Here is a 69632-nt window from a genome sequence, read left to right as displayed (position 1 = left end):
ACTGTCCATTTCTATAAATATGTCCAAAACAAAACAATCAGTCATGTTTTAAAGATAGCGATTTATAGCTTAATTTGGCAGAATAGGGAAAAAGATTGGGGAAAAAAGGCGAAAGTACAGTCTGTCGGCATCTGTAAGGGTGATGCTAAGCTTAAGACTGACATCGCCTCAGACTAAAGTATCACTCGTCACACACGTGGCAATGTTACACGTGTACATTATATTCCTCACGTTGCTGTCTGGGGGCATGTTTCACAAACTCCGTGTCTGACAGACACAGACAAACATTACAAACTGAGAGGTGGACACAGGCAGAAAGAGAAAAAATTTCTGTAGCCACAAATGTCATGCTCGTAAATGTCTGATAGTCTGCTGGGTGGGATGTAGTGTCCTCCAATGAACTGTGACTGATCAACAGGCACATTTGGACTTTTGCACAACCGACTGTGTTCAAAAATGTAAAGCAAATATATCTGCAATGAGCAGAACGCCCCAAAAATGCAAAAATCGTATTTTAATGAAATGTTTCCTTTTTGTCAAAAGTTCTAACTTTATTGACTGCAAGAAAAAAGTAGTTTCTGATAACATTTGCACTGTCAGACAATAATTATAAACAGAACAGGCCCCGGGTTTCATTTTTAGTCACCTGGTGCCCGCTCTCCTTCTGTCTTTCTTTTTCCTTTTCCTCGCCAAAAACGTCACAAAACAAAATTGCGTCATACTTTAGTGACACAGCAACCCCCTCCTCCCCTCTAGAACTAAAGCTCGAGCTGAGCCAGCATCCCACACGTGACAGCCACATCCAGTCGACATGTCCTGCTAGCGGTTGTCAGCCATCTGGCCATCGACATGGGCCCAGGCTTTGCCTGCAGGAGCTAGTCACTGACACTGCCACATGTGATACCTGTGATACCTGTGATACCTGTGATCAGTTTGTACAGGTGGGTTTGGTCCTTCTCAAGTTCCATGACTTCCAGTTCTGGAAGAGGATCGCCGTCGGCAATGAAACGAAATCACTTCAGGAAGTGGCGATGATGCACATTTAGCCAAAAGGTTCTTTCCCCAGTGTGGGTCCTTTAGTTGGACCAATGAGTGTTTTGCAGAGCTGGTGGAATGGAAGCTCGTTCAAGTGTGACGAGTAAATGAACCACTGCCGAGGGAGACGAGTGTGAAGCTGTAACAGATGTATCACCTCACTGTGATGCCCAGTGTTCACAGCTGTGCTGTGGGCTTCAACTGCCATCATCTTGTCTGTAATTCCCCTTTCTTCAACTGCACTGTCAATGCTATCAGCAATAGCAAAGCTTGTGCCTCGTTCCAGTCTTAAATGACTCAGAGAGAAAGTTCCAGACATCACTACACCCTGGTCACGTCCTTGTAACTTCCTGCAGCGTTCCTCTGGTCCTCCTGAAGCTGTCATCGTGTCCACACAGAAAATGGAAAGACAACCTGGCGCTGGTTTGGTTAGTACCTCTTGCTCCCACACAAGATTTTATTCTCCTTCCTCAACCCATTCATTAAACACCGAGCAAAAGGCTGACTTTCCATGACCCGGCGTGTGAACACCTCCGACTGTAATCACGATGTCACAGATCAATAGGCATGGACGCGTGGATGCATGGATGCGTGGACAAATTATTTTACCTTGCAACAAAAATACAAGACAGGCAGCAGCTTGTTCAGTGCAGTTGTGGGCTTCACATGAGACCCGGGGCTCGCAGTCTGCATCGGAGGACAATACGAGTGGAAAGAAATATAGAGACACAAGGTAGTGAGAGAGTTCAGCCCCCTGTGTTCACAGTCTCACCTCGTGACTGGTGTGTAGATGTGCGTGTGTGTGTGGTGTATGTGTGTGTATCTCTGGTGTGTGTGTGGTGTGTGTGTGTGTCTGTAGTGCGTGTGTGTGTTCGTATGCCTGTGGCGTTAGCGAGGCGTAGCTTGGGATAATAAGGTGACGTCACTGTCGCCTACAAGACAGGGGGAGGGGGCGCTGAAGTGGATGGAGGGGAAATCACGTACACAGAGAAGAAAGAAAAATGTTGTTATTGATGAAGACGTGTATTGTTGCTGCTCAGAATTTTGAAATTTTCATCAGCTTTCGGATTCACCGATGTTTGCAAGCTGCTGCAGGACCTTTGACATTACCTTGACCCATCTGCAGGCTTTCCACGATTTTTTCTCTTTTTTTTTTTCTTTTTCTTTCTGTCTTACTCTATTTTTATCCTCCCCTCTCTTTGCTTGTGTAAATGAGAGAGAGAGAATGAGTGAGTGTGTGTTTTCACGCTCATGTGGTCGTTTGTGTGTTTGTATGTCGTGTATGTGTGTGTCTCAGTAGGTGACGAGAAAGTGCGAGAGAGAGAGAGAATTGTTTGAGAGAAATGCAGCATCTGTTACATTTTCATGCCCAGTTCATCCTGTTAACCTCTGCCGTACGATAAGGATGTTAGTTATTTGTTATTATATATCTTACAGACGTGTACTATCGAAAGTTAATTGTATTTTTATTTCCACGCTCCACTTTATGAAGATGTTAATGATGATGGCCGCTCTTGTTCACGTTCCCATGGAAATAGGTTGAGGCCCACTCAGTAAAAATTCGAGTTGTATAGATTGTGCATAAGCTCAGAGATGTCTCAAATAATTCCAGCTGCTGCTGTGATATTAATTTCTGTCAGATACAGCTGGCACAAAATATGTACACAATCTGACCAAAAATAGAGCTCACTATTCCGAACTGACAAGAAAGGAAAATAATTTCGATCTGTTAAAAAAAACGCTGGATATGTGTGTGTATATATATATAAATCGAAAAGAGAGAGTGCCCCTGTGTGGAAGAACTGCTACATATTTCAACAGATGAATATCAAGGCGAGTGAACTCCAATAATCTCATTTTTTGAAAAGTAGTCAAACATGAAACATCATCAAAACTGAACTAGTCCAGTATCACGAGCAAAACAACCCCAGATGGGGGTAAAAAAAAAGCTATAAACAATAATGTTAATCTTACAAATAATATCGTCCAAAAAAGCGAAATAGTGGGAGTAGTCTACTGTAGCCACAATTCGATCCTCACCAAAAGGTTTGCAACAAAATGTCAAAGAGAGACTGGCTCACCAGACTACTTACCTCCCCTGCTCCCAGTGTCCCCGATCAGACTGAAGCCCAAAAAGTTTCAATCGTATCTGTGAGAGGTGTATACCTTGCTTACCTGTCTGGTGCCAGGTGTCAGCAGCACCGCCCCACCCCCAACCATGGTGACCAAAAACCTCCCTGCACATGCGCATTACAACTCGGAGATGAAAATCAACCCATCTGATCCCCGGTCCTGCCTCCCAAGTTCAGCCAACTGTTCTTACAGGCCGCAGGTAAGTCGTACCTGTAGGCTGACAGCGGCGACCTCCACGTGTCTTATTGATTGTTTACCTGTCAAACATGGCAGATACACGTGACCTGACTTCCTCGTCCTTGGGGAGACCAGGTAACCCTAGCATTCGAACCTATGAGCTCAAACCACTTACTTATCTATATTGTTTGTTTATTTGTTATTGTAAAAGTTATTCTGATGCCAATGTCCGGCTGGGCACCACGATCAGACCTTCTACATCTCTAGGATGATCTCACTGTTACTGGTAGCTGCTGGTAAAGTTTGAACTAGAAGTCAGCAATTCAGCGACATACTTTGTGTTGTTGTTGTTGTTGTTGTTGTTGTTGTTGTTGTTGTTGTTGTTGTTGTTGTTGTTAAAGTGTATGTCCCAGAACTTTATGATATAGCGCTCAACACACAAAAGCAAGGTTTTATTGCTAACCTGTACTAACAGCAGCATCTTTCTTTGTCCATGGGGATGTTTCTTCGCGCCATCCTCCTGTCTGCATGCTCCATGTGGGTTCTGCCTGTCCTGGCTGGAAACTGATGAGACAGCATGACAGCTGGTTGTAGGACTCCTACAGTTCTAAAAGTTCAACGAATAAAAAGAGAATCCTATTGTAAATTGTGTTCTTGGCAGTGAATAATTCTCATCAAATATTACATAATCGTTGCCAGTTTCAGGATTAATATTTGTTCAGCTGTTACTCTCTCCCCCGCCCCTTTTGTCTGCCACCCCTATCCCTCAGTCCCTCCTGCCCGAGAAGTTTCGACAATGTTTCACAATATTGTTGTGTAGTATCAGTGGTTGATCATCTGCCAGCCTCTAGTATCAGCATCCAGTCATCTGTCACAGCTTACTGTTGCTTTCCTGTCGTGCTGACGTGTACAACAGCACAGAGCTCTTGTTTCACGACAGACTGATAATAAATCAACGAATTGTTCATTTTTCTGGGCCTTTCCCTCTTTCCTCCCTTCTTTCCTCGCCTCGTGCATCCTTCCTTGTACTCTTAAAGTTTTGTCATCCTGTTTGTCCTTTTTCTGCTCGTTAACCCCTGTTTACTTTTTTTCTAATTTTTTTTGTTGTGCCCCGCACTGTCGTCGTCTTAGTCGTCGTCGTCTTCCTCCTTTTCTCCTCCTCCTCTTCCTCCTCCTCCTCTTCTTCTTCTTTCGCTCTCCTGCTCTCTCTCTCTCTCTCTCTATCTATCTCTTGGTACATTCAACCTTTCAAGCTTATGCAAATTTATGAACGAATGAAACCTTTTCTTTACCATCTGTGACAGCAAGCTTGAGTGTGAACACACATCTTTGCACACTTTCTGTTGATATCGACAGCGAACTGTTTCACTTTGAGCGCGTCCTGTATCCCTAACACATGGACTGTTTGAAAGAATGAAAAAGATTTATTTTCTCATTTAATTCTTTATTTAGGACGCCCCTGTGGTCAGCGTAGAAACTCAATTGCTCTGAGACGCAGACGCTTTTAAAGAAAATGGAAAAACACTAAGAGCAGACAGGAAGGACGGAGACATAAATATGTACTCATGCTAACGAGGTGACATGCAGGCACGGAGGAGGGGTAGTGATCTAGGTTGAAAGCAGAAGTTGACAAAATGGACCAGGCGGCTCCAAAACATTGGCCTGACATTTGCAGCCCGAGGGGAAACTTCATTAAAAGTAAAGGCCACAAAGTGGTTTGTGTGCGGAGAGCTGCGCCATTGCCCGCAGTTCAAACATCCTCTATTGACGTCACATCGTCCTCCTAATCCAGCCTCAGCTCTCCTCCAGTCGTGGCAGGGTGTTTGGCAGGGGCTCGCCCTGTGTCTTCACCGCCCAAAACAATAGCTTGGAGTCGATCAAACATTCCAACACGCAGGTAAAGTTGCATGACACGTTGTACAACACCTCACATCCTTGGGAGTCAGTGCACTCGTGTGTCGGGTACAGTGACGAGGAATGACCCCCCTAGCCACGTGTAACATGTTTGTACGACAGTGAAATATTCAAAACACACAGAAATGTATTCACAGCAAATAAAATGTGGAGCACAAAATTGAAAGCAATCGAAGTTCGACTTAAGGTTGAGGTTAGCCAGACACCAAACAAGTTATTTTGCGGCGAGCGAGAAAAAATAAGCAAATCAACAGAAAAATAATGCAAGGTGTTGTTCCCGAGCTACACTTCATAACGGCAAGATATTCAACAGGACCAGTTGGTGGAATAATCCCATGAGTCACGATTCTTGCGCAGTGGTAATGAGCGCGTGTAATACCCTGCAGCTGGTGCCAGCAGACGACATAATTCCCAACGGTCCGCACGCGACACCAACAAAGCCTAATGAAGGCACGTGACAGCTGGGCCTTGGTGCCGACAGTCAGATGGACGTGTCGAGGGTCGAACCCGAACATGATGACAGCGATCGAGGTATTGAGCGCCTCCCTATGACGTCATCAAAACATGCGGGGAGGACAGGCAGCCTCCCAGTCACTCAAAGGTCACTTGGGTGCTTGCGACACATAATCATTGCTTTTGTTGTGCTTTAATGTTCGGACACTGGAAGAAGAAAGAATGTCATTCCTGCTGCCTGTAGTTTACTTCACCTGTACACGTAAACAAAAACACAGTTGATACGACTGTTGCGGACGATGGAGAGAGCACTCGATCGGCTGTTATTTTCTGTTATATTCATTGAAAGTAAAGTTTAACGAAAGTGAGTCAATAGCAATGCTTTAAAATTATTCTACAATGCACAGGATTCATGAATTTATATTTGATAGCATTTTAGAGCTCTTACTTAGAAGATATAGATTGTGTATACACATGTAATATTACGATTAGGAAAAAAATCAGTTCTAGGTAACCTCTTAATATGAGCAGAAGCCAGAATGCAAAATTTGAAAGGGACTAGGGTCAAAGGATATTTATTACTTTTATTCTTGCATGTGGAGACATGCTACACAATGTACAACTTTCTTGCCGCAGCTCCCGATGCTTTTACTGGTCCAGAATTGTCTGTCCACTTCTCCCCTTCGCCGATGACGTCCATTTCCGGCAGAGTAGCCTCACAAAGCTTGTGGTAAGCTGGTTCTCTCATAATACAGATGGTGGCAAGTTGGTGCCCCTCAAAATGAAGTTTTATTTGTTCATTTTTGAGGTAACTTATGAAGCGTGATAAGAGTCTGACTAGTTTGTAAGCCGTGCACATAAATAGCACCTCACTGCAATAAGAGAAACTTCATCTTTTTTATCGACCTTCGCCAGGTTGACACAAAGCTTCTGGAGGTAGGGAAGATGGCGGCCTTCTGAACTTCATTCGCACCATTTTTGTGCACGATTCACAACTTTATACATCGTTGTGTGTGTGTGTTTGCCAAGAAAATAAGACTACAGGCATGTGGTGTTGTCAGGCCCACAAGCAGGTTTAATACCTTTTAATGTAATACTTAGTACGAGGCATGTTAAGCTTTTAAAATATATTTGTGTATTTACATTTCGTTAAGTAACGCCAGTGTCCTTCTGTGCTGACGACTCACCATGAACACTACTACTAATATTAATAAAAGAACAACAAAAAGGAAAAGAAGGAGACGCTAAAGAAGTAGAAAAAAGGGGTAGAAGTAGGAAAAGGAGTTGATGAACTGGTAAAAGTCGAGGAAGAAGTGAATGATGCGACAGAAGTAGTGGAAGAAAATGTAGAAGATGAAGTAGTGGGAAATAGATGTAAATGAAGTAGTAAAGGTAGAATAAAAAGTAGATGAAGTGGTAGATGTAGAGGAAGAAATAGAAGCAACAGAAGAGCAACATTGCGATTACACCTCGCTCATAGATAAGGGCAGACAAGTGTCTGATGGCCGGTCACCATCCTTGCATCAGCATAGACACACTCACAAACAACTTATTTAAGCATATAAAGTACAGCACAAACTAGTTTATTGTGGCAAATAATTGTAATAAAATGTGGACAGAGCTCAAATACATTAAATATTAAGTTAATTTACATTTATATACATTGAAGAAAAGAGAAGGGGATGATCAAAATGTCCTTTTTAAATTAACAAAAAGAAAATAAAATATTATTTTTAAAAAGTAACATGTTGCAAGTGGAAAGAGGTCGACATCGCCCCACACTCCATGAACAACTAACTCGTCCTCCCACCTGTTCAAGCGGTTATGCCCCTTTTGTTCCGTTGGGCCTTGGCTTGAGTGCACATGGCTGCGATGTCTGCTACCACAAGGAGCAAGAATGGCACCACACAGATGGCAGTGATCATGACCCCACAGGTCACCGCCGACACTCGTCCGTCAGGTGCACTCGTCTTGCGGCGCTTGAGGCTGGACACGTTCCTCCTGTCGACGGCCAAGGCTCTGGCCAACAGCAACGCTCGGGCCTCTGCTTGCTGTACAGCTACCTCTGGGGTCAGCCTGTCACATGACTTGCATCTGCAGGCCACGAGAACTGGAGTCGGTGCTGGCGATGACCCAGAGGTCACATTTTTTGACAGACCGCTGTCAGATGGAGTGACTGCTGAAGTCAAAGATTCTGTCCCGGGTGGCTTCGAAACCTTTGCTCCGCTGAAAGGCGATGTCGAGGGCGACATGACGGAAGTGACGTTAACGGCCTGCGACGTCATTAGAGCCGTTGAAGTGACCCGAGATGTCAAGGACATGGCAGCGCTGACATCACTAGACTGTACACCTGTAGGGTCAGTCACAGGTGTTAAGATGACCTCTTGAGTGCCGAGGTTTCGATCGCTTGTGATTTCGATGCGCGTTACCTCTGACGTCAGAGTCGAACTTTCCTCTGAGTGGCTAGTTTCCATGGATGCGGGAGAAAGCAATTTGCTTCCACTAGTGGAGGCTGTGAGGGAGGAAGCGTTCGGAAAGCCCGAGAGTGTGGAGGTGTCTGTGGTAGGGGCGATGTTGAGGTCGGTGGCCATACTTGAACTGTCCCAGGAGGCTGTGGTGCTGTCTGTGCTGAAGGTCACGAGTTCATCTGTCGCCACACTCGTGCTTTCATCTGCTGCTGTCGTTGTTGCTGTAACAGGAAACGTGTTAGAAATGTCCACAACAATTGATTCAAACACCGTTCCTTAACAAACACAGTAACTGGCAAGTTTGAAGCTTTTTTACTGCACTTGTGAAAATCGTATTGTTGATGTTGCTGACACTAGGAAAACTGAAACGTGAAAAAAGAAATACACGAATAATTGTGATCGAAGAAAATGCAGTCAGCCGTAAAATCAAGATGAAGTTTGTCCACGGAAAGAATTGTTATTGTTGCTGTACATACATAAGGCATACACGACCTTCTGTCGCCACAACTAATATTAAAGATGTGCGAGTAACAGCCGCAGAGATGCTACAGACACTGAGTACAAGTAAACAACCTTGGGGCAGCAATAATATTGAAGGGTCTTAAAAAGACGAGGCAAACATCTACCCTAAATAAACACTTAAGTGAAGAGGAGGAAGACAAAGGCAGATAAAGAAAGATAAATCTGTGAGCAATAATAGAGGACATTAGATTGTCTGAGGAAATGACATTTGATGACAGGAGGAGGCGCCAAGCACATTATCAAAGACAGAAATAGGTGTCTATTAAACTGATGGACTAGGATACAGAGACCTGTACAACTGCCATCTGAAGACTCCAACTACACACAAAGAACCTGTCAACCGGCAGGTCCTACAGGAGGAGGTCTTTATAGTCTTCAACATTTCCAAGGGAGGAAAGCTACTGGTCAAAGGGGCAAACTGCTTGGAGTATAAATGTCACTCTGTGCCAGGAGGGTAGGGAAATAAAACAAAGTATCCACAAGAATAGTCATTTAAACAACAAAGAGAAAACCTTGTACAGTCCCAAGTCATCAGCCGAGTTAGAAGTCCTCCTCTGACAAACTTCTATCAGACAAACAGACTTTACATCAAGCAAATCTTCATTTCTCATATCCTCATACAAAAGCTCAGACCCTAACTCAAATTTGACATGGATGTTTGCATGTCTTCTTTATTCAGCATTTACAAGGATAAATAAAGATATGATGTACTAAAGAAGATGTGTGTGCATGTGTGAGTGTGTGATTGTTTAGTGTGTTTGTAGGGACCTTCGGAATATGGGAATATGTTTTAATAGAGACATCATATATTTCCGTGACTTTTTCCACTGATTTAAATATATGAATCATGTGTTAGCATCCTTAAATAGCTATAGTAGAATGCCATATTAGGTTATAAAATACATTTATTATTGCACTTTATTTGCTGACACACAAAACAACTTTAGGCTAAACTAAAAACTATGAAGATAATTACTATTAGTATTAATAATTATTAATATTGATGATGCTGATATATTGCATATCTTGTACCCATTTGTGAAGTAAATTTCACCATAACTATGTGTAGGGAGTACTTGATGTGAGAAGCTAATCGGGCATTGAACCAGCGCGTTCTCAGTTTGAACGCCAGCGCTTGTGAGTCACGTGAGCCTGACTGACAGACTGTGGTGTGGTCAGTACTCATTACTCAACACCTCAAAGGTCGCTTGAAGATTTATAGGCGGTGTACAGGAGGTCAACTAGCTCACTCCTTCTCAACTGCCCTTTGGGAAATTTGTTTCAGGCTTCAGAAGGATGTTTTCAATGGAGTTTCTCTCTTTGTGCTAGAAAACCTCACAGGACCAGCCCTTAACGACTTTCGTGTTTTCTTCAAAACTGGCTAAACACCTATATATCTGCATCGCCTTTCATGCAAAAGATGGGAAAAAAATAGAGAAAAAAGACATCAGCACCAGACTGGAAAGGGGACGCCACACCAGAGATTTCGATAAACAGAGCACAGCCAGGGGTCAGCTAGGGGTCAGTTAGGTGTCAGCTAGGGTCAGCTAGGGGTCAGCTAGGGGTCAGCAGATTATATTGTGTTGCTGCCTGACATAAATCTGACTCAGAAAAGCACCAGCCGCTAAGGTCAGGTTGAATAAGATTTGGTACAACACAGATTTGCTGCTAAACATCAGTTGTAAAACATGTCTATTCCATCAATGTGCAATAATAACATTTTAAAATGTAAAATTCCTACTCGCCCAGTCTGCCTTCGCTAATTGTACTTTCTACCTCTACCTGAGTTACTCCTAGCATACGACGCACTCACCTGGCAGCACTGTGTAGGTGATGTTAAATCCCCGGTAGGTATATAAAGAGTCAGAAATGAAGAGCATTTGAAGAACATCCCCTGACACCTGGACTGGGAAGAATAAAAACAAACAAAATGTGTGACATACCTTCGCCTTACTTTCATACTATATTGCCCGCTTCTCTCTTCCCAATCCCTTTGTGTTCTTTCATTTTTTTTTCTTTCTTTCTTTTTTTGTCCCTCTTTAAGATCCTTAATGCATGTGTAAAAAAAACCTTGTTTTGTACTCACTTTCTCCTTTCTCACGCACACGCTGTGACAGTTAATAAACAAGATATTGCCAAAGGTAGATAACAGCCTCAAACACTTATTCTGACATTCCTGGCTTGTCCCACAAGCCCTACCTTCAGTGACCAGGGAGCCAGCGCCGCAGTACAGAAGAGAGAAGACTCTCACGTAGTCGTAGCAGAAGCCAGTCTTGCCCTGCAGGTCCAACTCCATGGACAGACGGACCATCAGCGGACCGGAACTGTCCAGGTGGGCCGTGTAGGTCAAATTCAAGTTGTTGCTGTATTGCTTGGGGTAGCCTGGGCTCAGGAAGGTACCCGAGTCCCCATAGACGTTCAGCACTGCCACGGAGGACGATGTTCCTGTAACATCATGGCAGCCGCCAGGAATGGTGAATATTCCGCTAAGATTCTTCACAAACAGCAGCCTTCCATTGACTTGCTCAGGCACTCAGCGTTTTGTTTTGATAAAAATTCCTGTTACCCGATGTTCTAGTTTTCTACTTTCTGCTTTCTCAGAGCTGGCGTTTTAAGATGGCTGCTTCCACACGTGTGAATGATATTCAACTGTTGACAGTATTGTTGCTGCTAGTTATGTTGTATTATTATTGGCTGAATATTAGTCAACGTGTGCTAATACTTCTTACCAGACCTACCTGCCCTCAAAATATCCTCATCAATTGCATTTTTACCTCAGGTACCTAATTTCCTCAGCATTTATCTCCTGGTCAGCAGTAAAATGAATCGCAACAGGTTCTCCACGGTCAATGGCAGTTTTCGTTTATTACAAGTGTCAAGGTGTTTACTTTTTGTTGATAAACATCCTCGATGTTAGAGATTTTAGCCGAAGTGCATAATGACAAGAGCGCAGACCGTAAACCTGGTGATAATCATAGACAGATGCTTGTTGTGTCCCAGTTAATTTGGAGTGTTGTTGTGTTGTTGTTGTTGTTGTTGTTGTTGTTGTTGTTGTTGTTGTTGTTGTTGTTGTTAAAACGTATTTACTGTTCTAACAGCTTCCTGTTTCGGTTCAAAAGGCAATTGGAATATGAAGTCATGTGATTTGTGGAGAAAGAGCAGACAAGCAGTGTCTTACACACAGAGTTGTGAATAATTAGTTTGCAGACATCCTTGACTGTCATCGAAAATAAGTTCTGGAGGAGTTTAGACTAAAGTTTCTTTGTCTCTCTTGACATGAGAGCTACAAGTATCGAGTAGCTGAGTAGTTTCCATAGCAACATTTCCCTCCTTCATTCACGCGCATGTCCTGGGCGCCAGTCTCCTTTCTACTTCCCACAATTAGGCTCAAATCGCTGAGCCTCTAAATTCGACACGGCAGGATTGAAAATTAAATCATGGTTTATAAAAAACAAAAATATAAAAATCCTTTGATTGAAAGTTGTATTTATTCTACAGAACAAATATTGCAGCTGACTGAATGATTCAAACATCGCGAACATAGTGTCATCAGCATTTGACAAGTTGAATTCAAAGATACATGTTGAGTTCTCTTTAAATTGTATTATACTTTAACTCAAATTTAACTTGCTTGGCACTTTCATAACTTTGTTATTATTATCTTTGAAAGGTTTATTATAAATATCAACATTTTGATTATCAGGTACTTGCCTACCTGACTGAACTGAGTCCACAAGGATTCCAGTCAGTAATATCACTGTTACCCGCATTGTTGGTCTCCTTGTTCTCTGTATGTATCCGTATTTGTTCTCTGTATGTATCCTTATGTTCCTTGTTCTCTATGTCTGCAGTTTCCTTGTTCTCTGTATGTCTCCGTAGTTTCCTTGTTGTTTCCTTGTCTGACAGCACGGAGGCGGATAAACAAAATGTCAAGTACTGAGAAAGTCGCCCACGACCATCAGGCAGGGACTGGACGGCAAGTCATCGATACCCTGGTTAAATATCGTTTAGTGATACAAGCAGCTGAGTGGTACTGCGCATGCAAGGCATTTTAAATTCGAATGAAAGAAGCTGGGATAGCGACCGATGCCAACACATGCAAAAACAGTTTTATTATTATGTATTATAATAGTTTTAGTACTGATGTCCTTTTTCATGTCTTTATTATTCCTTTTGATCTCTTATCACTGCTTTGTAGTCGTTTGAACTGTCATTACCCTCCCAGCAGTGCACGTCAATGCCATCCAACAGGAACCATTATTCATTCAGTTCACGGCCATTGCATCGCCATTTGGACCCGAGTCTTGTGGAGCAGGAAGAATGATGGAGCTCCGCATCATCAACCACCTTGAGTCGCCACAGCCTCAATGCTTCTCTCAGGTAACTTGTAAATCTCTGTGGTCATCACAGGTAGACGAGAGTCATTACACTTTCCACACAGAAACTGTGGCATAGAGATCACAGGTGGTGATTCCAGGTGCAAACTGCACGCATGATAGTGTGTCGCTGTTTGCAGGTGTGGACGCCCACACTAATCAATGATAATATTATTGTTATGTTGCCCATCAACAGAGTTTGTCAGGTAAGTGACTTCCTTTGAATGCAGAAGCTAGTGGTCAACTTTTAAACTGCCGACAACATAGAGAGGTCTGGAGTCACATTAATTAATGACAGAGCTGCTTGAGATCAGCATCACAAAGTCGATGTACGCATTATTATGGACTTCTGATGGATTTCCAGATAAAAATCGACGACAGACCAAGTTTTCATCACAGAATTCAAAGTGTTAAAAATCGTTCTCTTGATAAAAAGTTTTCTTTGCTCTGCTTAAGTCAGTTTTGACGACGTAAATAATTCTTACTATTCGGACTTTTTTGTCCTTTCTTTGGGAGATTCTATGTAGTGTAAACATTGTTCCGTTATGTCAGATGTTTTTTTTTCCTTTTATATCACAGTGCATGATAAATAACAGAGTATGATAGCCAGTTCACAGAGTTCAGTCTCTGTAGCGTGGTTCACTGATGATAGTACCACAGGAGATGGGGATGTTCTCAGCCTGCTCGCAGATTTCAAGAAAGAAAGCGAAGCCAGGGGTAGGCTACCTCACCCTTTTGTCTGTTGTGACATCTACTCAAACTGACTCACTGTTATCTACCTGGCTTGGTCATCTCGCTGATATTTAGCTCATTCCACCAGTTCACATACATTTTCCTGCGCAGAAGCGGTACAATGTAGTCCGTAAAAACTGAAACACACTGGCATCAGTGAGTTGACTGTTGATGTCTCACACTCTCGTCTGCTGCACAAACAATCACAGACAAAACTAAGGGACGACAGTCGTTCTCTCTGGAAACTCCCCGTCTGCTTAAAATGTGTGTCACGTGCGTGAAATACATTTAACCAGTCATAATGACATGAAATAATAAAGTCCATTTAACTGGTCACAATGACATAAAGACAACAACGGTAGGTAACTGAACCCAGACAAGAACTTAAGCCAATTCTCACTTGCTGCAGTTACCTTCCCTTGTTGCCTTCCACGTCTTTGGTAGAAGCGGAAACTGGTTCAGAGATGGCGCCCCCACATCATCTCTGAATACTGCGCTAGGGTTCGTAAAAAAATTAAAAACAGCAGAGAAATAAAAAAACATAAGAAAAAACATAATAAGGTGTCTGTAAGTGTATTCTAAATAATTATATTCATGTAACTTTAGCTTTACTTCCTCTGAGTGCAGCTCCTCCTTCCAGAACTAAGTTGGAAAATGAAGGGAAAGAACTTTCGAAGACGCACTTAGTAGTTCTTTCGGGTAAAGTGTTGTTTGAAATTTCAAGTTACACAGGAAAACATTCACAGGCAGACATTGGCAGACAAGGACGGGTAGGACAGACAGACGGATGTAGACAGACAGACAAGCGGACAGAACAGATGACTGAGACACTCAAAATAACAGACACAAAGATCAATGCCCGTAAGGAAAAGGTTGAGTTTTTTCCCTTTATGGGGAGGATTTTTCTCTCTTCATAAAACACTTGTAGGTTCAGCCCCTGCTGGTTTATTTGTTCTACTGTGGAGCAAACCTTTTCAAGAGTGTGACTAAATATAAACTCCATGCTTACCTCACAGCTATGGGCTCTGTAATTACTGCCATTGCGGCGCCATGCTGGCCCTCGTCTTGTGCAGGAAGGAGAAATGGCGGCCACCTTCCGTGTATCCGAGTCTTTATTAGTGTCAGTGCCTGATCTTTCTCTCTGTCATCTAGCTGCCACGTGCTTGTCAAGCCTGTAGATGTCATAAAGATGTGATTTGCCACCACACTGGGTACGACACAGGTCTTGTCGATGGTGGCGCTTCCTGGTGCAGGTAAAAGTCCGCTACAACATCTGCGCATGTTGACGACCACTTTCATCGCTGTTGTCGAACATCGTGCAATTTCAAGACAATAACATTACAGGTAGAGCAATACACGAAATCATCAAGTTTACTGCTTTATAATACAGTGTTTAACAACTAAGACGAAAGATAGAGTACCTAGACATCTTCATCAAGCAGTTGCCACATGCCCATACCTGACTGAGTTTCACGAAATGAAGACACGAGAAATCCACTCAGTAAAACGACTTTTGTTGATATTGTTGTCTGTGTGTCGCTACTTGACGTGTTTGTATAGGCCAGGATCTTTGCTGTTTTCTGAGTCTGTATTTCTGTTTTTTTAAATAATAATAATAATAATAATAATAATAATAATAATAATAATAATAATAATAATAATAATAATAATAATAATAATAATAGACATTGCATTTCATGACTTTCAATAAAGAGCTGTTTAGTAAGAGCTAGCCCAAGCACCCCACACACACACATTCTGATTGACTCCCTCCATCCACTTAATGAAGTTTTTAACAAACTAAATCTTTTTGTCTTTGCTGATGGGTTAGGTGTGGCACTAGTCAAACTTCACAGAATGAGAAAGTCCAACCACTTGAGTCCTGGCCTGTGATGTCCACCTAATACCCTGGGTGGCTCTACTTGAAGTTTACTCGCCATGTTGACTCACCTGTCTACTAACGGCTTACATTTCTAATTTTAAAAAAAATTGCCAACGTTGCATTTTTCCCCTTGAAGTGCTTTAATACTTTTTAAAACTAAAGACATTGTTGTTAATCTATTTCCACTGGGTTATATGGCATTGTGTGCTAACACGACTGCCTCGTGGTTCAACAATTTTTCTCATATCGCAGCGTGTATCCAATATTTATGATCACTGGCTCTGACACATTCTGACAGGCGAAAGCAGGTGACGAAATAATATTTTTACATGGAGTTGATTCAAAGGAAGTATATTAATACTTAACTTTAGCATGAATGTATCTTGGCCTTTTCAGAACTTAACTTTTTTAGCAAAGTTCATGTTCATGAAGTTCATAAAGTGCTTTATAACTACTCGCCAATGAAAGTTGCTCTAAACATCGGTCCTGTGAAAATATCACTTGCGCCACTGACTGAGTTGCTTGGCCTCAAATATTGTTTGCTTTCACTGACTGTGAGCGACAAATTATGAAAACATTACTGTCTTTAGTAAATAAAGATATGTATTTCAGAACCATGTTATAAATGATGCTCACAGGGTACTCAGACGACAGGTAGAACTGTCATAAAATGTCATATCTCAAAATCCCAGAAATTAAGATTTTGTCAAACTTCAGACGTGTCCTGTGTCTTGTTTCCATTTTAGACAAAAGCAGAAACATAAGACATTATTTATCCCAGAGGGCAGTGAGATGCAGGTCTACATGGAAGTATGAAAGATTTGAGAACTTTTAGCAGACTAGAGTCTCACTCATTACCGGAATTAACCAGACAAACAGGTCCACCAACAAAGAATAGCCATCCACCCCACACACCCAATCAAGACAAAACTATTAATCTGTCGATCCTTACACTGTCCTCATCGGGTGAGTTTTTGCGTGTTGAGTTCAATTCCCGGACAAGAAGGTGTGAGTGGACCTCTGCAACTCCACCAGCTTCCCTGCGAGTGGTGAATGGAATTGAAACAAAAGAACAATACCAAAATACAGTCATATCTGATCCACCAAACAGACATACAGTTATGGTTCAGACTTATCATGCACACTTCAATTGTGAATTCGTTGTAAGCCATGGAAAGTACATTTAGTCAGGGCCTCCCTCGCTGCTCACAGCGTGTGAACCCTGATTGATTTTAGCTCAGGTCGCCATGACTGAATACAAGCGATCATACATTGTTGTCAAGCTAAAAATCATGACAAGCTTTAGCCTTTTCCTGAAACATTATTTTCTTTCTCATTCGTTTGAAAGCGATTTAAGGAAACAATGTTTTCTATGAGCAATAACACCCGCCGACCCACCCAACCACACACACACAGACACACAGACACACAGACATCAGACACACAGACACACAGACACACAGACACACAGACATCAGACACACAGACACACAGACACACAGTCCGTGTGTACCTGTCATTGCTTTATCTGCAGAAATAATTATCGACGTCAGGGTTCAGATCTCGTCTCGGGACTCTATGTATGTGACACCTGTCCACACCGAAGGGCGTCGGGGATTTTCTCCGGGTACTCCGGATTCCTCTCTCCTCCCTCTTCCCCTATAGTGCGAAATCGTCGCAAGTTTGAAGCATTTTCCTATTAAATAAACCAACCAACCAACCAGATAGCAAAGAACCTTCGTGCTCTGTCGGGTAGGTGTATGCCGGGGGTGAGAGTGTTGGGAGGCCTGCCGAGCGCCGTGGTGTCCCGGGGATGCTCGATGCTGTTCCCTTGGCTCGGTGCATTCGGAGGGTTCCTCGCCACCTTTACTCCATCCTGTCTTCTGTGGGCGACAGAAGGACACACGTCACTAGCCGCTAAGTGAGTAGAAGGAATATTCCTCCCGCTGTCTTTCTCACCCGATGGCCACTCTGTCCATCATGCAGCTGGCTGCAATGCGTCCTCGAACGTGTCCGGGAGGAGACCTGTGCGCGTGCGTGCATGGACTTTAAACTCTAACCTCTATTGTCAAGGGGTCGGGACTTTGAGAACAATGATCTGTTGCTTGCGACATAGGAGGGTTGTGGGGAAACCGATCTGTGTTCTAATTGTTTTGCGTCAGTGGACGGGCGACGGGGATGGGTGAATATTTTGTAAGAGAGGCACAGGAGGGACTCGTTGGGGGATAACATGGGGGACAGGAAGGGCGCTTTATACTGTGCTTTGTTTCTACAGGCTCAAAAGGGTTCAATAACCTTCAATAACCGTTCAGGTTCTCTGAAATCATCTTCAGAAATCGTCTTCAAAGATTATCTTGGGAAATCGTCCTAAGAATTGACAAAGCAGTAAAATCAGAAATCCTAACACAAAAATACCTCTAAATAAAGAATACAGACATATTCTACTGGCTTCAGTTCGCTGTAAGATAAATATAAAATAATAATGAAAGCTGAAATTCAGTTGCTTTCTGTCAATGGTGATGTTGATGTGTGTCGCCAAGAAAAATGGGCATCGACAGAGAATTTTGGAAATAATAACTTTCAGTGAGCTTTAGGCAGTAACACAATGAACCTCACTAGACATTTAATGAGTAAAATTGTTTAACTTCAAGAACTGAACACATAGCTCATGAATGTTGAAATCAACATTGTATAATTCAAATAAACAACAAAAATTAATAAATTAGTTGCCAGAAAACAGTATAATATGTCAGGAAATGCAAGCACATTCACAGTAAGTACAATCTGGAGTAAAATACCCAATAACGATACCCTTTAAGTAACACGGAGAATGTGTTGGAGAAATGTGCACCTGGGATTGACTGTGTATTTGTTTTGTTTGATATGTGCCATCTCCTAGCGTTGATTGAAGTTGATTGCCTTCCATGCTTTGTGCACTGATGTGTGAAAAACACGATCGAAGTCCCCACTATGAGGTCGAAGGCGCCTGGCTGAATGTTTGTTGATAGTATCGTTGTTGTTTATGTACGATATAATCGTATCCTTGTTGTTGTTTACTCACAATATAAGCTTGATGCAAGTTTGAACTTTTTCCAACATCAGTCGACAATCCAGTTTCCCGTTAGCGCCCCGCACGTGAACAGCATCCGCCGCAAGATCGTTATTCATCCAATCACCTGCCATTGCAAAGCCATTGCTTCTGCACGCAGGAAGGATTTCGCCCGCTTCTGGCGGCTGTTGCTACAGTGTATTTTTATATTTCTCGCAGCTTACAACTGCTTGAAAGCCTTTCTTCCACCCGCCAAAAAATGTTTCATTAAGTGAATAACTGCAGGCAAAGCGATTTCTCTGCCCTTGTACAGTGTGATGTCATGTTGTTGTTTACATGCTTTGTTGGTGTGTGTGGCCAAAATAAAGTGAACAAAATCAATGAGTATCTGGTATTCAGTCCATCCCTGAGATGGACAAGTAAGCCAACTGCTACTAAATGTAGGTTTATGTGGTTTAAATGCTCAACGGTCAGAAAAGATAGTGTATGAGCCTTGCCTAAAAGTCGCCTTAATCCCATCACAATATTCATGTATGTTTCCTGCTGTTGTCAGTCCGACTATTCTGTCCTCTAGTATTTGCTTCCTTATAACATTTGCTCAAGTCCCAAGTTTTAGTCTGGCTATTACTCCACATCTGTAGCAATTACATCATCATATTCATCGTCGTCATCCTCCTCATCATCATCATCCTCATCATTAAAAGATTGAGTAGTCTGAGTTAATAAAAAGTAGGTCTTGCATTTTAATAGAACAAAGACATGCAAACATCCAACAGATTAGTTTATAAGCGTATATATATATAGACAGGTCCTAGTAATAGGGTTCCTTGACATTAGGGTGTCACAAGTTATTTTCTTTATGGCGGGTATTTCAGTTGTTTATAAATCTTTCTCTGTGACCAAGGTTTTGGCTAAAAACAATCGAGTTAGGCAAACTGTCCGATGAATGCAAACAGATGAGAGTGCCTCCTCTTGGATGTTCATGGAGTTTACCTACATACATTCTACACTAGCATTGTGGGAAATCCATACACAGCAAATTAAAAAGTAAACTTATACAAACATAGATGCATTCAACTGCTCAAGCAAACACAAAGCTAAACTAATAATATTTACATGTTACAATACAGTAGTGATAACAATGAGCCAGCAAGGGAGAGAAATCAACAAAGGTGATGATGAATCGGAAGAAAATTAAAATAAAGAAAAGTTTTTAAGGTTGATATTTTGTATGTCATTGAGTTGCATTCTTTCTTCTTGTCTCAAAAGTGTTTCGTCTACAAAGTCCTTTGTTTATTGTCTGCTGGGCAGGTTTAATAATGTATTCACCGAAAGAGGTTATCTGCTGGTCAGCGACCGTTAATGACTGGCACGTGCAGATAAATATGATGACGATGATCACAATCATACGGCGATTCTGCTCTCCATTGTATCTTTGTGTCTCTACTTCTAACAAAAACAGTTGTCTGTGTCCACCACATTACAAACATTTCTGAAAATCTATTTTGTCCTCCACCAAACTCGCATGAACAAGAATTTCTATTACACTGTATATGACATAAAAGCCGCTGGCTGAGAAAAACTTCGTAAAGCCAGTCACTGTCAAAAGATTCTATTCTACATTTCTGTCCTGAAATACAAAAATTTGGTTAGACAGTGAGTTTAACTTGTTAATGAAATGTATCCCACATGCTCTCTAGCACGGTTTATTGAAACATTTTAATACATATGTCAATGTGGACCCAAATCAAATAATGAATTTAATGCTGCTGACCTCTTTACCAATATTAACATAGCAATGGCGAATCACACTGTTTACTTTAGATATTTACTGGCTGCAACAAAATATTTCAAAAGTAGGTATTTACTTAATGGTAATGCAATTAATAAAATTCCAGAAAAGATTTGAAGACTAACTTTATCAGTTTGAAGGATATATCAAAGCAATTAAAATAGTTTCAAGCTAAAGGTTCAAGCGGCTGAAAAAGCAAATGGAAGGGGAAATAATGTGAAGGGGGAATAAGTCTATTCAGTTAGTTATGGGGGAGTCACAGTAGAATGCTACCCCTCCTAACCTAATTAATCTGCCACAGCTGAAATCGAGAACTTTTAACATGAAACAAACAGTTTTGCTTATATTACAAGAGAAAGTGAGATTTTGCAGCCAGTAATTTACAAAAGAAAGAGAAACACGAAAAACGAGAATCTTTAAATACTGAAACATTATCCTTTAAATAAAACATAATATTGCAGTGTTGATACATTATTTCCTCTGTAACATTATATTAATAACAGCTTAACTCTCTACGACTCTATTTTTATCATATAAATAATTACTGTTTTGCAGGATAATGACCCCTGAAACAATAAATGGACGAAATAACAGCAAGGGACCAGTTGCACAACACAGTTACATTGCACTTAAGAGTTCAATCTATTTAGATAGTTTTATCGAAAAAAAAAAAACACTGCACAACTCAATTTTAGAACTTTTTGAAACTAAATTTGTTTCAATTAAAATAAACCTGCTGAAGCGAAATTTGTATTCACTTGTGCAACGCATCTCATCCACAGGAGCGAGTTCTTTTTAAGTTTCTAAATTGACTTGAGAAAAGTTTTAAGTTTATAAACATGTTGCTCACCCACCTCCTCCCCACCCCCTCAACTCCGCCTCATCCACACTAGGATGTGAAGGGAAGGGGGCTTAAATCAACATGTTACAACTCATCTTCCGGTCCGTTCACGCAGTTACGTCCCTTCTGTTCCCTCGGGAATGTGAGTGCGCGAAACTCCCTGCTATGTCCACCACAACCAGCAACAGGAAGGGAAGCACACACACGGCAGTGACCATGACCCCGCAGGTCGTCGCCGTTAGGTGACCGTTGGGGGCGCTGACCTTGCGGCGTTTCTGGCTGGACACGTTGCCCTTGTCAACGGCCAAGGCTCTGGCCAACTGCGACGCCTGCTCTTCTGCTCGCTGTGACGTCACGTCCGCTGTCTCATTGTCACCTGACTGCTGAGGCTGACATCTGCAAGGGGCGAGCACTGGAAGTGGTTTTGATGGTGGAGGAGGAGTCGGTGGTGAACGGCTGTCGTAGGTGACGGTTGGTCTGGACAGCGGTTCGTCCTCTGATGGACTTGCGGTCGTGGTGTCGCTGTAATGAGAGGTCGCTAGGAACATTCCAGAAGTTGCGTGTGTGACGATGGCTGTCCCACTCAAATCACTCGACTGGTTATCCTTGTCACTTGAAAGATAATTGGCAGGTGGAGGGATTCGCTCTGATGTTTGTGGTGGTGGTACTACATCTGTTGAAATGACTCCGGGTGTTACAAATTCATTTTGACCGTCGCCTGCACGTGTTGATAGAGTGTCAAAGGTCGCCAACGTTGCTTGGGACTCCTGTTGATCCGTATTTTCTTTTGAGAGAGAAGTAAATCCCTGATCGCTGAGGTCACTGATGACACTGATGTCACTAGATTGTTTATCCTGTTCCTCTGGATAGTAAATCACAGGTGTCGTGATGTCTTGGATACTGTTTCCGTCACTGTCGGTGGTGACTGGCGTGACCTCTGACACTAGCAGCGAAATGTCGCCCGACCTTGTCTTGTTAACCTCTACATGGCTGGTTTTCACGGACACATCGGATGCTCGATTTTCGGTTCTGGCTGTCGTGGAGGAAGTGCTTGAACTATCAGAGGAAGTCATGATGTCTGTACTCGAGCCGACAGTTTCAACTGTCGCCATACTTGAACTATCCAAGACAGTTTCCTTGTCGTCTGTACTCGAACCGACATTTTGCTCTGTCGCCATGCTATCTGTTCTGGGGTCTGTGATGGAGGAAATGGTTGAGCTATCAAAGGAATCTGTCAGGCTGTCTGTGCTCGAGGCTACACTTTCATCTGTCGCCGTACTTGTACTTGCTTGTGTTTCTCTTGTTTCTGTAGCAGGACAAGTGCAATTTTTTTTTACAACGGACTCAAACATTTCCCGCCCTGCACTTGTGACAATGCAAATACAATACAGATAGAATCTCGATATAACGATTTTCAATGTAACGGTTTCTTTTTCAAAGTAATAACTAAAATTCCAAGTTTAGAAAATTCGTTATAGTGAACTCAGTATGCCAGATGTCACGGCACGTGCCTGACACGAGTTCCTAGCGGACCAAATATAATTCAAGGGCGGGTGCGAGGAGGGGTGAGTTGGGTAAGGAGAGAACCGTTGGTATTTGTGAGATCCAACTCTTTGATCTTGTCTATGGAGTGTCACGTGACAATGACGATGAACAGACAGCCAACCGACAGAAGCTGCGGAGGTTCTTCACTCCAATGACCAGGGACATGAGACCAAAAATAATTTAAATTTTGCCTTCCACAATTAAAAACATGCTGGTAAAGAAATAATTTAAAGCTTGAAGATCTGTAGCCGAAATTGTATGTTGATTGAATCTGTAGCTTCAAATATATTCTACATTGCAATTTTTAATTCTCTGTGGAGTGTCTGCCTTCATAACATTGGATGTGTGCAAAATACTTACCTCGTACCACAGCATATGTAATATTAAATCCGCGGAAGTTAAACGAGCCGTCAGTAATAAACAGCATTGTGAACAGATTTCCCGAAACTTCAACTGGAGAGAATAAAAACAAAAATTATCTCTGACATTCATTTTCCAAACCTTTGTTATTTTTGACAATATTCTCCACATCTATTTCTCTTGTTCAGCTGCATACGTGCAAAAGGAAAATGTTTTGTTTTCTCCACACATACACACTTTACAGTCAATAAACAAACAAACAAAACATTGTCAAAGGTATCTCAACAAGTTTGAACATTCTTTGGTGTGCACTCTCCTTGCTAGTCCGGCAAAGCTTACCTACTGTGAGTTCAGTTTTATTTCCGCAGTGGACAGTGGAACCAATCATGACGTAGTCATAGCAACTATCTCCGATCTTTTCCAGGTCGATGACCATGGACAGACCAACCACCAGCGGGCCCGAGCTGTCCAGGTGCGCCGTGTAAGTCAGGTTCAAGTTCAAGCTGTAAGAGTTCGGGTACCCGGGGCTCAGGAAGATACCCGAATCCCCGTACACATCAAGTCGTGCAGTTGATGTTGCTTGAGTTGATGTCACTGTCATGTCAGACAGCCCAAAACATACGATATAGTATACTATATATATATATGGACATTTCATACAGGTAAGATAGAGTATGTGATACATAGGTAAGACAGTATAAGATCAATATCCTTCATATACGTAAGATATGATATACCATATACATACAAGTAAGATAGAGTATAATTTATATACAGTTCACATAGGTAAGGTATATTACATGATATCTGGAAAAAAATATGCGAGATTGTTTTTAACTTTCTTTACTCTCTAACATCGTGGCAAACATCTTCCCAACTCACCGAAAGATTAATGTATTACTTAGTTTAATCTACAGCTGGAAGGTTTATTTCTAAGTGTTGAGTATTCCTTAGTTTTCAAAAATACCTGTCACTATTTTTTTTTAATTTCACGATTGAAAAAGCTGAAGCGCATTCTACTAATATTTTAATTACAGGTTATTCACCTACCTGAATGATGGACAGAAATTACACCTGTAAGAATGTTAATCAGTAATACAACAGCTGCTGACATTGTCTCTGTATGGGTCTAGAGTTTCTTGTTGTCCTCTCTACGACTGTTTTCCTTGCTGGCATGTAGTACAAAAACGACCAAGCAAAGGCTTTCAAACAGAAGACCACTGAGAGAAACTGCTTTCAACTGTCTCACAAGTAGACTGACAGTCCTCAGAGCTTTACACACATTTAACAATAACGACAATGGAGGCTGAGTGGTACTACCAGTGCAGCTGAGTTAAAGCCTACTACATACTTCGATCATTTTCAGCGCAAATTTGCCAGGGAACAGGTTCTGGTCCCTACATAAGTCTGCCTCCATATTAACTCTGACATCTTATAATATGTGAGTCCCTTTGATATTCTTTCTAATATTTGAGTCTCTTTGATATTCTTTCTAATATGTGAGTCTCTTTGATATTCATTGTAATATGGTCAATCCGACTCTCTGTTCTGTGACCAGGTAGCTTTCCTATCATTTTATGTATCTCCTTGCATTGTTCTTATTATGAGGACCTCATTCCTGTTTTCAGGACCTTATTCCTATTGTAAAGACCTTATTTTTATTATTATGTCACTTTTTCAAAATGAACTGCCAGTCTGCTGTCATCTTCTCTTGCTTCGTTCCTGCGTTGACTTCTTGTGTACTTCTGTAATGTCACAGCCAGGGATGTGTTCAACTGCTGCTTGTAAATACTCCTCTCTATCCATTTCTGATCCTAAGATGTGTAGGTACATAGCAAGAAATGATGATGATGATGATGATGATTGCTATTGTTGCATTAAACATGCACAGCAAATCTGCTATTAGCATAGACTTCTATTCGTCATCATTCAACACTGTTTTCCCTCCAGTTGCTCCGCTCACGTAAACACTGCCCAACCACCGGGAGGGAACTCGATCCTATTGAAAGCCATTATGTCGCCATTTTGGTCTTGATCTTGTGTAGACAGAAACAATGGCGGACCTCCTCCATGTATGCTCCCCGCATCTTGAGTGACTAAAGCGCCTTTCTGTCTGTCACGCCACTCGACTGTTGGTAAATAAATGTTGTGGCTACACAAACAGCGGAACACAGGAGGACAGGTGACACAGGTGTCATTAAGGTGCCGCTTACTGGCTTCAGGTAAACTGTGTCACGATGCTAACGCATGACAACTTCGTGTACACAGCCAGGTAAATCTATCTATGGTTCAAGCACCCAACAGTGAGAGACTGAGACTGAGAGACAGCTTTCAGTTCAAACAGGGGTTAATATATGGAACAGTTAGCGAACCTTAAAGTCAAACGGGTGTTCCATATGTCTAACGGAGAAACGAGATTTTTGAAGTCACATTCAGTAGGTCTTGTAAAGTGTTATTTAAAATCAGGATATCAACAATCGATGAACAGTTCATTACAAAATACACAACACTATGACGGAATGATGGAAGGACAAACAAAAAGCACAGAGACATAGTCAATCATTCTACTCGACAGAATTTAAATGTCAAAACTTGTTTACTTTATCTCTTCATGAGGAAGTTAAGTTTTAGAAATATAAATCTCTTGCGACAAAAGTAATTAATTTTAACGATACAACAAAAATCTTTTACTGTAATTGAAGTTCTAATTTAATTTAGTTTATCTCGTGCTTTGCTTGGAAACACGGTGGATGTGGGTCTTGAGTATGTTGTGTGAGATGGAAGAGGTTGGTTGGCTGTTTGAACTTCACAGCAACTGAAGTTTAGATGGGAAAGGCTCTTTTTTTCTTTTGTATGCCAGGAATTTTAGAGGAAGGGAGGGCGTTTCTTTGTGCAGCTACACAAACCGAGGAGACTGGTGAGGCCATCCACCGACACCCAGCTACTTCAGCCGACATCGACTTTCTTCTTCTCACATCGTCACAACAGTTGCGTCGTCAAACACGAAGTTTACATTGCAGTACGATGTGCATCTCACTTTCCAGTGCCTTCTGTTGCTTGGTGAAAGGCATTGTAAGCACTTATAAAGTGTGTACATACATACATACACGCAAACATTTTCTCTCTTCTAACATTTATCTGGCTCTCTCTCTCTCATAAACACCCTCTCTCACACACACACACTAATACCTCAGCTAGCTGTCTCATTACACGTGGTGTATACTCAGGTAACTAGGAGTCCTAACATGTAACATCCCCAGATAGCTAAGTGGGGTCCTCCTCTAGCTATGATCTTTTTAAGACATATCCTCAGCTGCTATATGTTTAATTAATGTATATTCGATTAGCAATATCTCTTGCATCATGATTCATACTCAGCCTTTTCAAGGTTCTAGATATAAACGAGTGAATAGACAGACCTAGGTATCCGTTTGATCAAAACTTTCAACAATGTTTAGAAAACAAACAAACAAACAAACAAAAGAACGACGCCAACAGAAAACTATCGAAAACTACGACTGGAAACTTCCTGTAATTATCGCAGGTCGATAAGTATTGAATAGCCCTTTGTTTAACACTGACTCTGACAAAAATGTCTGCGGAAATCCTGTTGTATAACAGAATTTGCTTCCAAACTTGCAGAGAAGTCGGATGCACACTGAAGTGCTTATGTGCCCTTGGACACGCGTGGCTGACTTTAGGTTCTGCAATCTCTACAATCAATGCTGGCAGAAAGACAAACACGAAAGATGTCAAGTCAGATTAAAAACTGCCTGACCACTCGATTCAGTATAAAGATTAAAAAGTAATGAAGATTCAAGTTACAGTATAAGAGTAATACAAGATTAGACATAAAGAGATAGTAGAGAAGATCAGTCATAAAAGCAATAGAAAAAAACGACAGAGAGAGAGAAAGAGAGGGGAGGAGACGTCAAAATGGCGAATGAACGAACTAAAATAAAACGGCTTCAAAAGAAATGGGCATTCTAGGATGTATCAATAAGTCAGGGATGAAGACATGTTCAATACAAGTCACATGTGACAAGCTCAACTTTGTGGCATAGCGCTGTGGTGCATCATGAACATGTCATCAAGACATTTCCAGGCCGGCAAACGTTTTTCGTTTTTCTCCGTTACAAAATTTGTAGACTCAAAATTTTTCCTAAATATATTGACTTGCTAATGGTTAAAAATAGTTTCGTCAAACGGAGTCCAAAAGAGGGCGACACTGTCACGTCACGTGTCCTGTAGGCCGCTGTGCACGTGCTCACGCCTGTCATTAAAAGGTCTATTGAAGCGTGCAAGTGTTTAAGATCCACTCGTGGTTGCTAAGAGACGACTAAACATATATATCTGATGGCAGTGACTTGGTGCGCCTTTCCTTGCCTCAGTTTACCAGAGTTACCTCCCCCAGTGAGCTCTTGTGCGCGAGGCGATGTACGTGTTGGTCGTCACTCTTCTCGGCGCCGGGCTAGCAAGTGGTCAGCCGCAAACTGCACTAGGTAGGAGCTGAGAAACATATTTAGAAATGTCAAAATATCTCTGAAAGCTTTCACGTGATATAACGAGTAAAAAAAATAACACCAAATAAAAGCGAAAGAAAGGTAATATGTGGGATAAGTTAATTAAAACCTTTCTCTCCTTCACGTGATAATTGTAAGTGTGCAACGGTTGTCAGTGGGAGGAGAAGAAAAAAAATCAAACAGATGAGGAGGAAGAAATCGTAGTAGTTGTAGTGTGGTTGTTGTAGTAAGGTGGTTTTTGTAAGACATTTGCCAAACCGACAACCATAAACATGCATCATTGCTTGACCGTCTTCAAAAAGGATTTAGCAAATTGTCAGTTGATGCTTGTTCTTGGCAGCAAGAGTTGAAGAAAATGTCTTATTTTTGATTAAAATTATTGATTACGAGGCAAGTAAAACAATTGTAGATTGTAGAGTTGTACACACTGGAGCAGCACAATGCAAAAGATAAAAGTATATCTGTAAGCAACAATTGCAGTAAGTAAATAGGAAGTGGCTCTCGGTGGGCAGAGTATGACCTGTGACAGCAGTAGCACCTCCCATCTTTTGTATCTTTCCTTGCTACTGAAATACCATTGGTGAGTAGACAGAACTTTGTGCCGCAGGCAGAGTCTCAACTATTTAATTTTGTGTGAAGCTTTGAGGGTAATCTGTCATTGCTAGACAACTCACTCCTGTTGTTTTATCCTAGTTCTAGGGACTTGTATGTACTTCAACACTGAGCCTTCCTCCACCGCATGCCTCACCTACTAACATTCTCCTATTATTTCATCCAAGTTCTTGATGTGTATGGCAACAAAGGCTCCTTCTTCAACCCCGGATTTCCACAAGACTACAGAGACTCGCTGGACCTTCTGTACACCGGGCATTTCAACTACTCTCATCCTCAATGGGTGCGCCTGACCCTGGAGTACTCGCTGGACGGTGTCATGCCATCCTGTGCGGACTACATCCACATCATCGGCCAGAACTTCTCACGGTGCGGAAAAGTCAACTCACAGAGAGAGCAGTGTGAGTCGCATTCACATTGCATCCATAAATCCTTTATTTGTATATATTTGCACTTTAGATTCATTCTGTTCTACTTTTTTCTTAATTTTTTGCGTTTGTTCGTCCTTTCTTCTTTTTTCCCTTCTTTATTTTATTGTTTTTCTTCTAGACATACAGTTATCACCGATGTGAAAAGAGATTTCAATGCCGTTAACTTCCTACTGGCAAATTACATGCGAAACGTTTATTCAATAATACACTCTGTCTGTCTGTCTGTCTGTCTGTCTGTCTGTCTGTCTGTCTGTCTGTCTGTCTGTCTGTCTGTCTGTCTGTCTGTCTGTCTGTCTGTCTGTCTGTCTGTCACTTACCAACAGCCCCGCCAACTCAGTTCCCTATTATGATCATTAATGAAGGACCAACATCTTCACTTATTTCTTGTTAAAAACGTAATGGTAATCAAAGTTTAATGGAGCTACTTCTCTGTTTTTGTCGGTGCAGTTGTCCAAGAGGGAGGAATGTTGCAGATGACTGCCTATAGTTCCAACAAACAGTCAAGGAAAGGGTTTAATATCACGTATGAGGTCCTTGGAAGTAAGCTGATAATAGTATTCCATAGACATTAGTCTCAGAACAAATTAGAGCACCTTAGTGGAAAGGATGCCTTTAGTGACGATTGGCATTGGTCATAGGACTTTATGTTTCTCTTTCTTTGTTTCCTGAAAACACCATGACCTGTCAGGAAATAAAGGAGTGGGTTTTTTTTAAATAGGGAAATATACGAGTGGTTAGAGCATCTTTCTTCTTGGCCGGAGGTGCCCACATTAATCGGCTCCCTTGCTTCCCCGCAGTTGATCAAAGGGTACTTGATTCCCTCGAGCATCATTCTTGTGTCAAAAGTCAAAAACATGCCCCCAGATAAGAGTGACCTCTCCTACACTCCTCAAAGATTGCCATGCTACACGACTAGCATTAATATTTTAACTTTTTAACTTTTAATGTGATTTATTATAACCTAATCTGGTTGGGACATTGTTTTCATCGGTTGATTTAATTTTATTTCCGTATACTTATTCTCAAAATATGGACGAAAGCACAAGCCTTCAAACATTGCGAGCCTCGCCTTTGAAAACAAAACAGACTTTATTTACCGTGACGTCACGAAAACAGACCTACTGATTGGACAACTTCTTGGCCAACTCTCGGAACCCACTGACTGCAAGCATTCAGGATTCAGAAGCCAGTCTACGTGTTTTCTCAATAGAAAGAATACACCTTCACCACACATTTTTAACACTAACGGTAGCTGTTGTTCTGTTTGTTGCCAGTAGCTTCTGACATGAACATCAAGTCTAAGATGAGTTCAACATTTCTGTAGATATTTCTAATGTTGTCAATCAGTGCTGTGCCCACAGACTGCTGGCCATGTCTGTTCCAGTCTTGGACCTGTACACCAATGCCGGCAGCTTCACCAGCCCCAACTTTCCCAGCAATTATTGGAACGATCTTGACCTGACCTACACGGCTCACCTGACCTCACCAGGCCCCCAGCTTCTTCACATTATACTCGATTCTAAGCTGGAGATTACAAATGATATTTGCTTCGACTTTGTCACCTTGTTTTTTCAGAACAAGAACGTCAAGTATTGTGGATTCCAGAATTTATCATTCGATGGTAAGTACACCTATTATTTTTGTTTTCCTTTCCTTTCTTTTATGTTTGTCCCTTCCTTCCTCCTCATTAACTGTCGATGACTGTCCTTCAAGATACCTTGGAGGGTGGTCGACGCCTCGGTGGCCACAAGAAGAATCGACTTACGAACTTCAAAGATTGGACTGATGGTGTGGTTACCTGGTGCAAACGTGATGACCTTAGCTGGACCTCTTTCTGTGCATGATGTTTGTACGCGTGGCTCCAGAGCAGACGGGAGATATTTCCCCACATTTAAGGAAACAGTATTCTGCACCGAGCTTTATCCAGTCATTAGTCATGCGCACCCAACAAGACTTTAAAATGCTTGACGAATAAAATGTTTATAAAATTTAACTCCGAGCTTTGCAGCAGAATGCTTTATCTCAATGTGCCTTTTCCCGTGTGGAGGGTCCTGGTCTAATGATGCTGTATCTCAGTCTCTGCTCACTAACAAAACCCTCTCATTTATTGTAGTGGTCGTTGATGGGGACAAGCTGCAGATGTCATTCCACACAGATTTCTCCATCTGCGAAAGGGGCTTCAACGTCACGTACTACGTGATAGGACGTAAGTGTCTGGAAAGGATTCTACCTTCCGTGTGTAACAATATCAGTGTGGGAAGGTCTTTCATGCTGAGAGCAACTTATTAAGATTTACTTTAATGAGGACACGATTATGTCACGCACCAAATTAAAGGAAGGCACGGGCACGTGAAAGTCTTAGATTAAGCAGAATGTGTGTGTGGTGTGTGTGTGGTGTGTGTGTGCGTGCGTGGTGTGTGTGTGTTTGTTTTCAGCCGCCAATACCACATCTTTATCACCTTCGTCAGCTTTTCTGTGGGACAGCAGCTCCCCCTGGACACAGACCTGCACGACTTGCCATGTCCCTGCTCTGTCTTCCACACTCTTCACGGATTGGACAGACGAAACCCCTGTTACAGACCCCCCTCTCTCTACAAAAGTAACGACCGCTACTCTCCTCACAAGCCTCACCCTTTCTACATCCGTCACGAGCTCCACCCTCTCTACACCCTTGACCAATTTCTCGGATGGAGCAACTCCAATAGACGACTATAGGACCAATGGCATTGACCCCACAACCACCGATTCCCTTGTCAGTTATGGCACTGGCGACAACAGTGACGTCATAGATACGATGTTGGAACTGACCACGCGGGACCAGCAACCACTTGATGACGTAATACACATCGTCAGCTCGTCATACATAACAGCTGGTGACGTTAGCGAGGGCTGGCCAGGAGGTATGTTTACACACCTGTGGTGTGCCACTACAGAGGAAACTTGTTCTGGTCTTGTTGTATGTAGGGGAATATAGCATTGTACTCCCCTGCTTTCCAAAATGGCTGAAGCAGATGTTTTTGTTCTTATTTCTCCTCATTTTATAATCTTATTCCATTGTCTAAGCTCTTTTGTCAGACTGAGGGCCGGTTCTACCATTTGGCGAACTAGGACACCAGTGATTTATAACTTTACGACGTTTATAATTTTCAATTAAAGAAAACTATACTTTCTGAATTTTAAGTTTTACACATAAAAAAGTGTAAGACAATAACAGCAGCTCTAGGTGCTAGTACTGTGTAAGCGTGGCTCACTAGAACGTGCAGAGCATATCTCGGAGAACTAAGCCCCGCGAACTTACATGTTTGCAAAAGGAGATACAAAAGAATATGCAACCAAACACTGACTTCTTTTTGATTGTCCTGATAGCGTGACTTCCGACAGCATCAACTTGTATTTTACTTTGTCATAGGAAATGCAAAGGTCACCGTGCCTTCTGACATGGCCTCATCATTGAGTACAACCGGCCTAACACCAATCTATTACTCGCCACAGTCAATCGAAATCATTGCTAGACAAGACATCGATGCCACAGCTACCACTGCAAGTGAGATGGAAGTCCGGACTGTCAACTTGCAGACTCAAACTGCAAGTGATGTGGAAGCCCTCGCCACAATTACAAGTGATACGGACACACAGACTACTGTTACAAGTGACACGGAAACCCTGACTACTCTGACAAGTAACATGGAAACCCAAGCTCTCGCCACAAGTGACCTGAAAACCCAAAATGTCGTTACAAGTGACAGCACAACGCAGACTGTTGCTGCCAATGACACAGAAACCACCATTTCTGTCACCGGCGACAAAAAGACTTCAGCCACACCGCGGACAGAACTGGACCCTCCAGACTGTTGCCGGTGTCAGCTGCTAGGGGGATCAGAGACGGGAAAAGTTTTGAACGCTGAAGACCGCGAGAAGAAAATAGATGAAATCATCACTACGCTGCTCGTCGACAAAGACAACGTATCGTCCACCAAGCGGAAGCACATCTCTGCGCATGACAGCCGACAGTCCGCGGCGGCGCTGGGTTTAGTCGGCGTGGTGCTGTGTGCGCTGCCACTGATCTTCGTGTTGCTAATGGATGTGGCAGGATTCGCTGTTCAAGCTGCCTGCGGCAAAAAGTCGATGAGAGCTAAAAATACCGTAGATGCTTCCTGAAGCTCCGCTTCCTGCGTGGCGATGGACGCTGCCGTCAGAATGAGGCTGAACGATCTGCATTTTATCTGTGCAAATGTGTGCTCGGAAGACAGCTTCCAGACATCTCACAGGAAGTGATACACAAACATCTCCTGCAAAAGCCAGTCTTATCGCGTTTCTTGTTTGTAGCTTGGATTCGCAAGCTTGTCATTGGAATCCAAAAGAGATGGACTTTTTGTTTCCAAATAAAATATGCCAAAAAAAAAAAAAAGGAAGCACCAACACTGATAATCTTTAACCTGTTTGTCGAGATAAGAATATCGGTCAGCGATAGATTGTCCAGATATATAGTCTGATTGGTTTCTGTGCATGCCTTCAAGCCTTTGAAGTTTAAACGCACATTGTAGAAGCCTTTGCAATAGGTGATTTATTCCTTAGAGTTATATCACCGCAGGGTGTTTTCCACTTGCTAGCTATTCTTGATTTATGATAGATGGATGCTAGATTTATGTACACTCTTCAGGCTTTGGGTTTGTTTGGGGTTTTATTTTTTTCTGTCTTTTTATCAAATAAACTACTAGATTGCGAATTTTTTATTACACTCGTAACAAGGCTGGACAAAACGTTCAGTCACCTTATACAGATGCTTCTCAGCTTACAACCGGTTTTATTGAAATACAACACTCGTAGGTTGAAAATGCATTCAATGCACCTAGTCATCATAGCTTGTGCCAGTATACTTACATTAGCATACTCGTGGGCAAAAACCATGTAGCACAAAGCCAGGTTAATAATAAAATAATGATAGGTAATTTACTGAAATAAAGTGCCGAAAAATTCCAAATTTGAAGATCGTTTTCTGTTGAATGCGTATCGTTTTCGCCCTATCTTGAAGTCGAACTATCGTACATCGGGGTTCGCCTGTATTCTAAAGTGCGTGTGACAAGTAAATGTGAAAATAAAGTTAAGCAAAGGCGGCGCACGATTCAACCACCACGTGACCACCACTTGATGTCACACAGCGCACTGAACAGCACTAACGACTAACGCTTCTACAAAAACTCGTTTTCACCGCTCTCTTTGCAAACTGCACACCGACTAGTCACAAACAAAAGCAAACAATTTAAGTGCCCGACTTCCTAGTGTAAACCTCTCCGCTTTTCTTACCCTTTTCCCCACCCACTCCAATCCTCCATTAGGTAACCAAATGTGAGTGGGACAAGGGACACAATCAATGGTTTGCTGCTTGGAGTTCTCCGCCCAACAGATTTTGACCCTCCTAAAGCAAGCACACATCAAGATTATAGTTATTTTAAAATCGAACTTAGTGTAAGCCTAGCAGCACTTTTAAATATGAAAAAATGGCTTTTGGCCTAGTATTATCTGAGATCTTTATGATGCTGCTTTAAATTCCCATATAGAACAAGTCAGGTTAACTCCTGCTTTCCCATCTTACACAAAGACAATCATGTTGAGTTACATATTAGAAACAGTATTTCTAAAGATTGAATCTGGCTTATCATGACTCTATGAATATGGAATAACTACAAAGGACCAAACAAAATAGTAAGCACATGCATTCCTCACAAATACATTAGGAGACCAAAACGTTTCACTCAAATTGCATCCTATCAGTGCTTTTATTCTTTTTGCGATGGTCAGTGTTGATGTCAAGTCAGCAGATCACAACATTCACATTGTAACCTTTGTTTTATTTCTTTTTACATGAATCTAAAATTGGCACACATGCCTATCAATAAAATTGACCCGTTTCGTGCATGATGCTTTTATTCTGTTTTCTTTAACCCATAATCCTAAAACCGGTTATATTACTCAACCACCCATTCAAAAATAAAAACAAAACAAAAAAACAAAAACACTCACACCACCTGCTTAGTTTTCTTCAATGCACACAACAGCCAGATAGTACTTCTAAATTCTCACCAAAAAATAATATAAAAAAAAATTAGATTGGTGTAAAACTACTGTCACATTTCCTACATTATAAAAAAAGCGAAACCAGATGGATAACAGCTTTTGGCCTGGCACAACACAAAGGCGCAACACATTTCATCTTTAGTATTTTACAGGCTGACTGTCCATCTTCATTTGTGACTCAAAAAAACAGGGTCATTATGTATTAAAGATCGGGGTTAGTTGTTTTGAGCATTGCTGGCTGTGTTCTTGGCCTCGCATACTCCATCCTTCATTACTAATGCTAGGTAAGTTCAAGCAAACATTTTCAATACAGAAAGCACCCTGAAATATGTATGAACATGTGGGATCTTTGTACAAGTATTACTGCCTCTGTGACCCCACTTTTTGATGTTTAAGAGAAATGCATGACGCATTATATTGCATGCATCTTCACAAAAGCAACAAAAACCTTAGCAGAATTTTCCGATTTAGTCATAGGCACAATTCAAAAGGATCAAAATTCAATCTGCTAGAACATTGTGTACATCAAAACAAATGCAAAAGCCGGTACGCAACAACTGCAGAACCATCATAGGGCCTCTTCCAACACCCGTTCAATTAGGAAACCTGGATGGGATAAGCTAACTGCTGAAGTTTCTTCAAAAAAAAAAAAAAAGCAGCATGTCCTATAACAAGAAAACTAATTATGGTGCTTTGTGTAATAGCCAAAACATACAGAACCAAAACATAGGCTTGATTTAAAGCATACCTCCTCACATTACATGCTATCTCCCTTTTATTGCAGTCACAGTAATGTGCACTAAAAACTTACTGAAATGTCATATATCAGATTGCTGGAGTAGAGATAAAATCTAAGCCAATGTTGAGATTCACTGCAGTTTGGGTATATTATTAAAAATAGATACTAGAACACTTGGTCCAACAAAAAATGTTTGCCAAGTCTTTAAGCCTTTGACTACACACACTTTATTAATTAAACTAAAAATAGCTGTTGATCAGGTTTTTTTTCACACAACCACTTATCTTAGCACTGTTGTCTTACCATGCATTCAAATATGCACATACACTCATACACTGCTCTGGGAATTGCTCTCTTCCTCTCTTTAAATTTTTGTAGGCTGTTATAATTATGTAAGCTGTCTCATCTGTAGGTTTCTCATCACACATTTCTAGGGTTAGTGACAAGAAATCCACCCATCACTAGCCATCATTTTAAAACATTTCTGACACAAAGGTGCTTAGTTTCTCCCATTCCATCACACATAGGCTCATCTGTCATCTTATGAGCATCAGAAAAAAAGGTTATCCTGGTGTATCAGTAGAGGTTTTCTGCATTTCCTGATCTTGGCTTCTTGATCTTGTCCATGTTCTTATGAATGATGTCATGTAAACTTGCCTGTGGAGGAAAGATCAAATGTTACCTATTAACAACAACCATTATCTTCCTTCCCTGCATTTCTCTCACGACAGACTAATAATTTTGTCAATGCAGAACTTCTACATATTTTAACTCTTGTTGTACTTACCCCTTGATTTTGAAACTATAATCTTGATTACCATCCGCTATAAAATGCCACTTAACTTTTTTAATACTTACATTAAAAGTTATTATATTGCTTTATGAGTACTTATAATTAAAAATTTATAAAATATACTCAAAAAGTTATAAAAATATTTCAGTAAAATGAAGACAAAAATCAGAAAGTCCCATTGTTTCTTTTCCTTTTGCCATAACTGTGAACTAGAGAATTAATCCTTTGTTGTTTCTTTTTACTATTTTTTTTTTTTAATGGTGTAAGTTTAGTCACTTTCCTTTAGTTTGATATCAGAAAGATTATATTAGCACTTTTATTATGTTACAACTCAAAACAAAATAATGGAGACACTCAACAAAGTTAATATAAGCAACGTAAATATCTCAATAGAATTAAGGAAAAAATCTGATGGTCTACAGACAACTGCGATACACTTGAAGTTGAGCAGAAACAAAACCCAAAACCAGGTAGAAGTGCACTCTAAGCAGTTACTCACGTAATGGTTCCTCATCTCACACAAAGTGAGCCGTAAGCATACAATCTGCTTTTCGTCTAGCTCTCTCACTGCTTGTCGATAATCCTCCTGGCAAACAAATGCACATATTAAAAAAAAAAAAATTAACACACCAACACAAAGCAATCCCGTTACAGAGTACCAAAAATGTATAATGTTTAGGCATGAACATAATTTCCTTATCACAGCCACTGAAGTCTCTTATTAGACTACCTGTGGTCCTGTAATTATTAGACCACGTGCATTCAATTAAATTATTAGATCACAAAGAATTTTACTATCAAAATACTCTTGCAGCATTTTTAAGCATTCTACATTTCCAAATCAAAGTTCGTTAAAATAAAGACCTGCTGCAAGCTACACTTAGCAGCATTCATAGCCACCATTGTTCATCTTTGACTACTTTGCAGCTAAATCACATTTAAACCATCTGATCAATACTGTTCTAGGAACTCTTCAGTAAGAACTGTGTTGACAGAAAAAATATGGCAGCCATTAAAATTCAACTTTATTTTTCCCTCTTGTAAAGTAGAAGGAACACCATTTACATCTCTGGGACTTTCATTTTGTTTCACAAAAATTTAAGCTTTCTTTACTCTAAAAAAAGTATTATATAGAGTCTATCTAATATAATTGACCCTACTTTCTAAAATTTACTTCATATCAAACAATACGTTGTATAATTACCACATGTGGATACTTTGCAATTTTGGTGATAATTTTTGCACGTGTGACATAGTAACGTGAAAGCTGGTCCAGGTAAGTAGCTGATTCTGTTTCTACCTGCCGTGCCTCTGCCATAGTATCTTCCTGCAACACACAAGACAGCACACATTACTCCACTAACCCCTACATCATAACTTTCTCTACCCTTTTCCTAACATATCTTTCTCAGAAAAGATTTAAGTTTTTATAGTTTTCAATGATTCAGGAAACTTGTAGAAGCTGTTTAAGAGGTATGCCTGAAATGTAAACCATTGCATTTGTTTCTCCCCTACTATTCTCCTGTATGTGAATGTATCTAAACAGAACACACACACACAAAAAAAAAAGACAAAATCCCTCTCTAAACTGCAGTATTATCTGAATCTTTTACAATAATTTTTGTGCAAGAATTAAACTGGATATGTAACTTATGGTGGGCAGACAGGGCATCGGAGGGCGGAGGGGGGTTGGAGAGGAGAGAAGTAAAAATATTCCATCTAGCAGGAAACCCTCTTACCCTCAGCTAAGCCAGAACAAGCACAATAATGAGCATTAAAAGGAGTGGTAGTAAAAAAATGGCTTCCCTTCAAACAAGTTCTTTTTCCTTGACTCAAACAATTATTCTACCTTTCCCAGCCTTGACTTCGCCTCATGTCCATGAGGAAGTGGATAATAATGAGTAATAAGCACACATTCTGAATACATAATTCTCATAATATACACACATTGTGAATACACATGCATACATTATGACTATATAACACACATAAATTGTGATCATATAATATGGACATATTCATATGCTGTCATTTATTAATGAAGACAAAGTTTATGTACTTTACCAAATGCTTGCTGCTGGCATGTAATATTTATAGTAAAAAGTGTTGCTTTTACATTCACCCACACCATTTCACTACATTTTTCATGACAGTATCTGTAAAGAATTGAATAAGTTTTGTCATTAACCTGAATAGAAACTCCAAAATTGTTCCCATCTTCTATTTTGGGTATCAAGAAGCTGATCCACATTTTAACCTGCAATCATAGCATAACTGAAGTAACCACAACTCATGACCCACATATGCAAGCACAACAATTTTAACTTTTACACACAACTTCACGTACGAACTTCCCAAATATAGAAAAACATGAATCAAATCTAAAAGCACAAAAGTTAGTGATAGATTGTTATTGTTTGTTAATTTGTATACATGCATGCACTTGCATTATGCCTGCCTTTCAGGATGATGTCAAATGTTTCCCTATCCCCAATGTTTCCCTCTTTACAAAGTTTTTGCCGTAGTATCTAAGCAAATGTGATTATATTTTTTGTTATAAATATTGTAATGAACTGCAAAGAATTAAGGTCTAACCATGTTGGCATGTTCCATGAGGTCCATGATAAGAGGTTTAATAGACTCTGCCCAGTTGTGGATTCTGTGATTGTACGACACCTTGCCTTCAGGAAACACCAGAACAGGTGTGCCTAAAATGTATGATCAAATACATTTTGATCAATTAGTTCCATCATGACTGTCAATGTCAAAATCAACAATATGACAGTAATGTGTGAATAAAATTGTTCCAAATATGCTAGACAAGAAGTTTCTGCTTTTTAACTGTCTTTCTAAAGAGCCAAAAATTTTCTAAAAGACACAGAAAAAAGTGAATAAAGTTATTTGATTTTTTTTTTATCAAGGCCCACAAGCAGAAAAATTGTGTGCCAGAAACACTTCAGTGATAATTAATATTTTGTGTGCATACTAGAGCCTACAAACAAAGCAGATTACATAGTAATAGTTCTGACCTAATTTAAGCAATGGAAATATATAAATGGACATTTTCCTTTAATTTAAAGAAAACATTTTCAACACTGGCCACATACCAGAGATTTCAAGTGCACCACTGTGGTTATTCTCAAGTCTTCTCTTCTTTGTTGATGGCTGGAAATAAAAGCATTACTATTTACCATACTATTTTTCTTTTACAAAATCTACCACCAGTTTTAGTTATGTATGGGTTCTGAATAAAGTTATCTTTATACCAGGATAACACTGTTGTATGCTAACATATCCAGTACACTATTCTAACAGGTATCTTGGACACTATGCCAGTATAGCAAGATAGGACCTCGCGTCAAGACTCGAACTCCCCTCGAGGTATGCAGACGCAGTGTTTTCTAGTGTTGCTGAATGGATTAGCAGACATTTTCGTGGTATTTTTTATCAAAACCAAAAATAAAGCTTGAGTTGTATGTGTTTAGCTTTTTTCATGTTATTTTTTTATATAAATTTGACTGTAGTTACTCCTTAGCAGACGATCAAACACCCACTCGCTCAGTGATATCAAAGAAAATAGTCCCACTATACACACCTCTTTGCAAGCTGTAATTATTTGAAACTAAAAGTTTTACGTGTTTCTCTACTGTTAAATTTAATTTTGTAGCATGCACAAACCATTGGTTCACGCTGAGAGTTCGGTTCTGTCCTTACAACACCTCGAGTCTTGACGCGAGGTCCTATCTTGCTACACCAGTACATTTGAAATGATTAAATTTACTCTGGTGTAATATTTCAGTTATGACATCTTTAGGAATAGCACTGAATTTCAAAATACTACATGTTTAGATATTAATTTATATCACTGAAAAAATCTACTATTTCTGTGTGTCTGATCTCTGTCATCCACAAGTTCCTGCCTAGTCTGCCTGCTCAACTACAGACATTAGAATTAATCAATGAACACCCCCACCCCTTTCAAACTAACATTTAAAAATCACTCTGTCCTTGAAGCTACCCTTTAAGCCTTGACATCAAGTCTCATTCAAAAAATATTTACCTCATCCCCATCTGAGACAATGGGCTCTGGAACAGGAATGTTGATCCCTTCATGGACAGCACTAATTTTCTCTGCAATCATTTTCTGGAAAGCAAAAATCATAATGCACTTGCTTAAAGATAAAACAACACACATATGCAACTGAAATAAGTGTGGAATATGGGGTAAAAAGAAACTTTTTAAATCATTAGTTTATTTTAGGACAAAAATTACTTAATAAAGAATTGTGAATAATGTTGCTCACCCACAAACATGTCAAATCTACGTGTTGATTCATGATAATAATTAAGGCACTTAAAGCCAAATGCAGTCTTACAAAAAGAAAAAAAAAAACAAAATGTAGGCCTTACCCGATATACTTCTTCAATATCAAGGACTTTCTGTGGGAAAATATTTGTCACAAGAGCTTCCGTCTGAAAAACAGTATTTTTTTTTTTCCTTCAACAGCACAAATCTGTGTTCCCAATAAATAATTTCTGCTAAAAGACAGTCCTCAAAAGCCCCAAGCTGATGGAGTTGTTTTTTCATGAAAAATGTTTGGATGTAATAGCCAGTAGCAGGAAAGCTCAAGCCTTTTTCAGAAATAAAATTAACTCTTGTAAAGATATCCATTTATATATATAATGATCCCTAATTGGTCGACAATGGTCATCCAAATTTGTCTGGTTAGAAATTGCCTTTTGATGTGAGTTCAGATGTCTTAAATTTGTAGCAGACAGCATTATCACATTTTGTCTTACCTCTTTTTTAAAATTTTCGATGAATTCCGACACCTGTAACAAACATTTTTACTTTAAAAATATAATTTCAATACAAGTAACATTCAATTTATATAACAATGCATCACGAAAATAATTTCTCCTCAGTCTTTGACTATATGCATAATGAAATTATTTATCGGTCAAATGACATTTTACACTATAAATTAGCAATATGATACTTTATGCCTGTAGTCTGAAAGAAAACTGTTTTACCAATTAACTATTAGCTTATTAGCCAAATAAAATCAGTAATCGAACCATTATCTACTGGTATGCACACGTGCTAATATACTTTTTTCGGTAACTCCAACGTATGTGTAGCATATTGCAGCAAGAACAGAACTTATTAACACCTTTTTGGTTGTTGAGTTTGCCATGTCTTTTGAAATTTTCTAAGCTGAAGTCAAACTTCTATAAAATTTTAAAACGTATGTCTTGTATTCCACTCTGACGATCCGCCAAAACCAGGATAAACTTTAGTGTTTTCAGCATAGGAGAGCACTCAGGGGGCATTACCGACTGTCCAACGCTTCGATGCTACATATACCTGTTCTATCGCCACCCACACTCCCCAGATAAAATTGTCTTAAAGTCTAAACATAATTTTTACATATATATCTCTCTTGGTAAATGCAGTCAAAGAGCGGTGGTTAATACAAAGGGTAGTCCTGTGTCATAACTAAAATTGAGAACATCTCATGTATAGGATAAAAATAGTCTTCAGAATTCCCAATACAGTGGAACCTCGGTTAGCGAACGCCTCAGATAGCGAATATTTCGGTTAACGAACAAAAATTTCGTGAAAAGTTTGTCTCGGATAGCGAACAAAATTTCGGATAACGAACAGCCACGTGAACCTCACGTGACCGACCACCATGTCGTCATTCGCGCTCGCGACACAGTTACGATCAGTCGTTCCTTATCTGTGTGCATCCTTCTTATTTAGTGATTTTTGTGCTTTATTTTAATAAGATAATCCTCAATAAAGGCTCCAAAGAAGATTAAGAGCAATTAATAGTAGTGAGGTAAGGACAAGGAAGCGGCCAACAAATGAATTGTAAAAGGAAATGATTTCAAAGTATGAAGGTGGCATGCGTCTGTCGGATGTGTGATGTCGTATTACCCAAGAGTTTTACAAAAAATGCAGAAGCAACAGACACTGGACAAGTTTTTTCCTTTAACCTCAAAGTTAAAGAAAAGGGAAGTCACCCCTGATTTTATAATGTCACGTGTGCTCATGGAGGGGGAATCCAAGCAGTAATTCTACCCCTTCCTCCCCTCACCTGTTTCCAACCACGCCCTCAAAACAGCAAGTTTTCTGATGTTTTAATGATTTCGTTAATGTTTTTATGTTTATTTAACTCCATTTATATTGCATTATAACTGTTCTCATTAAAACAAATACCTATATATATATGTAGCCTGTAACTTTCAAATGTTAGCGAGTCAATAGGGGCTGGGAACCAATTAAATCTATTTCCTTTATTTCTTATGGAAAAAATTGTTTCGGATAACGAACATTTCGGATAACGAACAGCTTTCCAGAACGGATTAAGTTCGTTAACCGAGGTTCCACTGTATTACATGCAGTAATCTGCCAATGTTCCGCCCAGAATGGTTTTGTGATTTTGTCTTAAGAGTGGTTTTTGGAGGAAGGGATAACTATTTTAAAAAATTCAAGCAGCTTGCATTGTTTCTGAAATCTTTTTCACTGCTATGAAAAACGCAAAAAAAAGGAAAAAAATGCTGATTGATATATATATATCGACCATGAGTGAAACTTATACCCTCGACATTGACCGGATTGACCGTCCCCTTGCTCGCAATAGCTGTACAGTGATACCACTTTTCTTGCTTTACTAAACGTATTTACAATGCTTCTCGAGGTGGCCGTGTATGCATGCATACGAGTGCTTCATAGCACATTTGTTGTTCCGCTTGTTGTTTAGAATCTCATACAGCAGCCAAAAATTCAACATTTATTAATTATTAGCCAAGTGGCGATGTATGAGACCGCTGATCACAACTGTACCCCGTTTGTCCGCTATCCATCAGATTGACAGGAACTTCCATTACTCGAAGGTCAGTCTGCGTATAGTAAATGCCACTGTGACGAAGCACGTTTATTTTCTGTGTTCTAGATGTTGTGGGTCCAAATAATAATGCTACACAAAGAAACCGCTCGATCCATACATCTTTTACATAGAAAGAAAATGTAGACAACCGCATATTTCTGATATGACTATGGCAATTCTTCCTTCTTGTAGCACTTCATGAGTCTGACTTGGCTTTAAAAAAAAATCTTCTCTGATGATGATGATGATGATGTCGATTTGTAATGCGCAGGTATCCATTCCGAAGAATGCTCATTGCGCAGAAAAAAAGAACAAATGAAGAACCAAAAAAAAAAAAAAAAATCTGATCTTCAACGGCAAGACACAGGCTGCTGACTCCGAAGGCGATTTCATGAGGATGTAAAGAGGCACACGTTTTTGCTTGCTTATTATGTTATCTTCGATTGTGGATATATATATATAATTTTTTCCTCAATATGGCGATATTTTATGTGGCATCTTACGCGCGATGGGTACCCGCGGACATATTCACCCTTTGGAGGTACAGTCACGAGTTAAAGTTGATAATCTGTTAGTTCTTTACCTTCTTCGTAACCTGATCGGGTTCTTGTCGGAAAGCTTCGTCGGGGCATCCGAAAGACTGCCCTGTTGGAAAACTGCAGACGGTTACGAGTTTCCGGGCCTGCTTATGCGCAGTGGTCGCCATTTCAAAGCCGTTCTGTTAGTTACGTACTTGATGAGTTTGACGTCATCTGGTGAATGTCGCAAGTAGCGCACGTGCTCCTCTTTACCAGCACGTACCTCCGCCCTACACGTGCGCGCACACATACAAGCGTCCCCCGCTCACCCATCCATTAAATATAATTTTCTTAGCAAACCTCAGATTAAGGAAAAATTTAGAAAGTCCGTCTGTTATGCCTGAATCCCTAAATGTCAAAAGATTAGAGGATTACCTCTACACACCACAGATTCATAATCTGGTAATAAATAATCTTTAAATAATCAATACATAATCTGGTAAGACTTACAAATAAGTGCCGTACGTGTGTCTACAGCTCTTTATATCTGATGTCTTCTCTCAGAATAAAAAAAAAAAGAAGAAAATTTTGCAATGGTCACAACTTGTACAAGGTGGCATTCACAAAAACATGGCTGCATGTGAGATCATGACAGTGTGCGAAAAATTATATATAAACACACGTGTGTATCCAAAAGTGGCATGGTTTGTACATAGATGTGAACAGCTAAAATAATAATAATAAATCGCGAAGCACATAAATTATCCAAGCAAGGAGTCTGTGCATGAGAAAAGCATTCAGAAAAGTGGCTGATGAATTTTTATTTTTGAAGCACACAATAAAGGTCATTGAAGATCTGGACGTCACTTACTTATAAAAACAAAAAATAATTCTTCCCGTGGATTTCTTAATTTGCAACAAGAAACTGATGCAATTTTTTTTATATCCTGATGAACATCATGCACAAACAGATATGCACAACATACAAAAGTATGTTTTGTATTTCCTAAAAATCCTGCACTGACATATCATACATATGTTACACTTCTCTTCCAATTCTAAAGTAAGTTAAAAGGCAATGCCAATTACCACAGAAACTGTTGTTTGGTACAATGTGGTATTAGCATACATTTAGAATAAATCTGCATCATACACTTGCATGGATATTTGCAAATGTTTGAACAAAAGATATATGAGACATCTTTGTCCATGTGGACTTGCAATATGCATACCTAGTTTAAAATTTAACTAGTTTAATGTCAGGATTTCTTATCTATAACAGGTTAATTGAGTTTTATGCAATGTCAGCAACAATGGTTATCTCATCGTGAGGACAATATGCGGGGTAACAGAGGGTAACTAGCCCCAGCCCCCAGGTCTTTCACTTCAAAGAAACATAAGCTCATTTCAAATATGAAATGTTTGTTTTATACTTAATCTACCACTTTGACTATTTTACAAATATGGTTAAAATTCTATATTCTTTCAGCAAACATTTTGAGATATTAATTAGAACTAAATTGTTAGAAATAACAATCTGAAAACTTATCATATTTGCTGTGCCATTAATTTCTGTATAACCATGATTCTATCTATCTATTCCTCTTCGTGCATCAGGTTGCACATAAGGCCTCAACCAGAATAACCATGATTACTAAAACAGAAAAATACAAGTTAACATTAAGAAAGAAATGTGAAATATGATTCTGCACAATTTTATATCCTGAAATAACATTTTGAATTAAAATTTTTGCTTTGTAGGATAAGCCTGTCAACTATCAGCTCATAATGTAAAATCTAGGGGATATCACTCCAGGCTTTATCAAATTATACAATTCCACAAACTGAGTGGCAAGTATCCAATAAAAGAAAGATAAAAATGGAGAACAGACCACAATATCTGCCACTATTCCAGGTAGCCATAGCCCTTCAAAAGGAAGATCCACAAAATACCTGCAGTGTAAACATAGGAGGCAGATCCTAACAAGATCTTCAGGACATATATATATATAAAAATCTGTTGCATGGCACTCAATATAAAATCTTGCCTACATGAAGACACACATACTTCACACTCTATATATATATGGATCAGTAATCGGGCTAAATCTAGAGGGAGGCAGTCTTTCAATGGGCAGACAATCTCAATAAGCGAAAAAGCACAGCTCACCTTCTGACCTCTTCACTAGCATGATGCCTGCCAGTGAAAAAGGAAAACACAATCTTTAACCTAGTTTCACTGATAATAAGAATCACAAGTCAGTGGTCTTTACCAATACATAAGCAAATTATTGATAACTTTAAGGCTGCTTCTTTTGAAATAAGTAAGTCTACACCATTAGTAAGCACTTAAATAAGCACCAAGGAGTCTACTTAACCACAAACACATGCACCAAGGACACACACAAAAATAAGGTTTGCTCTACTTTTATCTCATGAAACAAAGGCATGATACTGCTAATACAGTATCCCTGACAACCAGTTCTTTTGGATGTGGAAGCTTATCACAGTTTTATATCCATTTAACTTAAGGCCATACATGAGATGAACGAATCTTAATTAGGAGACCCTGAGGACTGTTACTGACTACTTATCCAGCAACATTTCTATATAACAGAAGACGTACTGTAACTTGACATAGATTTGTCTGTTATGCATTTGGCAGCAAAGGAACTAGGCAGCTGTAAACTTGAGACAAATTACATACTGTTACAAAAATACCTTCATGTATATCATATCAAAATATCCCTAAGAATACAGATTTCAAAAGTATTCACTAAAAGAAAAAGAAACCAGTACATTAATAAGGTGCATTTCTCATCTATTTGGCACTTCTATAAATAGCAAATGAGAAATGGACAAACTTAAGTCATGAATGTGCAAATATTATCAACAATTACACAAAACATCAAAAAACTTCAAGGCACTGTCATTTGTCAGGACTAGGTTGTGATACCCATCTTAAGTATGAAAAACACACAGGTTTGCTAGCATTTATCTTTTAAATAAAACAGCGGAGATATGTTTAATGAAACCTTCTGTAGGACTAAGCATTATTTAGCTACTACTGAACATGCTAAGTGCTGATTATAGGTCATACATCTGCTCCAGTCATGCCGAAACTTAAGTGCAAACTCTCTGTTAAAGAATGATTCAGAACAACCTTTGCACGCTCGATGACAGCAATGTAGCAGTGAGAAAATGCATGACTGGGCACTAAACACAACAATTATCAATCAATCATGATAAAGCTTGGTACAGATGCTGATTGTGAAAACACTTGATTAGGAAAACCAGCTTTGGATGTGTGGTCAGACATGGATGGTCTGTATAAGTCAAGGAGATGAAGCAATAAAGTTTTTCACCTGTCATTTCTTTGAAAACAGGTGGTTACATCTTTCTCAAATCCCGGCAATATTTCATGATTATAATGTTATAGATTTCATCAAACTATTTGTAATTTTTTAATAGTTACATCAATGGCAGCATCTCAAGCCATGATGTTAGTATATCTTGACACAGAGAATATTTTAACTTTTTAGCTGCTCTTGTCATGTCACATAGTATGATTGTCACCAACAATTTGAAAAAAAAGGAAAAGGTGTATGCTATGAGCAGTAAGCATGAATTAAAATTGATTTTTATTTTATTAAACAATCTCTCTACTTCTGCCTAAATGCAAGTGAAAAATTATTGACAAAGGCTGCAGCAATCTTGTAAAATCATGTTGCAAAAAAAAAAAACAAAAAAAAAAAAACAATTAGCAATAGCAATCAGGAATGTCAGGATGAAAGTGAGTTTCAATTACTCCAAGCAATGAGATCATATAAAGTGGCAGCAGAAAGGAGGTATGAAACAGATCTTTATTTATTAAGACTTTCCCAGCACATTGAGGCAATGTTCATCATGTTGTTTACTTTCATAAGACTGGCAATACGATGACCATATTCAGGTGGTGACAGGGAGCCACCCAGAGTTATGCCGGACTTCTGCTGCAACATGTTAGACTCTTGGAAGATGCGTGCAGAACAGTGGAATTCTTTTGCACCAATCTGCAAGATGCGCTCCAGGTTGTCCTCATTAATACCACCTCCTAAAAGAAATACACATAAAATATGTCAACCCGGGTTTATTTCTTGATGCTGCTGTATTTTTCATTTACTACTACTGGTAACTAAAAATGTAGCAACTGTTGTAGTAATAATAGGACATGCATGCATTAACCTTTAACCTCATTAGCAATAAATGGGAAAACTGTTACCGATGTGAAAAAATAGTCAAAGCAAAAAAAATTTCAGAAATAAAAGTGTTTATAAAAAAGTGTTATTATATGTACATGATAAATCATTTTTCCCAACCAAAATTAAAACCCAGAACTTTAAAAAAATTCCAAAACCCTACACATTTCTTTTAGAACTTGATGATACAATGTAGCAATCTAGCTTACCAGGCACAACAATGATATTTCCTCGTGCCTGCAAAAAATAAAAAAAATAAATTGAAAAGACAGTTACAAGCAACAATAATGCTTAACCACAAAACAAATGACAAATGGCCAAATTTATTAATACCAATGAGCAATTATTTCTTGGTAGGTGGAATTGTGATCAGTTACTAGTGCTAGTTACAAAATAGATATGCGTGGAGCACTAAATGCAGGGTATGCATATGCACATGCAAAACACAAGATCACAAAATCTGACATTTAAAGCACTTTGTAATGCATGCCTACATCATATACCCATGCACACACATAACCAAAAATTGAGGACCTGGACTTCTGAGGGCACAAATGATTTTAAGTGCCTATTACTTCTGCATACAGGTATAGCATCATATTTGTCTTAATTCAGTACAACAAATTCTCCTCCTAGTGCACATTCTGGTACTGACAAAATGCTGGTAGCTTTGATGAGAATCAGCTGATCACAGGCCTATTACTATCATGTCATCTTGCTAAAAACAAACATTTCACGCACACAATTGTACACATTAAAACTGGCTCACTTCAGTTATCATTTTATCAATCATAGCTGCTCCATCAAGAGCATTGGCTGCTCCTCCACTGGTCAAAACGCGGTCAAATTTGAGATCTATAAGGGTGCGCAGTGCAACCATCATATTATTGCACATATCAATAGCTGCAACAGAACAGTAATATGACATAAAGCTTTACCTGCTCATCACAAGACATAATAAATGGTTTCCTGTTACATTTTTGATGCAAATGCTATCAAATGCTTCAAGGGTTTTACATTTGAATGAAATTCAAACTTCACACATGCACTTTGTTCAAAATATGATTTTGACTGAGCTAAGCAAAAAAAAAAAATAAATAAAAATAAAAAATAAAACAAAAAACAAAAACTGGTACTGCACAGTATTAATAATAATTTGAGAATACTGTAATAGCTGGGATTACTTTTATGCTTGAGTCAGTCATCTGAAATGTGTTCTTTACCTCTGTGAAATGTAACTGGCAAAGGTGAAATCAACTCTGTAACAAAATTTTAAAATATGCAACTGAAATTAAAATCATGACCTCTAAAATCATAGGATCTTAATATAGAATAAACTTCATGGTAGCAGTGGTAGTCAAATTTTATCATGAGGTTTAGAGCTTCACCATTGTAGTAAGGCATTTCTTTAGCCAAAGAGCTTTTCATCTACTATGCAGAGTAACCTATCTACCCCCCTCCCCCTTCTTCACCCAACACATACTGTTTACAGCAAGATTTAAAGATTTTTTCATGTCATCTGAAGAATATAGCCCACGAACATGTATAAAGAAACATACACACATACAATGTACTACCTATGAATGTTTTGCAACGGTCAGAATCAACAGAGCCATCCCTGTGGAAAGACCAATAACTCTGATTACTGCTCATATCATTCTATACAACTTCAGGAAAATGAAAGGTAAAAGAATAATATTTTTAAAAATAACTGGTAAAATGTAAAAGGATATTCTAATATATTTATTCTAACATCTGAAGACATTTTATGCATCAATATTTCATATATTTAAAAAAAAATTATAAGCAAAAGAACAACAAACAAAAAATCATGAATTGTATAAGCTGCTACTAATCTGGATGGTCTAACATAAGAGGTTCACACAAGAGCATAGTCATCATGCACAGATTATACTAGAGATACAATGAAATCTTAAGTATCTCATTCAAAACCAGTAATATTTACTCACAGATCAATCTGCATTATTGTGCTATATTTCATTTTCACGTTTCAATATGAAAAATATAAATGAGTATGAACTTTATAATGTCAGAACTTATATAAAAGAACAATTTCAGAGCAATTTCTTTCTCTCCCTCTCTGCCGTGCTTGCTTGCTTTTATATCTTTGTTTTTACTGAACCACCAAAAACACAAACAGGAACATTGGAAGCAGTGCTACAACATACTCTTGAAGAAACCCAAAAACAAAGCCGTCAGCGCCATTCTCCTTCAATGCATGGATATCATGTTTCATAACCTCCACTTCTTCCTCAGTGTACAGGAAATCTCCCCCTCTTGGTCTAATCATCACAAACACAGGTATCTTCACTTTTGATTTAACTACTTGAAGCATGCCTGAAAAAGGACAAAAATTCTTTTCTTCATTTTCCTGATATTACTATTTACTGGTTTGACTAACAGACAATGCAAGCGTGGAGTTTCAGTATAACATTTTGGAAAGGTCATGATGTTGCCTCTTAGTAGTCCAATTCCTCAAAATAAATGAGAAACATTAAATATGTCATTAGAAATCAATGTAATGATTTGGCAAAGATGGTAAATTCATTGTAGATTAGTCATCTGCTCAGATACCAAACTGGTGCCCATACTTCCTCAGCTATAGCATACATCTTGGTCTCAGCAATCAGACACTTTATGAATTAAAACCCATTTGCATAAATGTATATTGTAAATGCTAGCCAACTGATAAGACATTCTTTATAACAAAGAAGAAAAACTGATTTTTCATGTATTATCACATTTTAGCATGAAATATGGCATAAGCAAGAAAGCAGCTAAATGATTTAAAATTATATTAAGCTTTTTATTACATTTGAAGTCATGGCCACTTCAATACAGAGAAGAAGGAGGGATTTCCAACCTCAACTAATGTGCAGTAGCAAATGTTGAGTGGCGACATAAACATGACAGGATTGACTGCATGGCACCGCAGACAATGTGACATCACATAGTTTTTATAACTACACGGCCTGCTCCACCATTTCGGTCAGCATTCTATGATCAGTTTTTCCATCATTCATAGCAAGAAATGTTTGCTTTCGTGGGTATATAGTGTGAAAACGTACAGACTCCAAATATTTGAAACTCACCTATCGTAGGCGTAGTTCCTCCCTCCATGAGATTCGAACACAGTTCAAGTCTGGATGCACCTGGGAAATCAAACAATTTCAGGAACATTATAATTCAAACTCATAACGAAATAAGTGTGAACTGTCCTTTTAGCTCTAGTCACTCAAAGGCTGACAGTCACCACATAAGTTTGTAACATTTCCAGATCAGAGCGGACAAAGATCATATGTCAGATACTTGAGAAAAAGCAGGAAAAAAATTACCATAGCACACAGCTCATACTCTGAAATAGTGCAATTATTATCCAAAAAGACATATTTTCATCAAATTCGTTCTCACCTCCTTTTTCGGCATTAATCGCAGATATCACTGAATCTACACACACTTCCATGTTCGTGTCGCAGAGGGTAAGCCGAGACCAAACGGAAGAGAAAGGAATCCTGCCTCGATTTCGTCAGCTGTCGCACTTCCGCTTTTTCCTCGGGCGATCCTGATAGAGGATACTAGCTAGAGAGTAATTTTGTTTTGAAATTCCGCCTTTATCATACTTGCTCCATCTGCCCTAAGTGGACCACTACACTGGTGCTGTGACAGAATGTTTGCTTTATTTATTCCGAAACTTGCTCGTGCCCTGCAGCCATTGTCGTCTGCTCGAAGTTTTACACTTGGAGTTCGTCATTTAGTGCCTAAAGTAAGAATTATATAATCGGAAGCCGATCTTAATTTCCTATATAATTAAGATGAGAGAGAACAAAATACTATAATGTCAGTTTTCTTTTTAATTGCACTTTACAAACAAACACCTATTACTTATTACAATAAGTATCCGAACTATGCAAAAGACACACACCAGAGACGTGTATTAAGTTTGTGTACACACACAGGCAATGCTTTTATTTGCTATGAGATATTTCAAGCAATTTTTCTTTTCATTTTTTTGGGTGGTTGGTTTAGTTTATTCCTTCTTGCTCCTTTGAGGAGCATAGGGCCGCAACAACACCTCGCCAGCGGACCCGGTTTGAGGCAGCCCCCTTCAGTTGGGCCCCGATGGTTCTGATGTCCTTTGCCTTGCTCTCTGCTGTCCATTTCCAAGTCTGCTTCGGTCTCCCAACTCTCCTCTTCCCCTGAGGGTTCCAGTCAAATGCCTGCTTGGCAGTGGTGTCAGCTGGTTTGCACAGGGGGTGTCCTATCCAGCCCCATTTGTGCTTTTTGATGTCTTGGCTAGTGGCATTCTGCTTGGTTCTTTTCCACAGGCAGCTGTTGGAGATCTTTTCAGGCCATCTTATTCCCAGGATATGGCGTATGCATCGGTTGGTAAAGGTCTGGAGCTTGTTGTTGATGGTATTTGTCACTCTCCAGGTTTCAGAGCCATACAGTAGGACTGCTTTCACACTGGTGTTGAAGATGCGGGTCTTACTGCTGAAGTATAATGCTCGAAAGTTCCAGAAGGGGTGTAGGCTGTTGAAAGCATGCCTGGCTTTGTTGATGCGGCTTTTGATATCATCATCCGCTCCACCGCCCTTGTTGCCAAGGCACATCAGTTGTCTAGTGGTAGACCACTCATTTTTTGGTGGGAATGGGGACAAATACTGCAATATACCACACGAGACTTTTACCTGCTTAGCCCAATTTTAACCAATGCAAAAATAAAAAGTATTTCCTTATCATGTGATTCATTATTTCAAGGCAGTTTATTAACAGCACAAAACTTCATGGCCTCACACGTCTCAGTTCAATCTGCTCAGTTCCACTCCCCTCTCTTCGGTAGGATCCTTTGATGAAACATCCTTGAGTAATATGCATTTGTATTTTTTTTTTTCTTTTACTGCAGTGCCCAAATTGTCAGCGAGCTATTCAGATGAACAGATGCTATGCTACCATTTCCCAGAGTCTCAAAGGAACAAAGTCAAGACATAATGCATATATGGTATTTTGATTTTTGTGATTTCTTTCAATGCTGAATTTTTTTTCCATTTATGTTGTCTTGACAACCTTTTATTTCATGACTTAACTCTTTTAACTATGTACAGATATACATTATTGATATGTCTACACCCCCACAAGCATGCACACACACACATTGTATATGAAGAATCTTGGCTTAGCTTCATCACATATTTTGGCATTAAATCATGTTTTATATCAGGAGAACGTGATGATTCATTCTACTTAATAGGCTGTACATTTAGTCAGTGTAGTACACTATCACTATCTGTTGATATAGCCCTAAGACACTGTCCACAATCAACAGCTGATTAATTTTCATTCTTTTCATCAATTAATTTTATCTTTCTTCAGACAAGTGCACTGTTGCGTGGCTTCCAGTCACTGCGGCAGAGCACAATGCGGTCTGGAACTGCAGCAGCAGCAGCAGCTGAGAACATTTCAGTGAGTGCGCAAAAGATTGTTGGGCGCTGGCTTATTGGCTGTTCTGGCATGGTGTTTGGAGCCGTTATTCTTGGCGGTGTTACAAGGTGATTTTAGCATTTATATATATATATCTAATATGTAAAGGTTTCATTATTCCTCTCTAGTTTTTGTTTTAATTCATGAACTCTGCTGATGTTTTATTGTTTTCATTGAAAGCTTAAACAAGAAAGTCAATAAGTTTTCTGTGACATCTGTACTGTCAGCTAGTGACAGTAGATCAGAATGTCATGGTAGTGCAACAGCAGGTACAGCTCCCATTCTCCCAAAATTAAAAAGAAAAGGTAAATACATTTCCATAACTTTTCAGTCATTGGGGAGTGAGGTGTTAGAGACCACTCTTATCTCAGGGCCAGTATTTTCCTTTTTTAGACTTACACCAATCTCTTCCATGCTTCCTTCCCCACCCACCCACGCAAAAGAAAAAAAACATTAGACATGTGATGTCAGGTATCCATTAGATCAGGGATGCCCAACCTACGGCCTGCAGGCCATATCCGGCCCGCGACGCGGTGCCATCCGGCCTGCGAAAATTCTGCCCACAGTGCAGGAAATCAGCATATTAGTAAAAAAAAAAAAAAGACCTACAAAAACGAAAAAAAAGGGAAGAAGAAGTATTTATCCCTACGTAGGGGCATCTCTCAATCTTTTTTTCGATGGACGAACATTTCGATTCAGTGCTCCGACTTGGTGTCTCTACTATGCAGCCGGACATTCAAAACTTGGTTTTGGGTAAACAACTTCAAATATCCCACTAATTACTACATAATTAATGGTAAGTACAACTTGTTTCTAATAAAAATGGTATCTGCTCTATTTTTTTTCTTTTTTTGTATTTTCGCGGTGAAGCGGCCCGTGACACGCATGTCGGAAATGTGTATGGCCCACAGGCCGAAAAAGGTTGGGCATCACTGCATTAGATGATTGGTTCCACTGCACCACATGAGTATTAAGCCATGCACCTGGCCTCGGATGCCAGTTCTTTTACTACTTATTACTTTCTGACAAAACTTCAGAAAAAGCATCACCAAGTTGCACTGTTTACTTGTATGTAGCATTGTACTTTTCTTGCAACAATGCTTATATTCAGCTACAAGTTTCACATTTGCTAGTCAGATCAGTGACCCCTTCCGCTTTGATATTTTACTAGCATATCGCTTTTGTTACAGAAGAAAGTAAAAAAAAAATTTCTCAGAAACCTGACTTACAAGTTTGGTTTGTTTTAATAAAAAAAAGATTGACAGAATCTGGACTGTCCATGGTTGACTGGCGCCTGCTGAAAGACATGAAGCTGCCTCAGAGTGAGGCAGAGTGGACAGCTGAGTTTGAGAAATACAAAACATTTCCAGAGTACAAATAGTAAGTAGAACTGTGCACATCCTATGATAGCACAGTGGTTCTCAAAGTATTTCGGACTGTGGACTGTTTTACTAAAGTAAAAAAAAAGAAGGTGGACCACCAAGGCCAAAAATTACTCAGTCCCCTGAATTTCAAATTTAAATTGCCGCATTTGTTTCATTACACATCACAACTCAATGTACTTTTGTGACAGTAACATAGTAATAAGTTTACATAAAATTACATACTTCGCAAAGTACACATAAAAATGAAAAATAAGGAAGTGCACTAAGTTACTAAGGGTAACTAATGACCCGGTTAAATGACACTATGCTTGTGCTGTGATGTAAAAACTTAGTTGATAAGCGAGCATTTTATGTGAACGAGCAGTTGAGCATTGATAAAATTACAACTCATGTGAAATCAGTACTGGACTAATTAGCATATCTGATGATTTAAACATCATTTTGCTAGCATATGGTGACTGTCAGCTGCAGACCATTTGACATGCGTGCAGCCCACTTTGAGAACCACTGTGATAGCAGAACTTTAGGTAACACTCAAATATAATGTGTTAAAATAGAAAAAAAAGTGTGTTCTTCCTTCTCTTGCACTACTAAGTTTTGCCAGCTGGTTTCCAGCCAGGCAAGCCAAAAGGAGATGACCCTGTCTGACTTCAAGTTTATCTACTTCATGGAGTGGGCACACCGTATGTGGGGGAGAGCAACAGGCATAGCATTTATACTCCCTGCTGTCTACTTCTGGCGCAAAGGCTGGATCTCAAAAGCAATGAAGCCCCGTTTGATCATATATGCTGCTCTTCTTGGTTTCCAGGTAAAGGTTTATGCCTTTCAGTGACATAAGGCACTGGTTCTCAAAGTATTTAGGACCGCGGATCATATTACTAAAGTAAAACAATATGGCGGACCACCAAGGTCTAAAATCACTCTGTATCATGAATTTCAAATTTAAATTGCCGCATTTGTTTCATTACACATCAACTCTAAATGTACTTTTGTGACAGTAGTATACTAATTAGTTTACATAAAATTACATACTTTGCAAAGTACACATAAAAATTAAAGATAAGGAAGTCCTTCATTACTAAGAGGTAATGGATGATACAATACTCACGCTGTGACGTAAAGACTTAGTTGATAAGCGAGCATTTTATGCGAATGAGCAGTTGGACATCTATAAAATTACAACTCATTGAAATCAGTACTGGATGAATTAATGTATCTGGTGATTTAAATATCACTTTGCTGACATATGATGACTGTCAGCCACAGACCACCTAACATGTGCGGCCCACAAGTGGTCTGTGGACCACACTTTGAGAACCACTGACATAAAAGTACAAATCTCTGTGCTTTTCTAAACAAAATCCACTCAGCATTTTTTGTAACACACATATAGCATCTGGATATTTTGCTATCAACTTTCACCTTAATTTCAAACGATGTAAAGTTGTGGTGTTTGTGTGCAGTCAGGGTTTGTAGAGGACATAAAGTTGTGTTTGTATACTGTCAGGGCTTCCTTGGCTGGTACATGGTGAAGAGTGGGCTTGAGGAGAAACCCGGACCTAACGACATTCCTCGTGTCTCCCAGTACCGCCTGGCAGCTCACCTGGGCTCCGCCCTCCTTCTCTACACTCTCTTCCTTTGGGGAGGACTTTCACACCTGACGACACCACAGGCTGTATGCTAACTCTTGTGGGAATTATTTTCTTTTCCCTTTAAAAATGAAGCTGATATTTTACTGGATGTGGTTGTTTAAAAACATCACTGAATTTGAATTTAATGCCATTTTATTTATTTTTTTTACTAATGTTTGAGCTGTAAACTTGTCTGCCTACATAGATGCAGAGTAACTGAAAAGATTTGAGTAAATTTCTTATGGTTAACATCCTGTGAAAATACCCCTTCAGTTCATTGAATGTCAGATAATGGTTGTGCATTGAAATGTGCACAAGGGTGTAGTGATGTCAGCGAATTTAAGATTTAATACAATTTACTATCCTGATTTCAAATATTAAAAAGATTTTGCTCTGCAATAAGCAGAACACTTTGTTACCACAAGAAATATCCTTCAGTCAGAATTTTGATCTGCTATATTTACTTGAAATCTTTAAAAAAGCATGATTTTTGCATGTTTGGGGGCAGAAAAAAAGGTGTTACGCTCATTGCAGATTTCTTTGCTATGCATTTTTGAAGTCATCATAGCTGAGTTGTACAAAACCCCAAATATGCCTGTTGATCTGTTACAATCCATTGGATGACACCACACACAATTACAGATCAATGTGAATTTTTACTGGACGATGTTGCAGTAGATGTCTTATATGTTGTGTAAAGTCTACAAGTCTTTTAAATGATTTAAAATTAATAAATTATTTTTTGAAAGAGTGCTAGTCAATTATTTTCCTTTATAGATCAATTTGCACATGGTCTTTAGAAAACATTCTAACGAAAAGCTGATTTTCTTGTTTTTAACTACAGATGCCAAATGTAAAACAGATGGCAAAGCTGCGTGGCCTGTCCCATGGTTTGATGACAATAATTTTTCTCACAGCACTGTCAGGTAGGGTCGTGATATTTACTTCGTTGATGCTGTAAACATACTTTATTTACATATTATTTTGTCAATGTATGATCTCAGTCTCTTCTTGAAACAAACCCGGTGCCCAGAACACAGTTGGCAAGGAGTTAGCTAAACTGTTAATACTTTAACAAGTATTTAAGCTGACAGCCACTGGTTATTGGAAGTACCCAGTCCACAAATGATTGATTCATATGGCATTTTTTTCCTGCAGTTTCTATAAATGTCTATTGGTACAAAACAGAACTTGTGTGCCAAAAATAATACATTGTATGCATGTTTTAATTCAGTTGTGACATCAAATATTTCAGTTATTTATTGGCTAAAGCCGTAATATCAGATAATAACAATCACAGTAATAATCAACAGATGGTAGCAATGTGACAAAATATATAGATGAATACATGATACAAAAAAATTATATGGAGAGAAATTACTTGAACAGTGATAATGCAGTTTGAATAAATTTGCTTAAATCAAAGATTTAATATTCATTAGCTAGTGAAATTTCATTTGGATGATGCACATAATATACAGGAAGCAGTGCTTTCTGAGAAACAGTTAACAAAGGGTGAGCACACAGAAACTTATAATGAAATTCATCACCTACCTCATCTAAATAACACAATGGACATATTCTTAAATATCTAGATATATCATTTTAGGTAGTAGTTTCTTGCCTAAAGCAGGTAGAAAGGAAGTAAAAAAACTTTCAAAATAACTACATGCAATTGTTGGTGAGCAGCAAACATTCAAGACCTACTATATTGAAATACAGGATCGAATTACTCTCACAAGTGGGATCAGCTTTTAGTGCTTCATGTGGTACACTTTCTCACGCTGACTAGCTCTGTACCTGAATAATTGACTCATCAGCCTCCCTGTTGGTGCATTGCTGGCAATTTTTTTTCAGGTGCTTTTGTGGCAGGACTAGATGCTGGCCTTATCTACAGCTCTTGGCCCAAGATGTCTGACCGATGGATCCCAGATGACCTTATTGCCTTTAGTCCCAAGTGGAAGAACATTTTTGAGAACTCAACTACTGTGCAGTTTAATCATAGACATTTGGTATGACTCTCTGGGTATGTGAGTGCGTCTGTGAAAATGTGCAGCATACTTGAATACGCATACACAAAAAGTAGGTGAGTTGGAGAGAAAAACAGGGAGAAAGGAATAAGAGAAAAAACATGGAGAAAGGAATAAGAGATACTACAGTGGGTGTGAAAGGAAGAGAAAGTAAGGAAGAAGAGATGATGAAGCTTGTTGTATTTTTATTATGGGTCAGTCTTATAACATAAATACATAATTTTTATGTTGGTACTGTTCAGGATTAGTCACTATCATGTCAATCTATCATTTTCAGGGAGAGTCTACTGTCATTCTGATTGCTGCATTCTGGTGGATGTGCCGCAAAATACCGTTGGCACCACGAGCTCGTCTTGCTATCAACTGTCTTTTGGGCATGTCCATTCTGCAGGTAAATAACTTCAATATTTTGTTTAGTAAAGATTCTGTAAATGTTTTCCTAGTATGTATATTAGTTGGATCTTCACAGTCAAGATTCAGGGTTTCTGAGGTAATCAGTATATTTTCTTTTCAGAATTTTCAGTGGCATAATTTGACAGACTGATGTGCTTTGATCTAATTCTTTGTGTGACGTTTATGCTTATGCCTGTGTAACCTCTTGTTAAGATTTATGTAGATATACCTACCCTCCATAAGGTCATTTTACTCACGTTTGTACAGGTTAATGTTCCTGCATTGTGTGTATCTGTGTGTCCTCTTGTTCATGCACACATGCACTTCTTGTGGGTTCATGCACAAAAACATTCATGCATGCACCCTGTATCTGTAATGTGGGCTTGTATGTAGAGTAATACAGCAGGAGAAAAATTATCAAAGAGAAGTGAACTTAATAGGCAGAGCATCATGCCTATTTAAGCTATTGAATAACTAGTTAGAAATCATCGAAAGTTTGATGACCATAAAGAAGTGCATATGTTAACGATTGCAGGCCACCCTGGGTATAACCACCCTGCTGACTTATGTCCCAACATCCTTGGCAGCCACCCACCAGTCTGGTTCCCTGGTCCTGTTGTCCATCGCTGTTTGGTTTGCTCATGAGCTCCGTCGGCTGCCCAAATAGTTATACTACTCAGGCTTCTTCTGCAGTGCTTTGCAGTCCTTTATTGGCAGATTGTGTTTGTTCATTCACATGAATGATATTCTGGAAGACCAATAGCAAGTTTAAAAGTAATTTGACACCTCCAACCACAGACACCCAATTCTGTCCATCATCCTAGCATAGCTTTTAAATTGCTTATCCAGATATTCATGTGTTAAGAAGTTAAAAGAATTTTCGGGTACAAAAATGTTTTAGACAATTATTAAAAATGTGTAAAGTAAATCAGCTTTCCCCACCCCTAGGAACAAAACCGCTATCCATTGAATGCTTCTGTGGCATTTTGTGTGATTGTGTGTGGTTGAAAATATGTGTTGTACTTTTTTGTGAAGAAAGTGCATTTTGCATTGGAAGTTTATCAAAATATATTTTGGAAACTATTAGCCATGGCATGGGATTTCAGTTTTTAATACTTTCATCCACTTTTTAAAATGTGTGTATGTGTGTGCACGCGCGCCTCATTCGTTTTTGTGTGTAAAGTGAAAACAAATTTCAAATTGATGAGGAAATAAAGGGGATTAAGTGAGTGTAACTGCCTCTCAATAGTCGTCTCCCTTGGGTCATTTCTGCACTTTTGAATCTCGTTTGCTGCCACCAGCCCGTCTCGTGCTGGCTGTTAAGAACTAGCTGCTAAGATGTAGCCTCCCTACCTGGCGACTGTGACAAAGAGTCCGTGACAGGAAACAGGAGCAGCCCACCCTGCTTTGCTCGGGTAAAGACGATTGCGTACTGTAGTCCGTCTCGCAGAAGACTTTGCCTGTCTATATACAAGTCACTAAAAGGTTTGACTACAGACAGAAAAATTCCCTGTGGCTATAGGTGGTCCCTGGGATAAGCTTTGATTAAATATCGTTGTGAAGATCTGCAGCTGTCGTGAAGGATCGGAGAAAGAAGTTATGTCTTGTGAAAGTTTGTGTGAAACTTGCAGCGCGCCCTGTGTATGCTGGGTAACTGTAACATGCTTCACCTGGAAACTTGGCGGGACGTTTGATAACTTGAACCGCAGGCAAACATGGAGGCCATGTACGACATTTTCTTTGCACACAAGACAGGAGAAACCTAGCAATTGTAAGGGCTGCTGGCCGCCTCCCGCGATCTCGCATCGTGCGTGAGCAGTGCTCAGCCAGGTCATGCGAACCTTGAAAGTTGAATGAAGTCTGGGGTCAAAGAGCATGACCCTGTCGGTCAGTATTGGTACAGACAGCTTTTTGTAGCGCGTCAGCGCAATACGTGAGATAAGTTCTAGAAACATCCGGCATCTCACTTCCAACTCTATTGTTTCAACCAGGTCTGAAGCTGAAGAATTAAACCATCTCAATAAAAGTAGCAGTCTTGACAATTATTTCAATGACACCCACTACCTATTATGACGGCACGTTTTGTAGAAATATTTTTAAATCCCTAATTTTCCCTATATATGAAACCTGATTTCGTTGTCTCGTATTTGTTTTCTCCTTGCTGTTTTGACAGTAAAACAGAGAGGAGGGTGGTGACTGAGTCCATAAAACATGCACACTCCCACTTTTTGGAATTATGAACGTACCTAAAGAAAAACCTTTTTCTGCAATTCTAGATCAGACCACACTTACAGTAATGACAAATACTCCACTCCCTGTCCTCATCGCCTGTGTCCGTACACAAGCCGTTATGTTCATTAACTGCCGCTGGTCGTTATCAAGTGCGCAAGTCACCAAAGCCCCCTCCAGACTTAAAGTTAACCTCCTTATGCATCCCCCTCCTCGTTACCTCTCTGACGCTGTTGATCATGAATTAAAAAAAAACAAAACAGTTGTCATATAAAATCCATCTCTTTTCATTTCTCGTCGAAAATTCTACCACTTTTATTATTTCACATCCTCTTTTCTGACATTAAGAGGTTCGACACTGTTGGTTCATTTGTCATCCCAGCTGAGATTCAATCCCACCCCGGGTACGTGGTCACATGAACAGAGTGCGAGCTATGCGTAAACTAGACCTGGCCGACACGGACAGACTGTTCAACTGACTCTTTATAACTAACACAAAAACCCATGCAAAATATGGAAGAAAATAGCTGAACAACTAACAATCCGTTTGTGTATCGTCGACATGTTTGTCTGGGCTGCCCAGGACGATAGATCCTTACAGGTAAAGCGACACTCTTTGGGTACCCACGGCCAGCAACATTTCCTCCGGAAATTCCATCTTAAAACACACTATTTGAAATTGAGTGCCAAAAGAAACACAAACACACAAAAGAGAACACATTTAAAATTCTAACCGGAAACGTTAAAAGAGAAGCGAAGGTGACAAGCCATTTCACTTTATCGCGGTATGTCAAGTATGCCTCACTGGTCGGGCCTCCGTGAAGTCCTCGCAACACCAGCTTTGTTGAAGGTGCACATTCCATTGCTTATCCATCAAATACCTTGAATGCGTCTCCCACAACAGAGACGAGCAGACGCGAGGACGTAACAACGAGGTGGAAAAATAAGTGAAACTGTGCCCACAACTAAACACTGCGATTCACCGGGACCTCGAGGGGTTGCCTGTGTCAAGACGCGAACCTTGGTTTTCTTCCACATCTTTTTTTCTTCTTCTTCTTTTGTCGTTTGTTTTCCTGCTAGCAGCATAGGTGGCGCCAACTCTGAATGAAAAAGAGATTTAAGCCCATGAAAATGTTTGCATTTTACGCGCCCATTGAAGGTGTTTTTCGCTCATGGTAAGCCGTGAAAGAAATGAAACGGGTAGGCGAGGAGGGTAGGAGGGGCGAGGTGGGTGGAGGAGGAAAAGGGACGGGGTGTGCATAAATGACGGCCATGTTTCCGAAAAGATCGCGCAAACAGACGGACTGGTGGCTGCTCTGTCAACTCGCACAAAGTCGCAAACAAAGGGACGAGTGAAGACCAAACGATGGCAGCGATGGCAAGTGCTGCTCCGTCTAACGATACTCTCTGGCTTTGTGCTGCTGAAGTGGCGCAAGAACCGAATCGCCCAATATCACATGTCACCTTGTGTACAGAAGTCTGTGGGTGGCTCTTCCGTGGGCCCTTCTTGCATCATAATTATTTTGGGGTCTTCTCTGCTTGCTGGCACGAGATGTGTCCGTCTCTCCGCCAAACGGTTGTCGTGGGCGGGTAGAGAAAGAAAGAATGAAGCGGGTTGGGATAGAGATGGATGTTGGTAGGTTCATGTTCTCTAGCACCGCAGGTAGCTGTCAATTGCTGGGTAGGATCAACACGGCAGATTTTTCTCTGCCAACTACCTTCCAAACCTGTTTGCAGGAGGGCTGACTGGAGGAATGACGCAGAAAAAGTGTGTCACCTATTAACCTATTGTCAGTACTTTGTCTTCTTTGTATATCTCATTGTCTCTGTCTGTCTCTCGTTCGCTCACTTTCAGTTGTCGAGAGTAAAGGCTAACCTAGGTCAAGAATAAAATAAGTTGAAAATACTGACAGGTTAACAGAATAAAGATGTTATTCGGTTGTTACAAAACACTTAAATATCGCTTGTTAGGTTTCCGTGTAGGGGATGGTAAATAAGTTGATTGACCTTAATTGTGACTTCCGATGTCATTGAAGGCAGCAGCCAATGCGAGAACATTAAAGTCATCTTAAAGGTCTAGTTGGGGTACACATTTTTCTGATGACTTTTTCAAGTTTATTGCAAGAGCAAAGTCTGCGTGGGTAAATAACCTGAGTTATTCTCGGGATAACCCTGCAGACTCCACCATGCCCAAATAACAGGTACAATCGTGATGTCACGTTTGAACCAGACACACCTATAACATGTGGACCCAGCTCTCTCATTGGCTGAAACCTTCGCAACGCCAGTGTATCCATGTACACCCCTGACATCCATGTACACCCCTGACATCCTGACATCTTGCACTAAAGCTTTAGAAAAGAAATGTGCACCCTACTAGACCTTTAATGACACGTGGCAGTCACAATCCGCCTACCTTCGTGCCATCACTGGAAATGTTTCTTGCTTATATTCGTTGAATCAATACCTTTCTAACGATTTTATCTAAATTTAGTTTGGCTCTGGAGTGGGGTTATTTGGAAACTACTGTTACGCCCTGTGTACAGTCAAATAACAGATCACACTAAGTGGTCTTTGTATGCATTTTAAAAAGTTCAGTCGTAAGAACCTTTTAGAAAACAAACATATGGGCAAGGATTTTGAAAAAATACTAGGAATTGTAGCAGCAGTTTTGCTATAGCTATAGGAACAGAAGACCCTGTTACACTGGTCACACCACTGTCCAAGTGCCCATCCTACAAGCGTGGACTCCCTGTGACATCCTCGAGCTGTGTGGTCGAGGTTTAGCGGAAGCTGGCAATCGCGGGATGAAACGCCCGTTCCTTCTCCTCCCATTTGAAATTATAAACTCGTTAGACTGTGAGTCGTCTGAATTCGAATTTTCTAAAGTCGGCTTCAGCAGAGTCACGCCGGAGGTGACTGGAGTTCAGAGACCACAGTTTGCTAAAAGCGCCTGCATCCTTTCAGACAAGTAATGGAAATAGCAGTAGCGAGGGGAGATTATAATATGCTGTCTAGTGGCAAGAAAAGCAGACGGTAACAGACAAAGAATGCAGCTTAAATCAGGTGTAAAGGCTTTCAACTTGACCGGGGCAAAGCTACGCATGCGCGAAAGATAGATGGTCTAACATCGCCAGGAGTAAGCCAGTACAGGGAGAGAGAACTGTTCTGTGTGTGAGAGAGAGAGACCACCAGAGCCTTTCTCTTCCCCACCAGCACACCCCCTACAGTCCACCCGACCCACTCATTCTCTCATTATCTCTGTCCTCCACATACACACATTAACCTTCACACCCCACCACCCAACCCCACCTGTACTCGTAGCCAGGGGCCTGACATATTAAACACTCCTTGCTAAAGGAATCAAGAATATAAAAATGTACAGATAGCCTAAGTACTGACTCACTGTTGGTGCTATTGTACAACTGAATGAGAACACGAGGTCCTTACTTCCATATTTTGCAGTATTTGTCTCTCAATAAACAGGACACGTACACAAACATACAATTCATAATCAAGCAGACATGAGCAGAAATAACTGTGAGCTAGTGCAGACTGTGAGAAACTTTCTATTACTGTTTATTTCTTATACTCTCTCTCTAAAGCGTACATAAGGAATTCTAATATGATCCTTGTTCACAATATTAGTATTCTCTTCATGTTCTGTACAGCTTTTGAAACTACAAACCATCTCAAACTTTGAAGGCCAGCATTTCATTTTTGACAACAAATATCCTTCATTCTTACTCTAAATTTCTTCAGACGTGTTTTATCATTGTCAGCTCGGTGAAACAGCCAGACACAACAAAGACCCATAGAAAACAGAGCCATGTTTTTTCGACACAGCTTTCATACTATAATTTATAAAATAAAGCATATCATTTCTTTGAATACCGGGTATCCGGGAGCTTCAGCAAGCGCACCCAGTATTTGAGAGAGAGTCAGTCTAGTGTCAATATATTTGTAGGGTTACCCTGATTAACATATCAGCTCTGCCATTGTTTGTAGCCGACATCATCAGACATCCATGCACTGTCCTAACATCTGTCGTGCTGACCGCGTGCTGTAGTGGTAGTGGTTGTAGGCACGTATCTCCACAACTAAAAGGGTCAAAGTTCACCCACATGTGCGCTACATCTTACTGACCTTGACCAAGTCGTGTTAAGAAATGTACCTACTACAACTTTATATCGACTAATAATGAAAACATAGCATCTTAAGCTTAAAAACAAACAAAGTAAAATAATAATTTGCCCATACAGACCATCCCGCATGTCGCCAAAAGCCAGCACGGACCTCGGGGCAGACGATGATTATTGGTCTTTTGCATTAATCGTTAACTGTAATTGTTGATTACTTTTCCAATATATAACATCATGGCTACAAGTTATAGTTTGGCTGGTAATATGTATTGTAACAATGTTTAGTAGTGTACTATAGACAACGAACGTTAGGGACATCGTACACAACTAGGATGTACTACTGCATAGATGAACATAGAGTAGTATACAGGTGAGCGGCCAGTAAATAGGAGAGCACGAAGTAAACAGATCAAACATTTCGCACCTTTCCTCAGTGGACATGAACGACAGATTGAAGCAGCACAGACTAAAGACAAGTTTTATATCCTTCACCCTAATGTATGTGTAACATCACAATTATCTCGATTTGGGGACAATTATGGGAGGTAGCAGTGACTCTACCAGTGGGGAGGCCAACACTTTATAACGGTTTGTTTTTTTTTTGTTTTTTTACTCGTGGAAAAATTACTGAGGAGCCATGGCCCCCTCCACAGTCGCGGGCCCGGGTACATCATGCCTCCCTGTCCCCTCCTTCTCTCCCTCCCTCTTGTCAGGTCTGGTGATCAGAGGTTTGAGTCTCGACATTTCACAGACGTAGTCAGGTCGAGTCAACCAGTGACGTACGTCTTCGCCCGGAGGCATGGCCGCCAACGTGGGCTTGGACGCGCTTGACAGACGTTGGCCGTTGTGTAGTAAAGGTTCGCTAGACACGGCGGTTGTTGAAAGAGACGCTGATGTACCGGTGTGACCCCCTTATAGGTTCTTAAGTGGTATCGAAGTAACCTTAACAACCGGAACTCTGAGCGTTCTCTCCTCCTTTCTCTCGCTCGCTCACTCCTTTGCTGTCTGATGTCATTGTTGTACAGTCGCCTGCTTACATCCTGCCAAACAAGATGAAAATACCCGTAAGCCCTTTTCATGTTTCACCGACGGAAAACCCTGAAGCGATTCCATGATAAAAATCAGAGGATCTCCGAAATGGTAATGACAACATGTGGCTTCCGGTGTATGAGTGTCTCGAGTGGAATTCTCTCGGCCATGTCCTGTCCTTTGTCCTGCTACACCACGATGAGGTCATGCCTCACTGAATAAGTATGGTGACATCGAAAACCGATCGTAAAGTGGTCAAGATGCTTTGTAGACATATACGTGTGTCATCGCTTCCTCTTCGACCGCGGTATTTTTCTTTGATTAGGGGCTTTGCTATAAAAAGTTACATCAAACACACCTTGTCTGTATATAACAACTTCTGCCTCCAAAATAATTTGTAAAAATTATTCCTCAATACTGAGCAAAAACCGAGAAACAAACTTTAAAATATTCATGTTCTCCCATAGGTTCAAGAGGTCAAGAATTCACAAAGATAGGCTTACTTGGTGGACAGCCTTTCAAGAACATATGTTCGAATCTTCTACACAAGCGGCATCCGTGGACATACGATCACACTAGTGACTCACGATCATATGAGTAAATACCAATGAACATGCACTTCAAAACCCAGTGGACATACAATTAAAGACTCTAAACGCAAAATTAAAGACCCATTGAAGTTTCAGACACACAACATTCCATTACACACTAAGGACCTGTGGACACTACCTAGAACTCATGAAGTTGTAGGAATCGAGTCTCACTTTATCGTCTCAGTTCTTTCTTTCCGTTCATCATTCCGTCCGTCCGTCCGTCCGTCCGTCCGTCAAGCTATCTTGTCTCTCTGCATCGCTGCTACCTTGAAACACAAGGTATGAGTTTAGTGTGCAATCTCTTGGATTTATAGAAAGACTCCACAGATTTTATTTTTACAAAGCAAAGGGTAGGGGTAGGGGTAGGGGCAGTCAGTGGCAAGCAACATCACTTTGATGACTCACTGTCGGCAGTTGAAGCCTTGTTTGCTTTTTTATTTTGTTTGCTACCTCTCACAAAAAATAAATAAATCTTTGTAATTTTTTGTATTTCTTAATCTGCTGTGTACGAAAGTTTTGAAACATCGCGGAAACAGACACGCAGGCTGCTGGAAGTAAAAAATAAGAATTGAAACTGTTTCTCCTAAAGACATGTTAGCCATCAGGATTCTATCGCTTGCGAAGGTGTTGGCATACAAAAAAAGGCTGGATGGAGTGGTGAACAGATAATCAGTAGACCATAAAAGTGTTGCTAGATGAAGAAAGAAAGAAGAAATATCAGACAAAAACAGTAAAGAGAGAAAGAAAGAAAGAACCAAATAAGAAAGAAAGAATGATGGTCTCTACTCTAAAATTATCCCAAAATTTTACGGTTTCGCCAGATTACAGCCTTTTGCAATTTGTGTTGTCTGAGCTCAGCGTGAGTTGCTACTAAAGGAGATAGTTATCCCCTTCCATTCTCGAGATACAAGCCAATAAAAGTGTCTGTGCATAAAACCACAACCGTGACGTCACAAAGGTACAGAGAAGAGCAGATCACATGTTAGTCACACTTGTCGGCGGGCAGTTCAGTTGGATAAACAGAACTTAGAATCCTCTGAAAAGTCAGATTGTAGTGTACAACCTGCAGCACTAACTCGTGTTTTTAATTGTTTTTAATTGCGAATTAGCTGTTAGCGAGCTAACCTAACCTGAGTCAGCTAACCTCTGTGCCAGGCACCACAGGGGCAACCTGACTCCATTAAGGTTGACATATTGAGGTAACTTTTTATCTGCAGAGAAATCACCTGTGAGGTAGACGCAAACTCTGGACAAACCACATGACATAGGACATTTCTCTTTTTTACATTTTTTTTCTTTGACTGTCTGGTTCGTGGAGGTAACGAGTAGAAGAAAGAGAAAAAAAGAGTGTTTTGTAAACTTTGAGACCACGTGCCCCCTTCCATCACGAGCTTACAGGAGAGTTGGAGAATGGCATCACTGCGGAAAGGTCAACGAAGATGATGATGGGTCAGGAATGTCCGCAGGTAGATGACGTCACGTGTGTGTAGACGAGGATTTTAAGCAGGTGTGAATATGGACGACGATGATATCTCACGGAAAGATGAGGAAGCCGAAAGCCGAGTGGTTAGAGAGCTTGCGTTCGAAATGAGAGTGCGATGGTTCAATACCCGATTGGCGCAGTCGACCCAGCTGGCGGGAACGGGTACCTGACTCTGTAGGAGGTTGGGGAAGGTGAGGCAGCGAGGGAGAGGAGATGTAAGGCTGGCCCCGAGAAAAGACTGGAGAAAGTTAGGGGTGACCTTTACCTTTACCTTACACGGAAGGAGAGGAGGGTTTGGTCAGGTGGCGAATGTGGTGACGTCACACAGGTGAGGCGCATGTGCAAGGTGCGAGGTTTGCTTGGTGAATCATCCAAACAGCAATAAAGGAATCAAAAACTGTTCATTTAACGGAAACCATAGGATACCTCACGACCCATCGCAAGCTGTCGAGGAGGAAAGCAGGGGGAGAAATCTCGTGGAGAACCTCTAACTAGAATCTCGATGTTAGACACAAACTACAAGCATCTCGCGACATTACACGTGGCTACAAGTAATCGTATACTTCATGTATGACCAGAACTACTCCTATATTACATGTGTGAACAGATAATTCTGCTACAACGATTCCTCACACACTTCTATTTGCATTGCACCCTTCTCCCCGTCCCCTACCCTCCCAGCCTTATCTGAATGTTCTAACTCCTTTCCTTTTCCTGTTATTTTATTATCGTTATTTTTTTACGATTTCCAGCCACGCGATTCATGATTCAGTGATCACACAGCTCGCTAAATGCACTCTTGTAATTTTAAGCCGGAGATAAGTTTTTAAAGTCCTTTTAGTTTTAGGTCTTTCCAGAAATGAAAATAATCTGTGTATTTTTGTTCCCACCGTGCAAGGGAGACAGGGTAGAAAGAGTCGGCGGTGAAGGGCAGAGTGTTATCAGCATCTTCAGTGCTATCCCCCCTTCACTCTATCCTCCCACCTCCACATTCTTATCACTAGGCTCTTCTTTTCTGCAGGAAAAGCTGCCACATGAAATGAATGGCGGGCATAACCTACACGCTGGGAGGAGACCAATGGAGGTGCGAGGTCTGGAGGAAGTTGTGGATGAA

The 69632-nt window shown here is 40.1% G+C and overlaps 8 protein-coding genes across 13 annotated transcripts in view; 3 read left to right on the top strand and 5 right to left on the bottom strand.

Moving 5' to 3' along the window:
• LOC112573884 overlaps positions 1 to 3344 on the bottom strand; it is a 5821-nt gene extending 2477 nt beyond the window's left edge. For 2 of the 5 annotated variants that reach the window (XM_025254559.1, XM_025254578.1), the window contains exon 1: positions 3211 to 3344. In XM_025254559.1, the coding sequence (XP_025110344.1) occupies positions 3211 to 3255 (45 nt within the window). In that variant the 5' untranslated portion in view covers positions 3256 to 3344. The other 3 variants (XM_025254549.1, XM_025254569.1, XM_025254587.1) reach the window with 3 other exon arrangements.
• Positions 1566 to 6498, top strand: LOC112573908. Its single transcript, XM_025254613.1, has 3 exons — positions 1566 to 1768; positions 3225 to 3367; positions 6349 to 6498. Exons 1-3 carry the CDS (start codon positions 1603 to 1605, stop codon positions 6403 to 6405), a joined length of 366 nt encoding a protein of 121 aa, XP_025110398.1. The 5' UTR covers positions 1566 to 1602; the 3' UTR covers positions 6406 to 6498.
• Positions 6499 to 6957: 459 nt separating this feature from the next.
• On the bottom strand, positions 6958 to 12509 carry LOC112573902 (serine-rich adhesin for platelets-like). Its single transcript, XM_025254600.1, has 4 exons — positions 12418 to 12509; positions 10902 to 11147; positions 10516 to 10608; positions 6958 to 8401 (listed from the first exon to the last, which is right to left on the bottom strand). Exons 1-4 carry the CDS (start codon positions 12470 to 12472, stop codon positions 7527 to 7529), a joined length of 1269 nt encoding a protein of 422 aa, XP_025110385.1. The 5' UTR covers positions 12473 to 12509; the 3' UTR covers positions 6958 to 7526.
• Positions 12510 to 19365: 6856 nt separating this feature from the next.
• LOC112561398 (uncharacterized protein DDB_G0271670-like) lies at positions 19366 to 23880 on the bottom strand. Its single transcript, XM_025233882.1, has 4 exons — positions 23619 to 23880; positions 23280 to 23372; positions 21638 to 22680; positions 19366 to 19455 (listed from the first exon to the last, which is right to left on the bottom strand). The coding sequence occupies exons 1-4, from the start codon at positions 23878 to 23880 to the stop codon at positions 19366 to 19368; spliced, it is 1488 nt and encodes a 495-aa protein (XP_025089667.1).
• A 3370-nt stretch (positions 23881 to 27250) lies between these two features.
• On the top strand, positions 27251 to 33253 carry LOC112568105 (serine-rich adhesin for platelets-like). The gene is made up of 7 exons (XM_025245208.1): positions 27251 to 27781; positions 28582 to 28815; positions 29293 to 29385; positions 30230 to 30466; positions 30959 to 31051; positions 31281 to 31745; positions 32255 to 33253. Exons 1-7 carry the CDS (start codon positions 27715 to 27717, stop codon positions 33001 to 33003), a joined length of 1938 nt encoding a protein of 645 aa, XP_025100993.1. The 5' UTR covers positions 27251 to 27714; the 3' UTR covers positions 33004 to 33253.
• A 1345-nt stretch (positions 33254 to 34598) lies between these two features.
• On the bottom strand, positions 34599 to 44083 carry LOC112568114 (proteasome activator complex subunit 3-like). Of its 2 annotated transcripts, none has more exons than XM_025245221.1 (10): positions 43932 to 44083; positions 41253 to 41285; positions 40863 to 40925; positions 40513 to 40596; positions 39560 to 39617; positions 39048 to 39160; positions 38641 to 38709; positions 37657 to 37779; positions 36952 to 37038; positions 34599 to 36316 (listed from the first exon to the last, which is right to left on the bottom strand). In XM_025245221.1, the coding sequence occupies exons 1-10, from the start codon at positions 44052 to 44054 to the stop codon at positions 36236 to 36238; spliced, it is 834 nt and encodes a 277-aa protein (XP_025101006.1). In that variant the 5' UTR covers positions 44055 to 44083; the 3' UTR covers positions 34599 to 36235. The 2 variants fall into 2 exon arrangements, with proteins under 2 accessions (XP_025101006.1, XP_025101012.1); XM_025245227.1 differs by lacking the exon at positions 43932 to 44083 and adding an exon at positions 41627 to 41779 and having other exon boundaries at positions 34604 to 36316.
• Positions 44084 to 44668: 585 nt separating this feature from the next.
• On the bottom strand, positions 44669 to 51648 carry LOC112565658 (copper homeostasis protein cutC homolog). Its single transcript, XM_025241274.1, has 8 exons — positions 51537 to 51648; positions 51218 to 51277; positions 50294 to 50462; positions 49682 to 49722; positions 49328 to 49363; positions 48874 to 49007; positions 48314 to 48341; positions 44669 to 47959 (listed from the first exon to the last, which is right to left on the bottom strand). Exons 1-8 carry the CDS (start codon positions 51586 to 51588, stop codon positions 47730 to 47732), a joined length of 750 nt encoding a protein of 249 aa, XP_025097059.1. The 5' UTR covers positions 51589 to 51648; the 3' UTR covers positions 44669 to 47729.
• A 1-nt stretch (position 51649) lies between these two features.
• On the top strand, positions 51650 to 60277 carry LOC112565655 (cytochrome c oxidase assembly protein COX15 homolog). The gene is made up of 10 exons (XM_025241260.1): positions 51650 to 51888; positions 53029 to 53124; positions 53496 to 53671; positions 54861 to 54983; positions 55604 to 55796; positions 56496 to 56663; positions 57464 to 57545; positions 58477 to 58631; positions 58927 to 59040; positions 59578 to 60277. Exons 1-10 carry the CDS (start codon positions 51793 to 51795, stop codon positions 59707 to 59709), a joined length of 1335 nt encoding a protein of 444 aa, XP_025097045.1. The 5' UTR covers positions 51650 to 51792; the 3' UTR covers positions 59710 to 60277.
• Positions 60278 to 69632: the final 9355 nt, after the last annotated feature.

The sequence above is a fragment of the Pomacea canaliculata genome, linkage group LG1 (assembly GCF_003073045.1).
Source record: "Pomacea canaliculata isolate SZHN2017 linkage group LG1, ASM307304v1, whole genome shotgun sequence".
NCBI lineage: Eukaryota > Metazoa > Mollusca > Gastropoda > Architaenioglossa > Ampullariidae > Pomacea > Pomacea canaliculata.
The sequence above is the reverse complement of the archived record's forward strand: the minus strand, read 5'-3'. Positions and strand labels throughout refer to the sequence as shown.

Bases quoted from the DNA above. Each gene is read 5' to 3' on its own strand.
- LOC112568105 (XM_025245208.1), top strand. From the start codon at position 27,715: ATGTACGTGTTGGTCGTCACTCTTCTCGGCGCCGGGCTAGCAAGTGGT. The intron at 31,052-31,280 runs GTAAGTGTCTGG...GTTTGTTTTCAG, and splicing joins CACGTACTACGTGATAGGAC to CCGCCAATACCACATCTTTA. The intron at 31,746-32,254 runs GTATGTTTACAC...ACTTTGTCATAG, and splicing joins TAGCGAGGGCTGGCCAGGAG to GAAATGCAAAGGTCACCGTG.
- LOC112565658 (XM_025241274.1), bottom strand. From the start codon at position 51,588: ATGGAAGTGTGTGTAGATTCAGTGATATCTGCGATTAATGCCGAAAAA. The intron at 49,723-50,293 runs GTATGTTGTAGC...GTCTTTCCACAG, and splicing joins GTTTTTGGGTTTCTTCAAGA to GGATGGCTCTGTTGATTCTG. The intron at 47,960-48,313 runs GTAAGCTAGATT...TATTTCTTTTAG, and splicing joins AAATATCATTGTTGTGCCTG to GAGGTGGTATTAATGAGGAC.
- LOC112568114 (XM_025245221.1), bottom strand. From the start codon at position 44,054: ATGGCGACCACTGCGCATAAGCAGGCCCGGAAACTCGTAACCGTCTGC. The intron at 41,286-43,931 runs GTAAAGAACTAA...TGTTTGTTACAG, and splicing joins CCGATCAGGTTACGAAGAAG to GTGTCGGAATTCATCGAAAA. The intron at 36,317-36,951 runs GTGAGTAACTGC...TTTCCTCCACAG, and splicing joins GTGAGATGAGGAACCATTAC to GCAAGTTTACATGACATCAT.
- LOC112561398 (XM_025233882.1), bottom strand. From the start codon at position 23,880: ATGACAGTGACATCAACTCAAGCAACATCAACTGCACGACTTGATGTG. The intron at 23,373-23,618 runs GTAAGCTTTGCC...TATTCTCTCCAG, and splicing joins TAAAACTGAACTCACAGTAG to TTGAAGTTTCGGGAAATCTG. The intron at 22,681-23,279 runs GTAAGTATTTTG...GTCCTGCTACAG, and splicing joins TACATATGCTGTGGTACGAG to AAACAAGAGAAACACAAGCA.
- LOC112573908 (XM_025254613.1), top strand. From the start codon at position 1,603: ATGGACGCGTGGATGCATGGATGCGTGGACAAATTATTTTACCTTGCA. The intron at 1,769-3,224 runs GTAGTGAGAGAG...GTCTGGTGCCAG, and splicing joins AAGAAATATAGAGACACAAG to GTGTCAGCAGCACCGCCCCA. The intron at 3,368-6,348 runs GTAAGTCGTACC...TTCTTGCCGCAG, and splicing joins ACTGTTCTTACAGGCCGCAG to CTCCCGATGCTTTTACTGGT.
- LOC112565655 (XM_025241260.1), top strand. From the start codon at position 51,793: ATGTTTGCTTTATTTATTCCGAAACTTGCTCGTGCCCTGCAGCCATTG. The intron at 53,125-53,495 runs GTATTTTGATTT...ATCTTTCTTCAG, and splicing joins CAAGACATAATGCATATATG to ACAAGTGCACTGTTGCGTGG. The intron at 57,546-58,476 runs GTAGGGTCGTGA...ATTTTTTTTCAG, and splicing joins TTTTCTCACAGCACTGTCAG to GTGCTTTTGTGGCAGGACTA.
- LOC112573902 (XM_025254600.1), bottom strand. From the start codon at position 12,472: ATGCGGGTAACAGTGATATTACTGACTGGAATCCTTGTGGACTCAGTT. The intron at 10,609-10,901 runs GTAGGGCTTGTG...TATTCTTCCCAG, and splicing joins TGGCTCCCTGGTCACTGAAG to TCCAGGTGTCAGGGGATGTT. The intron at 8,402-10,515 runs GTGAGTGCGTCG...TTCCTGTTACAG, and splicing joins CACCTACACAGTGCTGCCAG to CAACAACGACAGCAGCAGAT.